This window comes from Bos mutus, chromosome 5 (genome assembly GCF_027580195.1).
Source record: "Bos mutus isolate GX-2022 chromosome 5, NWIPB_WYAK_1.1, whole genome shotgun sequence".
In the NCBI taxonomy this organism is placed as follows: domain Eukaryota; kingdom Metazoa; phylum Chordata; class Mammalia; order Artiodactyla; family Bovidae; genus Bos; species Bos mutus.
This window is the reverse complement of record NC_091621.1, coordinates 79,142,533-79,214,621: the sequence shown is the minus strand read 5'-3', so window position 1 is coordinate 79,214,621 and position 72,089 is coordinate 79,142,533.

Genomic DNA, 72,089 nt, shown 5'->3' with positions numbered 1-72,089 from the left:
TGAGACTACTAATTACAAACTTGTTGATAACAATAAAAACTTGTGAGCAATTAGCTGTTACTGTGGTGATATGTACAAAGAGATAAAATACCCCACTGAAAATAAAGGAACTGGAGCGTCATGTACAACATGACTAGTTATCAAAGTAATACCCAGTGGGGCAAAAAAAGTGGTAACAAAGAAATTCATACTGTACCCAACCATTTATATGAAGTTTAGAAACATAAAAACAGTATCCTAGAAATGTCTAGATATGTGTTTGTAGTAGAAATATAAAATTATCTTGGGGAATGAGAAACACATACTTTAAGATAGCTGTTACCTTTGGAGAAGGAGAAAGGGAACGGAGATCAAGTGAGTCTGTTGGGAGAGTCAGTGACATCTGTAATGCTTTAATGCATTAATGTAGTGCTTTAATGCTTTAATGTAATGCTCAGTTCTTAAACTGAGCAGTGGAGCACAGGTATAATGGTCTGAACAAAAATTGTGCTGAATATCTTTATTTTTCCTCTCTAGATCCAAGGTCCTTTTCTCTAGTCTGCTGTGTGCCTGAAAGAGGCATAAAGTGACCCACATGGAATACATCAGTGACCTTTCCTGCTCTGTAGCTTCCAACTGGATCCATCTAGTGAGCATCCAAAAGGAGATGAGAGGGTGGGAGGAGACTGAAGCTCAGGTGTCCTCCTTATATCACTATTTTGCTTAGTGTTTTGTTATTTACTTAAGTATTCTACAAAGCATGGGTTATAGTGAATGTGGGGTGGGTGGAGGTGCCGATACAGGTGGAAGCGAAGGAAAGAGGGGTGAGGAGCCTCACTCAGAAGGAAAAATGTATCTACCCTTTAAAAAGAGATCTGAAGGTTGGATATGGGCATTTAGTTTATAGCTCCATAGGGAATTGGCCACCTGATGCGAAGAGCAGATTCATTGGAGATGATCCTGATGCTGGGAAAGATTGAAGGCAGGAGGAGAGGGGGATAACAGAGGACGAGATGGTTGGATGGCATCGCCGACTCAATGGACATGAGTTTGAGCAAGCTCCAGGAGATGGTGAAGGACAGGGAAGCCTGGCATGTTCAGTCCATGGGGTTGCAACTGAGCAGTAACAAAGGGAATTGTTTTTCATCTGATGGAACAGCCAGTGCAAACTTTTTGAGGCAGATAGAGGCCGTTGTGGCTGGAGCTGAGTGACCGAGGAATAGGATTGTAGGAACAGAGTTGGAGATGGGGTGAGTAGGGGAAGTGGAACACTATAGGAAATTAGTTCTATAGGAAACTATAGAACACTATTGGAACACTATAGGAAGTTGACTGGGTACAGTATAGGTTTCTTTGTCACCACCTTTCTTTTTTTTCACCACTGTGTATTACTTTGATAACAAGTCATGTTGTACATGCAGCTCTGGTTCCTTTATTTTCAATGGGGTATTTTATCTCTTTGTACAGATCACCACCGCAACAGCAGGATTTTGGTTCTCACCTTGCTTTCTGAATTGACAAAATCATTTTGCTAATCTCATCTGCAAATTTGCTTGTCATTTAGGAGTTTTTGTTTACTTGCTAAGTAGTGTCTGTTCTTTGTGATCCTATGGCTGGTGGTTCACCAGGCTCCTCTGTCTGTGGGATTTTCCAGGCAAAAATACTGGAGTAGGTTGCCATTTCCTTCTCCAGGGAACCTTCTTGACCCAGGGATCAAACCCCTGTCTCCTTCATTAGCAGGTGGATTCTATATCACTGAGCCACCAGGGAAGCCCTGATACTTTGGCAAATCCTCTTTCTTTTCCCCAACCTTCTGAGTCAGTCTTCGGTATGCTTGAGAGTAAAAGGTGGAGTATCTCTAATCTTCATTAGTGGCACAAAGGACTAAACTCATAGTTTCCATGTCAACACTGGGAGAGCACTCTTCCCAGGTGGCGCTAGTGGTAAAGGACCCACCTGCCAATGCAGGAGACACTGGGTCAGGAAGATCTCCTAGAGGAGGGTATGGCAACCCAACCCAGTCATTCTTGCCTAAAGAATCCTGTGGACAGTGGAACTTGGCAGGCTGCAGTCCATAGGGTCCCACAGAGCTGGGCACAACTGAAGCGACTTGGCACAGACACACTGGAAGAGCAAGTCAGATCTGGTTTGCCAGCCTAGTAGGATAAATAAGAGGGAGCCAAGATAATGGAGCCAAGGGAAGGGTCTTGAGGCACCAGGCCTGGCAGGAAGGAGGAAGGGGCAGCAGTGCTGGCCAGTGAGAGAGAGGGATTCAGGAAATGAGATGCAGATGTGTGAGTTTAATTTATCTGAGTTAGAAATCTCGATATTTAGAACAACTACTCAGCGTCTTACAATTTTTGTCATCCATCTTGGGTTTTAATTTACTTTTGCCAGTCTTAATTCTAATTTTTTTTATTCTGAAAATATTTCTATTGATAAAAAACAAGTGAAATTGTTAAAATTTCTTTTTTTTTTTTGGTCATTTCTCAACCCAACCATCTCTAATTTGCAGCCACAGCAATTTTTTTTTACTGTGCAAATCTGATCATGTTTGGCTTTCTCACACATTTAGGACAAAATCTAAACCTTTTTTTTTGGCCAATGAGATTTTTTAAATTTTGTGCCCTATCATTTTGGCTTTATCTCTTGCCTTCTTCCTATCCCTCCCTGCAAGCGAGCCATTCCACCAGATGCAGGTTGTGGTTAGAGCACAGTTTCTCAGTAGCAGCACTATAGGGGGTGGTCAGAGAACTTGTTTGTTGTGGGAAGTTCTCCTGAGTGTGGTAAGATATTTAGCTGTGTAACTGACCTCCACCCGCTAGACACCTGTAGCATATACTCAGTTGTAACAAATAAAACATGTCCAGACATTGCCAATTATCTTCTAGGGGCTCAAATTGCCTTTGGTTAAACACTGCTATGTCTGCATTCCCTTTCTACTTATTTCTTCTACATGGGGTGACCTCCCTGTGATCATCATGGCAAACACCTGCTCACCTTCCAGTGTCTCAATCCTCTTTCCAGTGAAGTCTTATATGACCCCCAAGACAGAGTTAGGTGAGCTGGCCCTCCCAGTTACAGATTGTATTCCAATTTGTTGGATTTGCCTTCCTCCATATCAGACACAGGGTTTAGAGGGCCAGACTGTTTCTAAAATTCTTGTCCTCTATATCTAGCTAAGGGCTTCAGAAGTGGTGCTAGTGATAAAGAACTCACCTGCCAATGCAGGAGACACAAGAGATGTGGGTTCCATCCCTGGGTTGGGAAGATCCTCTGGAGGAGGAAAAGGCAACCCACTCTAGTATTCTTGCCTGGGAAATCTCATGTACAGAGGAGCCTGGTGGGCTGCAGTCCACAGGGTCACGAGGAGTTCACATGACTGAGCACATACACACATACCTAGCTAAGTACCTAGCAGCCTACAATATTGACAATATTTATTTGAATCTTTAAAACATTATAAGTTTAAATGTTGGGTGTGACTAAAGCAGTTTAGAAATGAAATATAAAAGCAAATTAATTTTTTCCTCATAGCTGATGTGATATCTCTGATGTCCAGGTTGCAACTTGTCCCTGCATCTGAAATATGATACTTTGTGTATTTTTATGAGTAATTGCCTGTAGCTATTACATTTGCTTTGGAGCACAATTTGTTGATTATGGCTTACAACCCAAGCTTTAAGATTCTAACAATTTATGCAAATATTATAAAGTCATTATAGTACTGTCTATAGATATGTGTCTGCCAGATTTGAGTATTTTATCAGGTAAGTACAGGAATATAAGTACTCTTGGACTTCCCCAGTGGCTCAGTCATTGAAGAATCTACCTGCAATGCAGGAGACAACCTGCAATGCAGGAGACCCAGCCTTGATTCCTGGGTTGGGAAGATCCCCTGGAGAAGGAAATGGCAACCCACTCCAGTATTCCTGCCAGGAAAGTCCCATGGACAGGGAAGCCTGGCGGGCTACAGTCCATGGGGTCCCAAGAATCAGTCATGACTTAGGGGCTAAACCATATCTGTACTCTTGAGGATCCACCTTTCTAAAGCCAAACTATTAATTGACAATAATTGCATCTTGTTACTTAGGACCAATCACTGCTTTTAAAAGGTTATTTCCCTTTAGGAAGTCTGTTATCAGTGACAATTGTAAAAAACATTTTAAACAGGTTTAACTAGTGCTATAGTTTACCAATGCTGCCATCTTCTGGATGCTATTAAGGACTGTAACAATCAAAGAGCTTTCTTTTATATAGTTCATATACAGTGATTTCCAAAAGTAAAGTGATATGCGGCTCTAAAAAAGTTTCCATTTTCTTTTTTGTATCTTCAAGGGTGTGTGTGTGTGCATATATATGTATGTGTGTATATATATATCTCCTTCTTAACCAGCTACTGCTGGAGTCTGAATGGTACAGTACTTGGTTATAAAATCAATATGCTAAGTATCTTAATTTCTTAATTTTGCCCCTTGAGATCTATTAACCATGCTTCTGTATTCTTCTTTGAGTCCTGGGAAGTAGAGACTCACCTATATGGGCTATATCAATAAACTTCCTGGGAAATAGGAAGCATTCAAAGGAAATAAAGAGAGAGAAGAGAGTAAAGTTGGGGTGTCCATCCCCTTCATCCCCTTCTATGAGGCCACAGTGCTCTTCTACCTACTACTTAACTGAAGGCCACGTTTACTGGAAATGGCCCTTACGAAACAGCTCATTCTATCTTAGAGAAGTAGTAATCACTGTCCCTATATCCTTGGAGGCCAAGGAGAGTAACAGTACCTAAGTGTCCCCCGTGGTCACCCAACTGTCTGTCCATACCTTTGTGTAAAAGATCTTTTAAGTATTCATTAAATCATTTGGCTTGCGTACATTACTTGCTGGGCCCCTGACCAAAACAACAGGACTAATGATAGCAGTTATCCATAAATACATTATGTATACATTATTTAATGTATAAATACATTAAATAAATCAAGACCTGACTAGTGCTTAAACAGAGAAGGCAATGGCAACCCACTCCAGTTCTGTTGCCTGGAAAATCCCAGGGAAGGGGGAGCCTGGTGGGCTGCCGTCTATAAGGTCGCACAGAGTTGGACACGACTGAAGCGACTTAGCAGCAGTAGCAGCAGCAGTGCTTAAACAGTGTCTGAGAAAAGAGATGAAGATGAAAGCAATTCAAAAGAAAACCACAGTGATGGAGGCCAAAGATAATCTGATAGTAGAATAATTTCTACTTTTTAGTGGTTAGAGCCTCCCCTTCCCCAAATGGAATATTTCTATTAAAACATCTTTATAGGAAAGATTCAGAGATATAAAAGAAGAAACTTCCTAGTATAAAGGAATAGCTGAATCAGTAGATCAAAACTTTACACAAAGAGGAAAACCGATATAAAATGAGTGGCAACAAGACGTGAGTAAAATAATCTTTAAGCAACCACCTCCTCCTTCAAGTTCCCTAAAAGACGAGAAAGAAGGATTTATACTCATTTTTAATGCCAGAAGACATCAAGGTCTACAAAGCTCTAAGGGAAGAAATATGACACAAGATGATAACCACATACAGCAGTTTTCCTTAATGTCAGGGTATTTCTTGGTTAAAAAATGCCCAGAGTATTGTATTTCACAATAGGTATTCCCAAAGGAGTCAAGAAGTCTTACTTTTGTTCATGATCACAATGAATATTGGTAAAAGTTTATCTATTAAACAAATTATAAAATAGATTTTAGAAAATACCTGGTAAAATGACAAAGTGGTTGCAATTTGTTGACTAAACCATGTATTTGAAGGATGCACCCACTTTCTTCAACGTTCAGAGACTTGTACCATTTGTTAGGGATACCATTCATGGTTGTGATAAAAAGATCATAAAGTTTACATGGTATATTTTTATTCCTATCTGTTTATGCCCATATCTGTCCATTATATAGTATGTTAGTATAGATCCAAGGAAATAATCCACATACAAAATTATAGCCAAGAGTCATGAGCTAAATTTTGTCCCCCTCAATTCATATATTAAAGTCCTATGACTATTTGGAGATAAGATCTTTAAAAGGGTAATTAAGTTAAAACGAACATATTGAGGTGCTGCTGTTGCTGCTGCTAAGTCGCTTCAGTCGTGTCTGACTCTGTGCGACCCCAGAGACGGCAGCCCACCAGGCTCCCCCGTCCCTGGGATTCTCCAGGCAAGAACACTGGAGTGGGTTGCCATTTCCTTCTCCAATGCATGAAAGTGAAAAGTGAAAGTGAAGTTGCTTAGTCGTGTCCGACTCCTAGCATCCCCATGGACTATGGCCTACCAGGCTCCTGCATCCATGGGATTTTCCAGGCAAGAGTACTGGAGTGGGGTGCCATTGCCTTCTCTATATTAAGGTGCACTCTAATCCAATATGATGTGTGTTTTTACAAGAAGAGGAAATTTGGACACAGACCTGTACAGGGGGAAGATGATATGAAGGTAGAGGTAATGAAGCAGGAGTAGATGCTCTGGAAATCTGCCACCACCTGTTCAAGCAACTGTCTATTCCTTCAGTACATTTTGGAGACTAATATTATATACTTTAAATTTTTAGTTATAGCTGTGCTGGGTCTTTGTTGCTGCCTGGGCATTTTTCTAGTTGCAACAAGTGGAGGCTACTCTCTAGCTGTGGTGCACGGGCTACTCATTGTGGTGGCTTCTCTTGTTGTGGAGCTTGGGCTCTAGGGCACATGGGCTCAGTAGTTGCAGCAGTTGTGATGCATGGGCTTTGTTGCTCTGCGGCATGTGGGATCTTACCAGATCAAGGATTGAACCTGTGTCTCCTGCATTGTCAGGCAGTTTCTTTACCACTGAGCCACCAGGAAAGCCCTGGAGACTAATATTATAAACATTACAAGGACCATTGTGTTTGCTCAACACAATATTTGTGATAAGCAGTTCAGTTCTGTTGGTCATTTCAGGGCTGATGATCAGGCATTTAACCTTTACCAAGGCTCAGTGGAATTCCAGGACACATTTCTCCAAAGAGATGTTATCTACAGAAGGAAAGGTGGTTATACTCCAACATTTTAGATGGCTATCCAGTGGTTCTCCTACTGCAGTTTCTAGTGTTATTCATTCTGCTGCAAACCTGAATATGGGCCTGCAAGGTCATAAGGTCTAAGTGACAGGACTTAGGCTTCTTCATTGCATCCAGGACCTGTTGCAGAAATTTTTGCTGCTTATGGGCCCATTCAAACTGGCAGCACACTCAAATATTTATTGTCCTCCAAATCAAGAGAGACGTTCAAAGTGTCTCATTTTTCTTAGTGGGAAGTGCAATGTTCAGGAACTTGTCCTTTATTTTGACCCAGACCACACAGTCCCTAGAAACTCACTAAAGTGACAGGGCCCAGAATCTAATGGGGCTTATCTCCCATCCCATGCCATACATGTGTATCACTGTAGCAAATAGGATACTTCCTATTCCTTACTCATCAGTTCAACTTAGCATGATGTCATTCATGTTGTAGGCTGGCATGGCCTTCTGTGGTATTTCCATATAGTCAAGGTCTCTGTGAACTAGATCAGAGGTTGAAATTTTTTGTAAATGATCAGATAGTGGGTATTTTCGGCTTTGTGAACCATATGATTTCTGTTTCTACTGTTCAGCTCTGGTTGTCATGTGAAAACAACCATCAATAACACATCAATAGCACACGACTCTGGCTATGTCTCAATAACACTTTATTATAACACCGAGACTTGAATTTCATGATTTTAATGTATCATGAAATATTCATCTTTGAATCTTTCTCAACTATTAAAGAACATAAAGACCATTCTTGTCTTGTGAGCCATACATGGCAGGCCTGTGGATTGTAATTTGCCAATGGCTGGATTATGTGTGTGTGAGTTTAGTCACTAAGTCATGTCCAACTCTTTGTAACCCCTGAACTGTAGCCTGTCAGGCTTCTCTGTCTGTAGGATTTTCCAGGCAAGAACACTGGAGTGAGTCGCCATTTCCTTCTCCAAGGAATCTTCTTGGACAAGAATTGAACCCTTGTCTCTTTCATTTGCAGGCAGATTCTTTACTATTGAGCCACCAGGGAAGCCCAGTGGCTAGATTAGATTATGGCAAAGAGCAAGAAACTTAGCATAGACAACTGTGACACAATCTTGAGAGTATATTGCTGGCCCTATCAGGTGAAAGCAAACTGCTCCAGTTTTTATACCTTGTTATACAAAATAAGCACATGACATGTCAATACCAGCAGACTAGATGAAAGGGGCTGTATCAATTCACTCCAGCAAAGAAGTCAGATCTAAAATAGTAGCTTCAATTGAAGACACCACCTAATTAACTTTATGATAATCCATAGTCATTATCCTAGATATTTATATCCTCTGAACATGTGTGTGTGTGCGTGCTCAGTGATGTCCAATTCTTTGCAATACCATGCACTGCAGGCTCTTCTGTCCATGGAATTTTCCAAGCAGGCAAGAAAGAATACTGGAGTAGGTTGTCATTTCCTACTCCAATCCTCTGAACATAGGCAAGTTAAATAATAATATAATAAGATTCATAACTTTAGAAACTTTAAAGTTTTTTTTAATTGAAGTATATAGTTGATTTACAATGTTGTGCTGGTTTCAGATATAGCAGAGTGATTCATGTATATATATATACATATTTATAATATATATACACATATATATGCATATTCTTTTTCATATTATTTTCTATTATAGATTATTACAAGTTATTTAGTATAGTTCCCCGCATTGCACTGAAGGTCCTTGTTGTTTTTGTATTGTTCAGTTGCTAAGTCATGTCTGACTCATTGCAACCCCATGGACTTCAGCACTCCAGGCTTCCCTGTCCTACACAATCTCCCAGAATTTGCTCAAACTCATTGAGTTTGTCCATTGAGTCCATTGAGTCAGTGATGCTATCTAACCATCTCAACATCTGCTGCCCCCTTCTCCTTTTGCCTTCAATCTTTCCCAACATCAGGGTCTTTTCCAATGAGCCGGCTGTTCGCATCAGGTCGCCAAAATATTGGAGCTTCAGCTTCAGCATCACTCCTTCCAAAGAATATTCAGGGTTGATTTCCTTTAGAATTGACTGTTTTGATCTCCTGATCCTTCTTGGTTATCTATTAATATTTTGTATATAGTAGTGTGTGTATGTTAGTCCCAAATTCCTAATTTATCCTTCCCCACTCCTCTCCTTTGGTAGCCATAAGTTTGTTTTCTATGTCTGTGGATCTATTTGCTTTGTAAATAAGTTTATTTGTATCTTTTTTTGGGATTCCATATATAAGTGGATATAATATCATACTAAGTGAAGTAAGCTGGAAAAAGTTGTCCAGCTTACTTCACTTAGTGTGATATTCTCCAGATCCATCCATGTTGGTGCAAATGGCATTATTTCATTCTTTTTTTTTTTTTTGGCTGAGTGATATTCCATTATATATATGAGGCACTTCTTTTTTATCCATTTATTTGTCATTGAACATTTAGGCTGCTTCTATGTCTTGGCTATTTTAAATAGTACTGCTATGAACATTGGGGTGCATGTATCTTTTCAAATTATAGTTTTCTCCAGATATATTTGGGTTCCCTAGTGGCTCAGTAGTAAAGAATCTGTCTGCAATATGGGAGATGCAGGTTCAATGCCTGGGTCAGGAAGATCCCTGGGGGGAAGGAAATAGCAACCCTCTCCAGTATTATTGTCTGGAAAATTCCATGGACAGAGGAACCTGGCAGGCTGCAGTCCATGGAGTCAGACGTGACTGAGTGTTTGAGTACACACACCTAGATATATGCCCAGACGTGGGATTGCAGGGTCATATGGTAACTCTGTTTGCAGTTTTTAAGGAACTTCCATACCATTCTCCAAAGTCACAGTACCAATGCACATTCCCACCAATGGTGTAGGAGGGTTTCTTTTTCTCCACACCCTCTCCAGCTTTTATTACTTGTAGGCTTTTTATTTTTGGCCATGTTGCATAGCTTTTCAAGTACCTATTGTCCATCTGTATGTTTTCTTTGGAGGAATGTCTATTTAAATATTGTGCCCTTTTGGTGAGGGGAGGGTTGTTTTTTTGCTTGTTGATATCAAGATGTACAAGCTGTTTGTATATTTTGGAAATTAATCCCTTGTTGGTAGCATCATTTGCAAATATTTTCTTCCATTCTGTAGGTTGTCTTTTTGTTTTATGATTTCCTTTGCTGTATAAAAGTTTGAGTTTAATTAGGTCATGTTTGTTTATTTTGTTTTTGTTTCTATTATTCTGGGAGATGGATCCAAAAATTTATGTCGGGATGTCCTTCTGCCTACGTTTCCTCCAGGAGTTTTCTAGTATCCAGTCTTACGTTTACATCTTTAATCCATTTTGAGCTTATTTTTTTGTATGGTATTAAAGAATGTCCTATTTTCATGTTTTTACATGTGGCTGTCCAGTTTTCCCAGCACCGTTTATTGAAGAGACTGTCTTTTCCCCATTGTATAGTCTTGCCTCCTGTGTTGTAGATTAATTGACTACAGGTGCATCTATCCTGTACCATTGATCTATATTTCTATTTTGGTGCCAGCACCATACTATTTTGATGACTGTAGCTTTGTAGCATAGTTTAAAGTCAGGGAGCCTGATTTCCTCCAGATCCATTTTTCTTTCTCAAGATTGCTTTGGCTATTTCAGGGTGGTGAAGATTCTTTATAAAGTCCAGGCTCCACGTAGGGGAAAAAAAAAGATTGCTTTGGCTATTTGGGATCTTTCATGTTTCCATATAAATTTAAAAAATGTTTGTTCTAGTTCTTTGAAAATTGCCATTAGTCATTTGATAAGGATTCTGTTGTGTCTGTAGATTGGGTAGTACAGTCATTTTGACAATATTGATTCCTCCAATCCAAGAACATGGTATATCTTTCCATCTGTTTAATTGTCTTTAATTTCTTTCATCAGTGTCTTATTGTTTTCAGGGTACCTTTCTTTTGTGGGCAGCTGCAACAGCGCACAGAGCACGACCGAGAGGAGCTACCCCACGTCCGAGGTCAGGGGCAGAAGCTGGGAGGACCCCATGCCCGAGGGTCGGCAGCCAAGAGGAGTTACCCTACGTCCGAGGTCAGGTGCAGCAGCCCAGCGTGCCAGGCTGTGACGGCGCAGGAACTGCTGAGAGGAGCTACCCACCGCCCGAGGCCAGGGGGCGGTGGCTGAGACGAGCAACCCCACGTCCAAGGAGAGGTGGCTGCACGGGCGCAGGAGGGCCTAGAGGAGCTATTCCATGTTCAAGGTCAGGAGGGGCAGCGGTGAGGAGATATCCCTTGTCCAAGGTAAGGAGCAGTGGCTGCGCTTTGCTGAAGCAGCCATGAAGAGATACCCCATGTCCAAGGTAAGAGAAACCCAAGTAAGACGGTAGGTGTTGCAAGAGGGCATCAGAGGGCACACACACTGAAACCATAATCACAGAAAACTAGTCAATCTACTCACACTAGGACCACAGCCTTGTCTAACTCAATGAAACTAAGCCATGCCCCTGGGACCACCCAAGACGGGCGGGTCATGGTGGAGAGGTCTGACAGAATGTGGTCCACTGGAGAAGGGAATGGCAAACCACTTCAGTATTCTTGCCTTGAGAACCCCATGAACAGTATGAAAAGGCAAAATGATAGGATACTGAAAGAGGAACTCCCCAGGTCAGTAGGTGCCCAATATGCTACTGGAGATCAGTGGAGAAATAACTCCAGAAAGAATGAAGGGATGGAGCCAAAGCAAAAACAATACCCAGTTGTGGATGTGACTGGTGATAGAAGCAAGGTCCGATGCTGTAGAGAGCAATATTGCATAGGAACCTGGAACGTCAGGTCCATGAATCAAGGCAAATTGGAAGTGGTCAAACAGGAGATGGCAAGAGTGAACGTCGACATTCTAGGAATCAGAGAACTAAAATGGACTGGAATTGGTGAATTTAACTCAGATGACTGTTATATCTACTACTGCGGGCCAGAATCCCTTAGAAGAAATGGAGTAGCCATCATGATCAACAAGAGAGTCCAAAATGCAGTACTTGGATGCAATCTCAAAAAAGGACAGAATGATCTCTGTTCGTTTCCAAGGCAACCCATTCAATATCACAGTAATCCAAGTCTATGCCCCAGCCAGTAATGCTGAAGATGCTGAAGTTGAATGATTCTATGAAGACCTACAAGACCTCCTAGATAGGTTTATTCCTAGGTATTTTCTTCTTTTTGATGTGATGGTAAATGGGATTGTTTCCTTAATTTCTCTTTCTGATCATTCATTATTAATGTATAGAAATGCAAGAGATTTCTCTGTATTATTTTGTATCCCACAACTTTACCAAATTCACTGATGAACTTTAGTAGTTTTCTGATAGCCTCTTTAGGATTTTCTATGCATAGACCTGTGGTTTCAGACTCAGTTCTGCAAGCTTTGGGATAGTCATTTTCTTGCTTCTGATGTCTGCTCTCTGGTAGGTGAGGTTGGTCTAAAGGCCTGTGCAAGCTTCCTGGTGAGTGGAGGAGACAGTGCTGTGTCAAGGGGTGTCTGTGGGCTCAGGAAGATTTTAGGCAGCATGTCTGCTGACAGGTGGAGCTGTGTTCCAGCCTTGTTGGTTGTTTGACCTGAGGCATCCCAGCACTGAAGCCTACAGGCTGTTGGGTGGGGCCAGGTCTTGTGCTAACGACCCAGCTAGATGTCTGCTTCAGCAAGTATTCACATAGATGAACACTCCCTGATATCCCTGCCACCAGTGATCACATCCCCTTAGGTGAGTCATAGTCATCCCTCACCTCCCCAGCAGACTCTCAAAGACCAGCAAGAAGGTCTGGCCCAGGCTTCTATGAAGTCACTGCTTTTGCCCTGGGTCCCAGTGCACAAAAGAAGTGGAGTCTCTGTTTCCCCCAGTCCTGCGTAGCTCCTGCATTCAAGCCCCACTGGCTTTTAAAACCAAATGCTCTGGCGACTCCTTCTCCTGATGCCGGACCCGTAGCCTGGGGAGCCTGACATGGAGCACAGAGCTTTCATTCCTGTGGGAGAAATTCTGCAATGTATTTATTCTCCAATTTGTGGGTCATCCACTCAATTGCCTGGTGCCTCAGACGGTAAAGCGTCTGCCTGCAATGCGGGAGACCCAGGTTCTATCCCTGGGTTGGGAAGATTCTCTGGAGAAGGAAACGGCAACCCACTCCAGTATTCTTGCCTGGAAAAATCTCAGGAATGGAGCCTGGTAGGCTACAGTCCATGGGGTTGCAAAGAGTCGGACACGACTGCGTGACTTCACTTCACTTTCACTCATATGGTATGGGATTTGATTACATTGCTTGTGTGCCCCTCCTACCAACTACGGGAGTTGGTGATCTGATATGACTTAAAAAATTTTTTTGGGGGCATCCCACTCCTGTGGGATTCTTGGTCCCTAATCAGAGATTGAACTCAATGCCTCTGGCAGTGAAAGCTCCAAGTGCCAACCACTAAACCCCCAGGAAATTCCAAATAGTAATTTAAAATTATTTAAATATATGTATGTTTCAGTTCAATTCAGTTCAGTCGCTCAGTCGTGTCCGACTCTTTGCGACCCCATGAATCGCAGCACACCAGGCCTCCCTGTCCATCACCAACTCCCAGAGTTCACTCAGACTCACGTCCATCGAGTCAGTGATGCCATCCAGCCATCTCATCCTCTGTCGTCCCCTTCGCCTCCTGCCCCCAATCCCTTCTGGCATCAGAGTCTTTTCCAATGAGTCAACTCTTCACATCAGGTGGCCAAAGTACTGGACTTTCAGCTTTAGCATCATTCCTTCCAAAGAAATCCCAGGGCTGATCTCCTTCAGAATGGACTGGTTGGATCTCCTTGCAGTCCAAGGGACTCTCAAGAGTCTTCTCCAACACCACAGTTCAAAAGCAACAATTCTTCGGAGCTCAGTCTTCATCACAGTCCAACTCTCACATCCATACATGACCACTGGAAAAACCATAGCCTTGACTGGACGGACCTTTGTTGGCAAAGTAATATCTCTGCTTTTGAATATGCTATCTAGGTTGGTCATAACTTTCCTTCCAAGGAGTAAGCATCTTTTAATTTCATGGCTGCAGTCACCATCTGCAGTGACTTTGGAGCCCCCCAAAATAAAGTCTGACACTGTTTCCCCATCTATTTGCCATGAAGTGATGGGACCAGATGCTATGATCTTCATTTTCTGATTGTTGAGCTTTAAGCCAACTTTTTCACTCTCCACTTTCACTTTCATCAAGAGGCTTTTGAGTTCCTCTTCACTTTCTGCCATAAGGGTGGTGTCATCTGCATATCTGAGCTTATTGATATTTCTCCCAGCAATCTTGATTCCAGCTTGTGTTTCTTCCAGTCCGGCGTTTCTCATGATGTACTCTGCATAGAAGTTAAATAAGCAGGGTGACAATATACAGCCTTGACGTACTCCTTTTCCTATTTGGAAACAGTCTGTTGTTCCATGCCCAGTTCTAACTGTTGCTTCCTGACCTGCATACAGGTTTCTCAAGAGGCAGGTCAGGTGGTCTGTTATTCCCATCTCTTTCAGAATTTCCCACAGTTTATTGTGATCCACACAGTCAAAGGCTTTGGCATAGTCAATAAAGCAGAAATTGATGTTTTTCTGGAACTCTCTTGCTTTTTCCATGATCCAACAGATGTTGGCAATTTGATCTCTGGTTCCTCTGCCTTTTCTAAGACCAGCTTGAACATCAGAAAGTTCACGGTTCACATACTGCTGAAGCCTGGCTTGAAGAATTTTGAGCATTACTTTACTAGCATGTGAGATGAGTGTAATTGTGTGGTAGTTTGAGCATTCTTTGGCATTGACTTTCTTTTGGATTGGAATGAAAACGGACCTTTTCCAGTCCTGTGGCCACTGCTGAGTTTTCCAAATTTGCTGGCATATTGAGTGCAGCACTTTCACAGCATCAGCTTTCAAGATTTGAAATAGCTCAACTGGAATTCCATCACCTCCGCTAGCTTTGTTCGTAGTGATGCTTTCTAAGGCCCACTTGACTTCAGAGTCCAGGATGTCTGGCTCTAGGTAGTGATCACACCATTGTGATTATCTGGGTTGTGAAGATCTTTTTTTGTACAGTTCAGCATATAATAACATACATATATATATTACACTATCGAATTGCTTATTACTTGGTTGTGTAATCGTGGGTAATTATTTTTAATTCTTTATTTTTTAATATTTTGTATTACTCACAGTGAAAATATATTCCCTTGTGGTCAGAAAAAAAAAAATTGAATTTGTTTTTGTATGGATTGTAAAATTGTTAAAGTCAGACTACTAAATTTATCTAGATGAGATATATGAACCTAATCCTGAGAATAGCTGGTATCAGAGCTAACCTCAGCAGATGAAAATATTTGAGTCATGAATCACTGTACCAATTTTACAACAATTTCAATTAGCTCATTATTCTTACTTTATTATTTAATCAAATATTTCAATTAACATACATTTGGTCTTTATGATTATACATATTTGTACAAGGAGAATTTTTAAAGCTTCCAAGTAAAAGAAAATTAATTAATGGAATCTATTTGTAAATGCTTTCCAGGCTAGTTTTGTGATATATGAACTATGTAATGCTAAATTAACTGGATTCAGTAATGCTGTGTTCAACCACTGTGCTGCAAGTGAGCATGGTTTGTCACTGTCTTCCTGTGGTGAGGCAGAGTGTGTGTGACTACTCAGTCACTACTGTATACCTAGACACTCGTCTTAGCACATCCACTAAATGTTTAGAGTTAATTGGAGAAAAAGGAAAAAAAGATAATGAATGTTTTTCTCCTTTAAAGTTTCCTAAAGTTTTCTTCTATCTTCTGAGCCTTTAAAATTCCAGACTTGGGACTTCCCTGGTAGTCCAGTGGTTAAGAATCCGCCTAGCAGTGTAGGGAACATGGGTTTGATCCACGGTCTGGGAAGATCCCACATGCTGCAGAGAAACTAAGCTCATGAACCACAACTACTGAGCCCACATGCTGTAACTACTGAGCTCACGTGCCTAGAGCCCATGCTTCACAACAAGTGAAGCCACTGCAGTGAGAACCCTGGGTACTGCAACTATGGTAGCCTCTGTGCAGCAATAAAGACCCGGAGCAGCCAAAAAAAAAAAAAAAAAAAAAAAAAAAATATTCCAGGCTTATAAATCATAGCTTATTCCTGGAGTCCCAGTGATTTTATTACTGGTCAGCATAATGAATATAAAAGTCAAGAGTATAAAGACTTCCAACATGGGCTTTCTAGCAAAAGTGCCTTTCTAGTCTCTTCTCATTTGGGTATATTGACTGGTGCTCATAATGAGAATGAAGGCAAGGTATTGTCAGAGAGGATAAGTTCAGGGAATTATTTTGGCCACTTGCAGATGACAAAGCCTTAGATCCTTAGGTGAGTTATCTGAAATGGGAAAACCCTCCCATGACACCTTAAGTTTAGGGGAGAAAGTGTGTCAAAGCAGGAAGGGAGCTCCAGGCTGGGCTTAGTAGTTCTTAGTTTTAGTCAGACTTTACTAATGAGTAGATGTGTGACCTTGAGTTATCACTTAACTTCTTTTTGCACCAGCTTCTCTAAGTTCAAAAAATATGATGTAATACATCATATACAAGAGTAGATGATGTATACTCTTGAGCTCTTCTACTCTCAGGCACTTCTGATTACTGATACACTGGTTGGTACTCACCTCACCCTCCCTGCCTATTCACCAACCTGAGAGCTGCTTGAGATCAAGACCATGTCCTTTTCAACTTTGTACTCTCAACAGCCAGTAATTGGCCTGAGCAGGGCATATGAAAACACAGCTCATATAAATGATCAGTTTGTGAAGACTCTGGTCTGTGGAGACTCTAGTCATAGGCTCCATCTGCCTGAGTAGTGGGTGTAATTGGGATAAGAATAAAGAGAGCAGGTATCTATTGAGTGCGTACATTTAGCCACTAAATGTTTTTATTTAGTATATTTAGGATGTGGTATAGGTATAATTATGGCAATTTTATGGCACAAAGAGTGTGTAATTTGCCCCCAAGGAAGTGGCCAACTCTGAATGTGAACCCCAGGTTTCTCTTTGCTTCATAACCCAGGCTCCTTTCACTCTAATATGCCTTTAGTGGCAATAATTGATTTCATGACCTCTATAGAATAAGATTATTGCTACAGATTTAGGAAAACACACCACAGGAATGTATGGACTGGAAAGATCTTTTATGAGATCCTATCTATGTAAAACTCACCTCAGCAGCATCCGTATTTCTAGTATATATGCAAACAGCTTCAGAAAGAGGATTGGTACAGGGCAAAGAGAGGTGGCAGGATACATTTAGTGTACTTTATCATAAAGACCTTTGTTCCTTTGTTCCTTGCATCTTTCCCTAGAATACCTCCTCCTCCATAATTCCTCCCTGATACTGTTTTTGCATTCTTGTGGTACTCAGTGTATACCATTCACTGCTCAGTGTATAGAGAGCCGTGCCATCCTGCCCTCTATTGTAAATGTTTGTGTACCTGGTTCCACTCTAGCTCTGTACCTTCTACACCCTTGTATCTGGTTATGACACTGCGTACCAAGTAGATGTTCAAAACATAAATCTAACATCTTTCTCTTTTGAATTTATCTTGAAATTTTCTTTAAAGTATCTGTGGGATTTCCCTCTTCTCCAAGTAGAAAGGGATAATATGAAGAGGACCTAAAAAGGTATGATGATATTTTGTGGGAACCTGTATATTATCACCCTGTTTATTTCACTTATATGAAGAGCACATCACACAAAATGCCAGGCTGAGTGAGTTACAAGCTGGAATCAAAGTTGCAGGGGGTAATATCAACAACTTCAGATATGCAGATGATACTACTCTAATGGCAGAAAGCAAAGAAGAACTAAAGAGACTCTTGATGGAGGTGAAAGAGGGGAGTGAAAAAGCTGGCTTAAAATTCAACATTCAAAAAACTAAGATCATGGCATCTGGTCCCATCACTTCATGGAAAATAGAACAGGAAAATGTAGAAGCAGTGACAGATTTTCTTTTCTTGGGCTCCAAAATCACTGCAGATGGTGACTGCAGTCTTGAAATTAGAAGACACTTGCTTCTTGGAAGGAAAGCTATGACAAACCCAGACAGCATACTAAAAAGCAGAGACATCACTTTGCCGACAAAAATCTATATAGTCAAAGCTATGGTTTTTCCAGTAGTCATGTACAGATATGAGAGTTGGATAATAAAAAAGGCTGAGTGCTGAAGAATTTATGCTTTCAAATTGTGGTGCTGGAGAAGACTCTTGAGATTCCCTTGGACAGCAAGGAGATCAAACCAGTCAATCCTAAAGGAAATCAACCCTCAATAAAGCTTAAGTTTCAATACTTTGGCTACCAATGTGAAGAGCTGACTCATTGGAATGATGCTGGGAAAGTTAAAAGGTGAAGAGGGTGGCAGAGGATGAGATGGCTAGATAGTATCACAGACACAATGAACATGTACTTGAGCAAACTCCGGGAGGTAGAGGAAGACAGGGAAGCCTGGCTTGCTGCTGTCCATGGGATCACGAAGAGTTGGACACAACTTAGCAACTGAACAATGACAACAACAAAACAAGCATGTTACTGTGTTGATGTGAGGACTAAATGAGATAATGTAAGAAATGTGCCCAGCAAGTGTTTAGATAAAGGCAGCTGTTATTATTACTACACACGGGTGTGAATACAAAGATGATTAAGACATTTTCCACTGGCTAGAAATTTAGTAAGGGGAAAATCCTAGTCATGAGGACTGTGGGAAAACTAGGTTATTTCCCACTTGGTCCACTCTTTGTAGATTAATATCTAGTTGAGTCAACCACACAAACTCCCTCCTATTCACAGGCTCTGCTGTCCTGGGGTAGGGGCAGGGCAGGCAAAGAGAAAAGGGTTTTCTATCTGATTCTAAAGGTATGTCTAAGATTCATACACATGCTGCTGCTGCTGCTGCTGCTGCTAATTCGCTTCAGTCATGTCCGACTCTGTGCGACCCCATAGATGGCAGCCCACCAGGCTCCCCCGTCCCTGGGATTCTTGAGGCAAGAACACTGGAGTGGGTTGCCATTTCCTTCTCCAATGCATGAAAGTGAAAAGTGAAAGTGAAGTCGCTCAGTCGTGTCCGACTCTTTGTGACCTCATGGACTGCAGCCTACCAGGCTCCTCCGTCCATGGGATTTTCCAGGCATGAGTACTGGAGTGGGTTGCCATTGCCTTCTCCACATACACATGCAGTTGGCCTACATACATCTCTTTTATCATACCAGCATTAAAACATGAAACCTCACAGGGTACAACTGCTCTTCGTGACTCTTTGATTTTCAAGACAGCTCTTAATGTTCGTTTTAACCTTGCTTTGCCAGATAACAACACTGGAGGGTGGGGGTAAACTATGAGAGTGTAGGGCAAAACCATGAGATTGGCCTCTGAAAAAGGAAATGGCAACTCACTCCAGTATTCTTGCCTGGGAAATCCCACAGACAGAGGAGCCTGGTGGGCAACAGTCCATGGGGTCACAAAAGAGTCAGCCATTACTTAGTGACTGAATAACATTTTCCTCTCCTTTCCAGTCCCTCCCCTCACATGCACACATGTGAGCACACTGGACCAGGTGAAGCCCTGACTAGTCGCATGGAGTCAAGTCTGTGTTTCCTCTCCCTCCTGATATTAGGATTTGTCAGGAGCCACCTTAGGCATTACTGACACAATGGAGGCACGGCCCCAACCCTTCCTCCTCATCTCGCAGGCATGGTCCCAGGATGAAGGAGTTAGGTCTTGTGATTCTGACTTGTTATTTCCTTTCTTCGGTTGAGTTGGCTAGAAAGAATGTTAAGGTGCTTATTGTTCTTGAGAGAAGCATGAGAAAGCACAAAGTCTTCTGCAGTTGTGCCCAGAAAATAATCTATAAAGTAAACATTGACATTTGTTCAAGGATCTTTACAAAGAATGTTCCAGGATGAGCACGTAGGCCACAGCTTGAGGCCATGGGAAGGGTTGTTATCTGAGACCTGTTTGTGAGGGAAATGCTTATGGCAAAAGAAGTTTGCTGAATTTAGGGTTTAAGAATAATTAAGAATAGTTAGATTATCTGGGTCGTGAAGATTTTTTTGTACAGTTCTTCTGTGTATTCTTGCCATCTCTACTTAATATCTTCTGCTTCTGTTAGGTCCATACCATTTGTGTCCTTTATCGAGCCCATCTTTGCATGAAATGTTCCCTTGGTATCTCTAATTTTCTTCAAGAGATCTCTAGTCTTTCCCGTTCTGTTGTTTTAGTCTACTTCTTTGCATTGATCGCCGAGGAAGGCTTTCTTATCTCTTCTTGCTATTCTTTGGAACTCTGCATTCAGATGCTTATATCTTTCCTTTTCTCCTTTGCTTTTCGTTTCTCTTCTTTTCACAGCTATTTTTAAGGCCTCCCCAGACAGCCATTTTGCTTTTTTGCATTTCTTTTCCATGGGGATGGTCTTGATCCCTGCCTCCTGTACAATATCACGGACCTCCGTCCATAGTTCATCAGGCACTCTATCTATCAGATCTAGTCCCTTAAATCTGTTTCTCACTTCCACTGTGTAATCATAAGGGATTTGATTTAGGTCATACCTGAATGGTCTAGTGGTTTTCCCTACTTTCTTCAATTTCAATCTGAATTTGACAATAAGGAGTTCATGATCTGAGCCACAGTCAGCTCCTGGTCTTGTTTCTGCTGACTGTATAGAGCTTCTCCAACTTTGGTTGTAAAGAATATAATCAATCTGATATTGGTGTTGACCATCTGGTGATGTCCATGTGTAGAGTCTTCTCTTGTGTTGTTGGAAGAGGGTGTTTGCTATGACCAGTGCATTTTCTTGGCAAAACTCTATTAGTCTTTGTGCTGCTTCATTCTGTATTCCAAGGTGAAATTTGCCTGTTACTCCCGGTGTTTCTTGACTTCCTACTTTTGCATTCCAGTCCCCTATAATGAAAAGGACATCTTTTTTGGGTGTTAGTTCTAGAAGGTCTTGTAGGTCTTCATAGAACCATTCAACTTCAGCTTCTTCAGCATTACTGGTTGGGGCATAGACTTGGATTACTGTGATATTGAATGGTTTGCCTTGGAAACGAACAGAGATCATTCTGTCGTTTTTGAGATTGCATCCAAGTAGTGCATTTTGGACTCTTTTGTTGATCATGATGGCTACTCCATTTCTTCTAAGGGATTCCGGCCTGCAGTAGTAGATATAACAGTCATCTGAGTTAAATTCACCAATTCCAGTCCATTTTAGTTCACTGATTCCTAGAATGTCGACGTTCACTCTTGCCATCTCCTGTTTGACCACTTCCAATTTGCCTTGATTCATGGACCTGACGTTCCAGGTTCCTATGCAATATTGCTCTCTACAGCATCTATCACCAGGCACATCCACAACTGGGTATTGTTTTTGCTTTGGCTCCATCCCTTCATTCTTTCTGGAGTTATTTCTCCACTGATCTCCAGTAGCATATTGGGCACTTACTGACCTGGGGAGTTCCTCTTTCAGTATCCTATCATTTTGCCTTTTCATACTGTTCATGGGGTTCTCAAGGCAAGAATACTGAAGTGGTTTGCCGTTCCCTTCTCCAGTGGACCACATTCTGTCAGACCTGTCCACCATGACCCGCCCGTCTTGGGTGGTCCCAGGGGCATGGCTTAGTTTCATTGAGTTAGACAAGGCTGTGGTCCTAGTGTGATTAGATTGACTAGTTTTCTGTGATTATGGTTTCAGTGTGTGTGCCCTCTGATGCCCTCTTGCAACACCTACCGTCTTACTTAGGTTTCTCTTACCTTGGACATGGGATATCTCTTCATGGCTGCTTCAGCAAAGCACAGCCAGTGCTCTTTACCTTGGATGAGGGGTATCTCCTCACTGCTGCCCCTTTTGACCTTGAACGTGGAATAACTCCTCTAGGCCCTCCTGCACCCGCGCAGCCACCACTGCTTGGAGAAGGGGTTGCTCCTCCCAGCTGTGGCCTCTGGCCTCAGGCATGGGGTAGGTCCTCTGGACCACTGCCCCTGGCCTAGAGCCAGATATCCTGGAATGTGAAATTAAATGGGCCTTAGAAAGCATGACTATGAACAAAGCTAGTGGAGGTTATGGAATTCCAGTTGAGCATTTTCAAATCCTGAAAGATGATGCTGTGAAAGTGCTGCACACAATATGCCCGCAAATTTGGAAACTCAGCAGTGGCCACAGGACTGGAAAAGGTCAGTTTTCATTCCAATCCCAAAAAAAGGCAATGCCAAAGAATGCTGAAACTACCGCACAATTGCACTCATCTCACACGCTAGTAAAGTAATGCTCAAATTCTCCAAGCCGGGCTTCAGCAGTACATGAACCGTGAACTTCCAGATGTTCAAGCTGGTTTTAGAAAAGGCAGAGGAACCGGAGACCAAATTGCCAACATCTGCTGGATCATGGAAAAAGCAAGAGAGTTCCAGAAAAACATCTATTTCTGCTTTATTGACTATGCCAAAGCCTTTGACTGTGTGGATCACAATAAACTGGAAAATTCTGAAAGAGATGAGGACACCAGACCACCTGACCTGCCTCTTGAGAAATCTGTATGCAGGTCAGGAAGCAACAGTTAGAACTGGACATGGAACAACAGACTGGTTCCAAATAGGAAAAGGAGTATGTCAAGGCTGTATATTGTCACCCTGTTTATTTAACTTCTATGCAGAGTACATCATGAGAAACGCCGGGCTGGAAGAAGCACAAGCTGGAATCAAGATTGCTGGGAGAAATATCAATAAGCTCAGATATGCAGATGACACCACCCTTATGGCAGAAAGTGCAGAGGAAGTCAAAAGCCTCTTGATGAAAGTGAAAGAGGAGAGTGAAAAAGTTGGCTTAAAGCTCAACATTCAGAAAACGAAGATCATGGCATCCGGTCCCATCACTTCATGGGAAATAGATGGGGAAACAGTGGAAACAGTGGCAGACTGTATTTTTTTGGGCTCCAAAATCACTGCAGACTGTGACTGCAGCCATGAAAAGACGCTTACTCCTTGGAAGGAAAGTTATGACCAAACTGGATAGCATATTCAAAAGCAGAGACATTACTTTGCCAACAAAGGTTCGTCTAGTCAAGGCTATGGTTTTTCCAGTGGTCATGTATGGATGTGAGAGTTGGACTGTGAAGAAGGCTGAGCGCCAAAGCATTGATGCTTTTGAACTGTGGTGTTGGAGAAGACTCTTGAGAGTCCCTTGGACTGCAAGGAGATCCAGCCAGTCAATTCTGAAGGAGATGAGCCCTGGGATTTCTTTGGAAGGAATGATGCTAAAGCTGAAACTCCAGTACTTTGGCCACCTCATGCGAAGAGTTGACTCCTTGGAAAAGACTCTGATGCCGGAAGGGATTGGGGGCAGGAGGAGAAGGGGACGACAGAGGATGAGATGGCTGGATGGCATCACTGACTCAATGGACGTGAGTCTGAGTGAACTCTGGGAGTTGGTGATGGACAGGGAAGCCTGACGTGCTGTGATTCATGGGGTCGCAAAGAGTCGGACACGACTGAGCGACTGAACTGAACTGAACTGAAGAATAGTTAGAAGGTAAAAATTTAAGAATTGCTGTAGTGTTAGCATATTTTACTATAGCTTATAGAGATTAGGAATTTTAGAGATATTAATAGCTAGAAGCCCTTTTAGGAGATAGTGATCTTAAGAGACTAGGGGCAAATAGGATTTAGAAAGATAAGAAATAAACAGGAATATGGCATGAGTTACAATGTAATCACAAGTTAAGTATAGGACACGTAAGAGGAAGTAGATAAAAGATAGTAAAGCAGATTCTGAGAGAATCACTGAAGCAGGAACTCAGTTTGCAGGGCAACAGTGATTTCTGGAGACAGTAAATCTGGGTGGGGGTGGGGACTGAAAATGTCAAGGCTCTAACCTAATGCTTTTGTCAAAGTATAAAAGAAAAACCTGAAGCTTGAAATAAACATGTAGGCTACATCATTGTCTGCCGACACCGCTCATCCCTTCAGGCTGATTCCTGGCTGCTGGAGCTGGACTCTGGCAAGGATTGGAGAAGGGAATGGCAACCCAGCTAAAAAATCTCCAAACATCTAGGTCAGGCCAGGTTATTCTTCATTTAAGGGTTTCAGTGAAAACTAAAATACATATATGTTCTCAAATTTACCATAGTTTGTATTCTGTAAATCAGTTGTCTCAAACTTAAAATCCATCTTCCATGGAAACCATGTAATACAATAATTTTTAACAGTTTGTTTTATTTATACTGTACTTGACATATAATCTTGCACTCTATTTACTACAGGTGAACTTGGCTTTTATGCACAGCACTCTGTCGCCTGAGGTAGTCATAAGACCCCCCTTTACACCCAGTTTTATCTTTGGGGACACAGTAAGAGATACTCTCCAATTCTGACTCTCTGAGGGTAGCTCTTGGGTATCGTAAGAGTTCCAGGGGATTATGAGCAAGGAGCACGTATCTAGTAGGATGTTTTCAAAGGTCTTAAATAATGAAAAAATTTTATCTCACGTAAGAGTGGGTCCAGGGCAAGGCTATCCCAGTGGTTTAATTATGTTAACAGAGACATAGACTTTCAATTTTTACGCTCTACTATTCCAAGTATTGACCTCGTTTCCTAGCTTGTAGCAAGACAAAGGAAAATTTCCCAGAATTTCCACAGCAAACTTCCCTTCATGTCTCATTGGCCAGACTTTGGTCATTAGTTCATTTTCAAACCAAGCAGTAGCAAAGAGGATGGGCTTGCCATGATTTATAATATTGTAAACAATAGACAATGGCTGCTGGGCAGTCAGTCCCAGTGCCTGTTTTAGGCCAGTTGCTGGTGTAGCTGGAGATAACTTTCAATCTGTAGCTTTCTTCTGAGGCCTCAGAACTGGCCTACCTGCTTTCCTTTTTAACTAGTATGGCTTCTTTCACTAGCTCACGACTCTGCAGAAAGGGATGGAACCAAAACCAAACATCTAAAAACTCCCCCACTCACCTGGTCCTGAAGTACTTTGAGGGTTTTTATTTTAATTTTATATTATTTTTATCTTATTTTAAGCTAATAATGATGAAAATCTGTGGTAAGTTAAAACAGCTCCCTTCTACAAAAACGAACACACACACAGACCTCCCACACATTTTCTTCTGTGTTCTCACTTCCTTCTTTTTTTACTTAGATTGAGTATGGGAATTTTAAGAGTGAATTTTGCGGTAAAGAAAGGACTTCAGTAGCATTCATTTGCATTTAGAGAAGAGCCAGACCTAGCGATTCCCCAGGGTATTTCAGAGCCAGGCCTGCAGAGATAGAAAAGGTAGCAGGGTGATTAGAAAAGGTAGCAGGGACTTCAATGTTGATGTGGGTCTGGAGTTGAGAGGAAGGTCTTGATCACACCCCCGCCCTCCCTCCGCTTTCCTATGGTGTCCATTAGTTGGCTAAGTAGCAAAGCCTATTCCTGTGCCATATAAGAAGCAGGGCAGGGTTTTGACCTCACTGACAAGGAAGTAAAAGAAATAAGCAGGAAATTCTCCAGCAATAGAAGCTGAAAGAAAGTTCCTGGGTTAGAAATCAGAGGCTGCTGTCTGAAGAACCAAATGGCTTTCCGATAGGCTGGATTGAAGTCACTGGGAGACTGAAAAGCAACTCGTCTTCTTGAGAATGAAGACTTGTACTGACTTCGATGTAACACTACTTACCTTGACTTTCCCATTCATATCCTTGTTAGGTCCCCCGCAAACCCACATTCATGCTTCTAGCACAAAGCAATGTGATCCCTGGTATTTGCAAATTCACACCTGCAGTCTGAGCTTCTCTTTCATTCACACCCAATTAAACACACAAAGTACACGTTTTATTTCCACAAATGCCCAGAGAAAACAAAGCCTTTTAGTTGGCCTTGATTCAAAAGTAAACTGAAAAATTAATCTTTAGCCAATACCTAGAAACAATGTGGAAAAGAACACATGTGTATACAAATTCAGAGATTATTAAACTTTTCACTCGGAAAGAAAAAGTCTAAATCTAATGATACGTGATCTCAGATGAGAACTGAATTTTATACGTTAATATTTTCAGTGTATACATACTGCTAATTGTTGAACAACTGCCTCTTTAAGAAAGAAAAAAAGATGGTCTTATGCTCTCTATTCCCTAAAATCAGGAGTCTAGTGTGCATACAACCAATGATGAGAAAGATATGGTTAAGAGGAAAGAGAACTGAACCAATAAGAAATGAGGGTCAGTGATCCAAAACCTGGCTTCCCCAGTTATTTAGTTTGAGTTTGGGCAAGAGTTTTGAAAAGCCCTAAATAGCAAATGTTCTGAAGCATCAAGTTTGTTTTCTTATATTTTCAACACTGCAAGCTGAAACTGAATTCTACTAAGTCCAAGGAGAAAAAGTTATGCTGTATTTCCTTGGTGGTGCACTAAGGACCATTGGTAAGTTAGTGGGGAGAGGAGCGTGGGAGGAGAGGGAAAAGGAACAGGTATGGAAAGTGTAATCTGATTTTTTCCCCTCCATGTTGATTTCTTCTGAAATACGTAACTGGAGAGAAATGAAGAGAAGAAAAATACAGTTGGCAGATTGAGGTTGTAACACAGGAATCTCCCTGCCTTCCCTTCCCCACTGGGGACTCTTTCTCATGGCTACAACTTTGACAGCAAAAGTATCCAACATCTATTCTCCCCTCTTCCTTCCCAACATATCCTTGACTATGTCCAGATAATCACTCTTTCCCCTTCTAACTCCAGGAGAAGACAACCATGTCTTCATTTTTGGGTGTGGATCTTCATTGTTGTTGTTCAGTCACTAAGTTGTGTCCTCTTTGTGACCCCATGGACTGTAGCACACAAGGCTTCCCTGTCCTTCATTATCTCCAGGAGTTTGATTAAACTCATGTCCACTGAGTTGATCATGCCATCCAACCGTCTCATACTTTGTCACCTCCTTCTCCTCCTGCCCTCGATGTGTCCCAGCAGCAGGGTCTTTTCCAATGAGTCAGCTCTTTACATCAGGTGGCCAAAGTATTAGAGCTTCAAGTTCAGCCTTGGTTCTTCCAATGAATATTCGGGGTTGATTTCTTTTAGGATTGACTGATTTGGTCTCCTTGCTGTCCAAGGGACTCTCAAGAGTCTTCTCCAGCATGACAATTTGAAAGCATCAATTCTTTGGTGCTCATACATGCATGCTAAGTTGCTCCAGTCATCTCTGGCTCTTTGCAACCCTATGGACTATAGCCGGCCAGGCTCCTCTGTCCATGGGATTCTCCAGGCAAGAATACTGGAATGGGTTGCCCTTTCTTTCTCCAAGGGATCATCCCAGCCCAGGGATAAAACCTGTGGTTCTTACATCTCCTGCATTGGCAGGCAGGTTCTTTACCACTAGTGCTACCTGGGAAGCCAGAGCAGGGGTATAAAGTCCTAACCTTGTTGCTTCAATATGGGCAATTCTGGAGGACCACCCCAATTCCAGAACTTTGTTGGATAAACTAAAGTCTTTGTCTGGACTGACTCGCAGTTCAGCTTTTCTCTCTACACAATTTTGTTTCTTTTTTCCCCCAAAGGAGTTGATTCTAAAAGCAACTCCCAATGAAGCCCCTGTATGCAAATCTCTGTCTCAGAATTTGATTCATGGTGAATCCAGTCTATAACAAATGGGACCAGGAGTGTCTCAGAAAGCAGACTCTAAGAAAAGACTTTGGACATGGGTCACTCAATCTGCCAAATATCAACGGGAGCCCCATCAATGCTGGTGGAAATAGTGCATAGTCCAGGGCATGTAGTAGCAGTGCAATTTTAAAAACTTTCACCAGTGGTGAACTTGGTATAGGAGTGGACAGAATGTACTGTTGGGTGCAGTGTATCACTCTTTTGAGAACAAAAAAGAAAATAGTAAATATAAAGACTATGAAATTGGATGGCTATTGCTGAGTAACATGGAAGCTCTATAGAAAGACAAAGGAAGGGTGATTAAATTATTAATTAAAAGATGGGTATGAAAGCCAGAGGCCTTCTTTATAGTATAAAAGAAACTCATCTCCTGGAGGCCCCCAGGAGCTGAGGGTAATAAGAGTAACAAAGCTCCAGAGAAAGTTATATTCTCAACCACAGCAAGGCAGGATTGGTTCCACTAATCATCATTCCCCAGTGACTCACTGGGGAACTTGTGTTCTCTATTTCCAAAACACTGCAGGTTTAGAGATCCTGGTTCTTAAGAGAGATCACTTCTACTAGGGGATATAGTGAATATTTTATTAAACCTCAGGCCGTGGCTGTCGCTCAGTGATTCATTCTCCCCAAAGACCAGCAGCCAAGGAAAGTATTTACTATCCTGGGAGAGGTAATCAACTCTGAACTCTGAACATTAGAAAGAACATGTTTGTCACCCACATGATCCACTTGTCTTCTTAATACACCTTTGCCCAATTTTGACTGTAAATGACAAGTAAAATAGGCACATGGCGGGAAGGGGATACTGACCAGGTTCTGAGACTCCTCAAGGATGGGGTTCTGGGTCACCCACCTAGGTAAGTCACCTGAGGCCAGAAGAATAAAGGGCATCAATACGTGGTGATAGAGGAGAATGATGGTGAGTACCAGTTATGGTCTTGAGACAAGTTGCACAGTGGGTATTGGAGTTCATTTCACTAATTTTTCTCTTACAAGTCTCTTCCCAACCCCTTGCCAGCTGAAAGTGAAAGTCGCTCATTCGTGTCCAGTTCTTTGCGACCCCATGGACTATACAGTCCATGGAATTCTCCAGGCCACAGTACTGGAGTGGGTAACCTTTCCCTTCTCCAGGGATCTTCCTCACCTAGGGATCAAACTCAGGTCTCCTACATTGCAGGCGGATTCTTTACCAGCTGAGCCACAAAGTCCTTTAAAATACTAGAGGAGATGCTCTTAAAATTTATATAAAGCAAGTGCATTCAAGAGGCTCAGGGATGGACTCTGAATGCTGCACTGCACCCCTCAGATTTCCACTACCTCAACCTCCTGACTGGAAGTGTTGTCAGCCAACTGTTCTTGGCTGAGTCCTCTTCTTGGACTTGGACTTGGTTGAAGAGACCCACCTTGTCCAAGGTCTTGACCCTTCCTAGGAGCAGCTTATATCCAATTGCTGGTTGTTATGAGAGTGTAAAGGCCTGGTCCTCTCACCCTAATCTGGGGTAAAACTGGAGTGTTACTCTGTCCCTAGGGTTCCCTGTAGGATTAGCTGTGAGCTTTGCTGGGACTGCCTGAATTTACAGCCCAATGCATACAATCTATGACATTTGACTGCAAACTTTGCAGTAAAGTTGAGTATGTGTGTTGGTATGATGTGCTGTTTACAAGTCCCATCAGTTCAGTTCAGTTCAGTCGTTCAGTCATGTCTGACTCTGCGACTGCATGAATCACAGCACACTAGGCCTCCCTGTCCATCACCAACTCCCAGAGTTTACCCAAACTCATGTCCATTGAGTCGGTGATGCCATCCAGCCACCTCATTCTCTGTCGTCCCCTTCTCTTCCTGCCCCCAATCCCTCCCAGCCTCAGGGTCTTTTCCAAGGAGTCAACTCTTCTCATGAGGTGGCCAAAGTATTGGAGTTTCAGCTTTAGCATCAGTCCTTCCAATGAACACCCAGGACTGATCTCCTTTAGGATGGGAAGATTGGATCTCCTTGCAGTCTAAGGGACTCTCAAGAGTCTTCTCCAACACCACAGTTCAGAGGCATCAGTTCTTTGGTGCTTAGCTTTCCTCATAGTCCAACTCTCCCATCCATACATGACCACTGGAAAAACCCCACGTCCAAGGTAAGAGAAACCCAAGTAAGAAGGTAGATGTTGCGAGAGGGCATCAGAGGGCACACACACTGAAACCATAATCACAGAAAACTAGTCAATCTACTCACACTAGGACCACAGTCTTGTCTAACTCAATGAAACTAAGCCATGCCCCTGGGACCACCCAAGACGGGCGGGTCATGGTGGAGAGTTCTGACAGAATGTGGTCCACTGGAGAAGGGAATGGCAAACCACTTCAGTATTCTTGCCTTGAGAACCCCATGAACAGTATGAAAAGGCAAAATGATAGGACACTGAAAGAGGAACTCCCCAGGTCGGTAAGTGCCCAATATGCTACTGGAGATCAGTGGAGAAATAACTCCAGAAAGAATGAAGGGATGCAGCCAAAGCAAAAACAATACTCAGTTGTGGACGTGACTGGTGATAGAAGCAAGGTCCGATGCTGTAAAAAGCAATATTGCATAGGAACCTGGAATGTCAGGTCCATGAATCAAGGCAAATTGGAAGTGGTCAAGTGGCAAGAGTGAACATCAACATTCTAGGGATCAGTGAACTAAGATGGAGTGGAATGAGTGAATTTAACTCAGATGACCATTATATCTACTACTGTGGGCAGGAATCCCTTAGATGAAATGGAGTGGCCATCATGGTCAACAAAAGAGTCCAAAATGCAGTACTTGGATGCAATCTCCAAAATGACAGAATGATCTCTGTTCGTTTCCAAGGCAAACCATTCAATATCACAGTAATCCAAGCCTATGCCCCAACCAATAATGCTGAAGAAGCTGAAATTGAATGGTTCTATGAAGACCTACAAGACCTTCTATAACTAACACCCAAAAAAGATGTCCTTATCATTATAGGGGACTGGAATGCAAAAGTAGGAAGTCAAGAAACACCTGGAGTGACAGACAAATTTGGCCTTGGAGTACGGAATGAAGCAGGACAAAAGCTAATAGAGTTCTGCCAAGAGAACGCACTGGTCAGAGCAAACACCCTCTTCCAACAACACAAGAGAACACTCTACACATGGACATCAACAGATGGTCAACACCGAAATCAGAATGATTATATTCTTTGCAGCCATAGATAGAGAAGCTCTATACAGTCAGCAAAAACAAGACTGGGAGCTGACTGTGACTCAGATCATGAACTCCTTATTGCCAAATTCAGACTGAAATTGAAGAAAGTAGGGAAAACCACTAAACCATTCAGGTATGACCTAAATCAAATCCCTTATGATTATACAGTGGAAGTAAGAAATAGATTTAAGGGACTAGATCTGATCGACAGAGTGCCTGATGAACTATGGACGGAGGTTTGTGACATTGTACAGGAGGCAGGGATCAAGACCATCCCCATGGAAAAGAAATGCAAAAAACAAGTCCCATACCCATATTCAAATAATTTACTAATAAGGAAGTATGCATTATGCTCCTAGAACATTGTACCTGGAACTAGGTACAAGTAACATTGGTAAAATATTTTCTCTAAGGCAGACTGGCTCCCCAGCTATCAACACAGGCAATCTTTAGCTAATCAAGAATTCAAAGGGAACATAAACATTTAAATGTAATGTAATTATACCTGGGTGTAGGCATAAAGATATTTATCTCCCCCAGTAGCTCTCAGGTTAATTTACAGAGAGCTAAGTTGATTAAGTGGAGAAGGCAATGGCACCCCACTCCAGTACTCTTGCCTGGAAAATCCCATGGATGGAGGAGCCTGGTAGGCTGCAGTCCATGGGGTCGTGAAGAGTCAGACATGACTGAGCGACTTCACTTTCACTTTTCACTTTCATGCATTGGAGATGGAAATGGCAACCCACTCCAGTATTCTTGCCTGGAGAATCCCAGGGACGGGGGAGCCTGGTGGGCTACCACCTATGGGGTCGCACAGATTCGGACACGACTGAAGCAACTTAGCAGCAGCAGCAGCAGGTTGATTAAGATTCAATTTTCATTTCTTCAGGAAAGAGAACATATAGATTTCTTCAAAGTAGGAGCCAAAAGAGATTGTTTGTGTTAATCTAGGCTTCTCTACTGCCTCACTCAACCCAGATATGACACAGAAAATATCCTTCTGTCTTAAAATTAAATTGTGTTGGAAACACTAGCAGAATTTTTGCTATATGCTGTCTCTTAAAAAGGGGACAAACATTATTAATGTGACACATATATTGTCAGCTGCATAACTGATTTTTTTCTCCAAACAAAAACAGGAAGTACCTAAATAAAACAAATAACAGTTAATTATATAAAGTATAATGTGGTAATAATTCCACATTTAGGTTGCAATTATGATTCTTCTTTTTTCCAAGCCTCAACACCACTACAATTCATTAGAGGAAAATAAGGCAGAAAAAACAAACAAACAAACAAACAAAAAAAACCCCTCTTTTTTTCCCTCAGAGGATTAAGGGAAAAGATAAAGAGAGAGGAAAATATTTGAGTAAATTAGAGTTAATATGTCTCCCTATCTAGAATTACTTATCCAGACTGCTATTTTTCTTTCTTTCTTTCTTCTTTTTTTTATTTAACCTTTTCTGGCCTCGCACCATGTGGTATATGGGATCTTAGTTCCCCCACCAGGGGTGGAACCTGTGCCCCTGCATTGGGAGTGCAGAGTCTTAACCACTGGACTTCCAGGGAAGTCCTACCCAGACTGCTTTTTTGACGAAGAACTCCAGTAATTATCAGTATTTGGCAACAGGGATTGCAGACTGTTTGTGTGAGGTTAATATTTAATTTTAATTTTCCTTACATATATTTTCCAAACAGAATGTCAACTTATGTGTTCTTAAGAGTATTGTATTGTTCATTTCTTTGTTATGACTTTTTGTGTGTTGAGAGGTCTGTAGTGGGGAGATCTGGAATTTCTCTTATTTGTTTTATTTTCATTTCTTTGGTGAATCTGTGCTACATTTGGTAATTCCATTGTTTTGTTAAAATAATAATAAGCAGATTTTTCACAATGGAAATTCTTTGAGTTCAGTGGAAGGTATTCTTTGGGTTACTTTTTATTTAGTGGGATATTCTGAGAGCCAGCTATGATGAATACATAAATAAGAGGGCTACAGGTCATGGAAATGTATCAAAGTCCAGTGGCTTGAGGACAACAAAATTTAATTGGTTTAAAAATCTTTATAATCAAGTTCCAGTGGCTGATTTCATCTGTCAATATAAGTTGGTCAATGAAATAATTCCATGGTTTTTAATAGTGAAATTGATTTGCATTTTAAACAGTCATCTAAATTGGCTGCCTAATACCAAAATTTTTGGCTTACAAAACAATAACGTTTTCTTAACTTCTACTTTGTTGTTGTTCAGTCTCCCAGTTTTGTCCGACTCTTTACCACCCCATGGACTGCATAACACCAGGCCTCCCTGTCCCTCACCATCTCCCGAAGTTTGCCCAAGTTCATGTACATTGCACCAGTGATGCCATCCAGCCATCTCACCCTCTGACACACTCTTCTCTTTCTGCCCTCAATCTTTTCCAGCATCAGGGACTTTTCCAATGAGCCGGCTGTTCGCATTAGCTACTTTGTTAGCTAAGCTTTAACTAATAGACTGTTTCTGAGCCCTGTTTTTTCTTCTTCTTCATTCATTCTATTCCAGCTCCCTGGGATCCCAGAAATTATGGTATTTCTCTTTTCTGTCATTTTCCCCCCACAAGACCTTTGGTATTTATGAGGCTAGTCTCATCAGCTCTCAGAGCTATTGATTGGAATTTTAAGGTCATAATTTCAGGTCCTACAAGGCTCTCTGTCTTGGCTCCTTAGGAGGTTGCCAGTCTCCAAGATATGAAGAAATTCATCTGGCACATAGTAGATGCTACATTTAGTTTTTTGAAGAATTAATAATTCACATGTTTTAGAAACAAAAAGGTATAAAAAGATTTAGAGAAAAGTCACCTTCTGGTACCCCCTCCCCAAGTATCCTCATCTACCTCTCCACAATCTCCCAGAAATAATTCCTATTATTAGTTTTTGTTCCTTCCAAAGTTTCTTTATGTATTCCAGTGCCACTGAGATCAGTGGAGTGATTTCCAACTTTGAACACACAAATTTCTTACATTCTAAATGTGTTCACCATCTCCATCTTATTATCTCTTATTTACTCTTTTTTTTTTTTCCAAACAGACTTTATTTTATAGAGTATTTTAAGTTCACAGTAAAACTGGGAAAAGGTACAGAGGTTTCCCACATACCCACCCTGCTCAGCTGCCTACAGCATGCCCTTTCCCACTGTTAATATCTCACACAAGAATGGCTCATTTGTTAAAATTGATGAACCATGTTGACATACTATCACCCAAAGTTCACAGTTTATATTACAGTGCATTCCTGGTGCACATGGTGTGGGTTTTGAAAAATGTATAATAACATGTATCCACCATTATAGTATGGCTTTCCTGGTGGCTCAGTGGTAAAGAATCTGCTCGTGATGAAGGAGTTCAGTCCTTGGGTCGAGAAAATCCCCTGGAGAAGGAAATGGCAACCCACTCCAGTGTTCATGCCTGGGAAATCCCATAGGCAGAGGAGACTGGAAGACTACAGTCCATGGGATTGCAAGAGTCAGACACTATTTAGTGACTAAACCACCACCACCACCACTATTATACTGTCATACAGAATAGTGTCAAGCAGTAAAAATCCTCTGTATACTGCCAATTCATCATCTCTGCCTCCCTAACCCCCAACAATTACTGATCCTTTCACTGTCTCCATAGTTTTGCTTTTTCCAGAATATCATATAGTTGGAATCATACAGTATGTAGCCTTTTCAGATCAGCTTCTTTTGCTTAGTAATATACATCTAAGTTTTCGCCATGTCTTTTCATAATTTGAATGCTCATTTCTTTTAAACACTGAATAGTATTTCATTTTCTGGCTGTACCAGTTTATCCATTCACTTACTGAGGGACATTGTAGTTGCTTTCAAGTTTTGGCAGTTACAAATAAAGTTGGTTTAACATCCATGTGTATGCTTATGTGTGGACATCAGTTTCCAGCTCCTTTGGGTAAATACTAAGGAGCATGATTGCTGCACTCAATATGCCAGCAAATTTGGAAGACTCAGCAGTGGCCACAGGACTGGAAAAGGTCAGTTTTCATTCCAATCCCTAAGAAAGTCAGTGCCTAAGAATGCTCAAACTACCGTGCTGTTGAACTCATCTCACACACTAGTAAAGTAAAGCTCAAAGTTCTCCAAGCCAGGTTTCAACAGTACGTGAACCATGAACTTCCAGATGTTCAAGTTGGATTTATAAAAGGCAGAGGAACCAGAGATAAAATTGCCAACATCTGCTGGATCATTGAAAAAGCAAGAGAGTTCCAGAAAAACATCTACTTCTGCTTTACTGACTATGCCAAAGCCTTTGACTGTGTGGATCACAACAAACTGGAAAATTCTTAAAGAGATGGGAATATCAGACCACCTGACCTGCCTCCTGAGAAATCTGTATGCAGGCCAAGAAGCAACAGTTAGGACTGGACATGGAGCAACAAACAGACTTATACCAGATCAGGAAAGGAGTATGTCAAGTCTGTATATTGTCATCCTGCTTATTTAACTTATATGCAGAGTACATCATGAGAAATCTGGACTGGATGAAGCACAAATGGAAATCAAGATTGCTGGGAGAAATATCAATAAGCTCAGATATGCAGATGACACCACCCTTATGACAGAAAGTGAAGAAGAACTAAAAAGCCTGTTGATGAAAGTGAAAGAGGAGAGTGAAAAAGTTGGCTTAAAACTCAACATTCAAAAAACTAAGATCATGGCGTCTGGTCCCATTACTTCCTGGCAAATAGATGGGGAAACAGTGGAAACAGTGAGAGATTTTATTTTCTTGGGCTCCAAAATCACTGCAGATGGTGACTGCAGCCATGAAATTAAAAGATGCTTACTCCTTGGAAGGAAAGTTATGACCATCCTCGACAGCATATTAAAAAGCAGAGACATTACTTTGCCAACAAAGGACTGTCTAGTCAAAGCTATGGCTTTACCAGTAGTCATGTATGGATGTGAGAGTTGGACTATAAAGAAAGCTGAGCACTGAAGAATTGATGCTTTTGAACTGTGGTGTTGGAGAAGACTCTTGAGACCTTTGGATAGCAAGGAGATCCAACAAGTCCATCCTAAAGGAAATCAGTCCTGAATATTCATTGGAAGGACTGATGTTGAAGCTGAAACTTCAATACTTTGGCCACCTGATGTGAGGAACTAACTCATTTGAAAAGACCCTGATGCTGGGAAAGATTGAAGGCAGGAGAAGGGGACGACAGAGGATGAGATGGCTGGATGGCATCACCGACTCAATGGAAGTGAGTTTGAGTGAACTCTGGGGGTTGGTGACGGACAGGGAGGCCTGGCATGCTGCAGTCCATGGGGTCGCAAAGAGTTGGACATGAATGAGTGACTGAACTGAACTGAACTGATGATTACTGGATCTGTGATAAGGGTATGTTTAGTTTTGTCATAAACCACTACACTGTTTTGCTTTCTGCATTCCCACCAGCAACAAATGAACACTTTTCATTAACTTTTGAACAAACTGCAGCCATTTTTCCACTTTCACCACCTTATCCAGTTTCTTTTGTTAGGATTTCCTAGTTGCTATCAACAAGCATTTTTTAGGCCTTATTTTACTTGGTCTGTCTGGTAATCACTCACATCCACTTACCTCTCCCACGCCTTCATCTCTGATGCTAGTCATTTCTGGTTTCCTTTTTACTTTTTAGATAGCTCCCCTTTTCTCTTTTGTGGGTCTCCTTTATCTCCATTTATTCCTCAGTCATTGGTATTTTAGAATTTCCTCCTTTACTCTCTTTTCTGACTCAGCATTCTTCAAAATTTCTAACATTAATTTAGAGATTCTTGACTGGATTTCAGATACACATTTTCAACTGCTTATTACGATATCTCTTAGACTGCAGAAATTCAGCATTCACTCTATCTATGGCCACCAAAAGTAAGCAAACCTCTGTTCTTCATTTCTAGTTTTGGTTAATAGTCTGTCTGCTCACATCTGAAACCTGAGACCCTCTTAGATGCCTCCTTCTTGTTTAGATTTCCACATTCAAGGAAACCGAATTTACTTCCTCTGATCATTCTAATCCTACAGTCTTTACATTGCCCCATCATTCTTTTCTTGTCCTTATACAATAGAGTCCTAATTGCTCTCCTTACTTCCTGCCTCATTGTCTTCCTGTCTTTCCTCCACACCAGTGTCTGGCTGATCTTTTTACAATGTAATCCTTGATTACATTGTTCCTCTTCAATTCTCAATGGCCTTGAGAAAAAAGTGAGTTCTGGAGTGTGATGTTCAAGGTCTTTCATGAGCTGACCCTGCCCATTCTGTGACCTCATTCTCAGCTAAGTTCCCAAGACTTCACATGCTTTCTCAGGCCTTCATGAAATGCCTGTCTCTTGTCTCTTTAGGCGTTATCTCTGGTCCCTCTTTTATTTGGGGCTTTTCTGTCTTCTACTCCAAGCCCCTACTCCAGCCTATTTAGGTGTTCCTTTCTTTCTATTCCATGTGAAGTGAAGTGAAGTGGAGTGAATGTCTCTCAGTCATGTCTGACTCTTTGCAACCCCATGGACTGTAGCTCACCAGGCTCCTTTGTCCATGGGATTCTCCAGGCAAGAATACTGGAGTGGGTTGCCATTTCATTTTCCAGGGGATCTTTCCAACCTAGGGATCGAACCCAGGTCTCCCACATTCCAGGCAGGTTCTTTACCATCTGAACCACCAGGGAAGCCCGTAACCCTTTATAAACGTCTCAGTAACAAGCTCTGGGCATGACATTTTGTACTGTTTTTTTATTTGTCCAAGATCTTATGGGCTTTTTATGAGCATAATGATTACTTGAATTTAGGAATGGCTTTTCCATATTCCATTTAATTTAATATAATTTAATTGCATGTCACTTTTTTTTTTTTTTAACCACACCATGCAGCTTGTGGGATCCTAGCTCCCCAACCAGGGATTGAACCTGGGCCCATAGCAGTGAAAGCATGGAGTCCTAACCACTCAACCACCAGGGAATTCTCCATAGAATTCCTTTTGTCTTTAAAAAAGAGCTTGAGACAAGGTTGATAGGTTAGTGCTTTGTTTGGTGTGGAATCCCAGGATAGCAAGAGTGAGAGAAAAAGGAAAGTAAAGCAGGGAAGGAGGATAAGAAAACATAAGTTGGCATATTACCAAGCAGGCCTCTGCTTCACTAAGAGCTGTGGCCAGTGCTGTTCACATGGAGCATCTCCTGAAAGGTAGTGAAGGTCTGCTGTGCCCTAGGACAGACTGTTAGGTTGGGGAAGGAGGTGAATCAGGGGTGCGTTGGTCAGCGACTTCTTACTTCCTGCTTCTCATTGGCCCACAATCACCCAATTACTTTAAAATTTCCCTGACTTCTAGATGGTGTTATCTGGCTCCTCTGAGCATCTGTTGGGGACGCCAGAGGCACGGCGTGTCTCAGGGAGGCTGACAGTGGGTGGTGTGAAGAGAGGAAGCAGAGGCAGTAGCTGGCCGGCAGCTCTCATTTAGCAAGCAACGCAGGAGGTGGGGCAGATTCGGTCAAGCTGTTTGATACAGCACATGAGCTGGATCGAGTTCATCATGATGTTAGCAAAACCCTACTCTCTTCATATTATCATTGAGGATATTGGGAGATTAGAGAAACCAAATGAATTGTCAAAAGTCGCATAGCTGTTATGGTTGAGTTAGAAGGTATTTCAAAGTGTTTCCTTGTACATTTTATGCTGCTTTGCAATGAACAAATGTACTTCTTAAGTTTTTATCTTTTCCTTTCTTAGTTTTCTTTTTTCCTTCCTCTTATTTCAATCCCTGGGCTTCCCTCATGGCTCAGTGGTAAAGAATCCGCCTGCCATGTAGGAGATGTGGGTTCAATCTCTGGATCAGGAAGATCCCCTGAAGAAGGAGATAGCAACCCACTCTGGTATTATTGCCAGAAGTATCTCACAGACAGAGGAGCCAGGTAGGCTACAGTCCATGCCATGGGGTCACAAAAGAGTTGGATACAACTTAGCAACTAAAGAACAACAACAACATTTCAATCCTTAGTTTGCAGGAAGAAGAAGCAAAGTGGTTTACCCATGTCTCATATTTGGGTGACAGAAATTGTTGTTAAAGTATTCAAATAAACACCCAACATTATTATTATTTTTTAAAAAATTTTGGCCATACTCTATGGCATGTGAGATCTTAGTTCCCTGACCAGGGGTCGAACCCATGCCATTTGTATTAGGAGAGCAGAGTCTTAGCCACTGGACCACTGGGGATGCCCCCCACCCTGCCCCTGCACCCAACATTATTTTTTGACATGACGGTTTAACTGCCTAGGCTTGAAAAGTTGGGCATAAACTTTAGGATGGGGCTTTTCAGAAGTGGAAGCACCAATTCTTTTTATTTATATATCCCAGCAAAATCTTTTTTGATCTCCTCAGATGAAACAATTCTACCAAGCAAAGCAGACAGTACTACTTAATTCAGAGTGTGTTTCAAGAGGAATAAGTTTATGATGCTGAGAGCAAAAAGTTTTCACTCCTTTTCCAGCTAACACCATTTTTTATACAAATATATTGTTTTAAAATGAGTATTTCAGCTTGCCAGGTTTAAATATCCTTAGTCTTAAATTTACTTGGTAATATGAAAAAGGGATATATTCTTAATTTTAACTTTCTCTTGTGTTTATTGCATTGGTACCAAGAATGAAAAGCCATAGATTAGGGCTTTGAATAAATAAGTCATCCTTCACTGACAAATATTTTCCAGCTTGGAAGAAGGCATATCTTTTTTCCTGAGATCAAACAATATTTACCTTTTGTTTCCATATCTTATCTCCCTGGCCTTCCAATTTAATAATGGGAAGGTTGATAATTTATTCTCTACTACATAGACAGTGTGAAAAATAGTAGGAATGGTTTTAGTGTTCAACACCCAATCTGAATTTATTTTCCTTGTGCTATCTTTTCTTTTCTTTCTTTCCTTTTGCAAACACTCATGACTTTTGATTCAGTCAGTAAGTACTAGTCCAGCATGGTCTGTCCAAATCAAATGAGCAGAATGGTTCAATAGTAGGAATCACAAAAGGCAGAATTTTTAGAATTAACTACTTATTTGGTGTGCTTATTCAATGTGATGTCCCTTTCCAAAACACTTGTCTGCAACCCAAGTTCTAGAGCCCAGTTGATTTCTATGAAAGCCTTTGGAGGACAGTTTAAACTTCAGACCTTTGTTGCTCAGAACTCCTGGGAAACAGATTGGGATTGAGGTGGTGATAGTAAGGACAGAAGCACTAAATCCTGGACTTGTAGTGGCCTATTTGGTTCTTAATTACCTAGTCTGAAAGTCCTCAGGTATATAAGTAATCCATTTAGGACCAAGAGGACCCTATTGCTTTTATCTTCATTAGCTGCTGGTTAGTTCATGATTGACAAAAAGGCAGAAGAAGCACAGATTATCTCTTGCTTGAGCTGGGACATCCCTCTTCTCCTGCCCTTGGACATCAACACTCTTGGTCCTTGGGTCTTTGTACATGCATTTTCAGGCATTGGGGTCTGAGCTGGAACTACATCAGTGGTTTCCAGGGTGTTTAGTTACAGACTGCATATCGTGGGACTTCTCAGCCTCTATATGAGTCAATCCCTCATTATAAACCTCTTTCTGTTTATCTATCTATCTTATTGGTTTTGTTTGTCTGGAGAACTCTAATACAACGTGGAAGGGAGGCTCTATTAGAACAAAGTTTGTGGTGGTACAAATCTCCCAGTGAACCCTATTCTAACTGAGGGCAAGAACCCGTTAACCATCAACAATAGCAGAACAAGACCACAGTCCATGGAACCTGTTGTCTTCCTACTGCCTTGTTTTGGTAAATATGGAAATTTCAACTGCTGGCATTTGTGAGGTGGAGAAAGAACCCAGAACCCCAGTGTCTACGGCAAAGAAAGGAAAACAGTGGAATGAGCCAGCCTCAGAGGGGTAAGCCATGGTTATCATTAGGCAGGGTTTGCGGATGCCAGTTACCCTCTTCATTTCTCTTTCTCTTCTTCTTTTCCCCAACATAACAGTGTTAAATATAAAATTCTCTTGTGTTTTGAGCCAGGCCTAGACTCAGGTATGCTCACCAGAGTTGGAACTGTCCCTCATTCTATTATAAATATTTTTCTTACTTAGCCCCTCTTACCTCAAGCCAGAAAGCATGTATATTACCTGGAAAAAAAATAATAAAAGCTAGTCTCTGCTGCTGGCTCTGTGCATGTGGCCAAGTGATTATTTGCAAGACTACTGTTAGGGTTTCAGTAGGGGATCCCTCAAGGTGTCTGCTAATAACATAATCACACAGGGTGGTTTTAGTGAGGCTGCAGGGGTACAAGGCTCTTCCTGATGTCAAAAGCAATTCCATTCTCCGTCAGGGCAATTTTCTGCCTTTCTTGGCCTGTCTTTCTCTCACCCTAGTCTGTCCTAGGTTCCACCCAGTGTTTTCATAAAGAAACAACTTTTAGATAATGACTCATGGCAATCACCTGCCCAGCCAAGGATATATCTGGGTGCCAGACAGCAACTATTCAAGGGGCAGGCAAGCTGTGAGGCCCCCATGTCCTTTGAAAGCTGAGCTTAAAGTCTCTGCTCCATCTTCCAAGAGAATCTGGTTAAAGTGCGTATAGAAACTTATAAAGCAATTTGATAGTCTATGTCTGTTTGAATCTAATAAAAAAAAACTTGGGCTTGTATTCCCTATGTCTTAACTTGCTTTATTTTTCATTTCCTTTTCCTATTGATTTATCTTTAGTTTATTTTGTAAATGTACCAGGGCTGAATGGAAAAAAACAAACAATAAAAATCAGCCGGTACACAGGCGTTTGGAGGAACAGCGCCCTAAGTCATGCTGGTTCCTGCTTCTTCCCTGTGTTGATGCAGCCTGCTCCTCCCAGGGTGTCCAATAAGGAGTGGAGCAGAGACCCTGCAGTCCCCAGTGTTCCTCCTCAGCCTGTCCGTCCCACTTCTGGGGACCTGGAAACCCAGCAAGGCAGGTTGCCTGAGCTGTCATTCACCTTCTCCAGCCCTCCCCACTTCCAGTCCCACAGTCCCTTGGGTAAGGAAAAAATATATCATTAACCTCTACTCTACTTAAATGTGATATAGTCTATCAGGTCTAACGCTTGATATATGTAGTGCAAGTTAAACATTTTGAGAATCCTTTCTTTCTCAACTGTGTATTTTCTAGTCTATTGTTATGCTGCAAAATTCTCTTTGTTACAAGTTGAATAATAACTTCTGTTCTTTTCCTTCCTTCTTTGACAATCTTGATCCAGTCTGCACCTCCTTCTCTCCCAGGATGCTTTGGGTTTACTAGGAAGACATTCATGTTTCCAAAAAGCTGAAAGAGAAAATCACATTTGTCTGTTAAAAAAAAATACTGTTTCCTCTTGCACAGTGTTATGAATCAAGTAATTTCAACAGTATCACTTCTGCCAACACATAACCACCACTGAGCTCAAATAGCACCTTAATAACCTGAAGAACTCTCAATATATAGTATAATTATTTTTATTGCATCACTTGTGGTAAACACAGGCAGGCTCATTCTCACCTTTCAAGTTTCAGCTTATGCCACCACCTCGGAAACAGCTTTCTTGATGAGTGCCTTTCCTTAGTTTCTATCTTGTCATTCTGCTTATTTTATTCATAACTTTTTATCATAATGTATTATGTTGCTTTCCTTTTCTAAAAATAAACTCCAGTTTATTTTATTTTTAGGTTAAGCATTTTGGCCAGCCATGCTGCATAAATTTAAGGTGTATACCATGTTGGTTTAATATATGTGTATGTTGCAAAATGATATAGTAGCATCAGCTAACACCTCCATCACATCACATAATTACTGTTTCTTTTTTGTGGTAAAAACATTGAAGGTCTATTCTGTTCGCAACTTTCAAGCATGTATTACAGTATTATGTACTATAATCTCCGGTTGTACTTCATTTCCTCAGAGCTTATTCATCTTATAACTCGAGGTTCGCCCTGTTGGACCAGTGTCTCCTTATTTTCCCCTACCCCTCAGCCTCTGGTAACCACTTCTCTACTCTCTGTTTCTATGAGTTTGGTTTGTTTTTTTTTTTTTTAGATTCTGCATATAAGTGATATCACACAATATTTGTCTTTCCCTGTCACTTAGCATAATGTCTTTAAGTTTCATCCATGTTGTCTCAAATGGTAGGATCTCCTCCTTTCTCATGACTGAATAATCTTCTTTATCCATGCATCTGTAGATGACCACTTGGGTGGTTTCAATATCTTGTCTATTATGAATAATGTAATAAACATGGGGGTGCAAATATCAGTTTGAGATCCTGTTTTTATTTGCTTTGCATATATATATATGTACACACACACATAAGTGGAATTGTTGGATCATAGGGTAATTCTATTTTTATAGTATGTTGCTTATTTATGTGTTTACTTACTAACTGTCTTCCTTATAAAACTGTAAGATCTAAAATACCAGGAAATTTTTATTTTTATTCAATATTGTGTCCCCATTGCCTAGCATAGAGAATGACACTTAGCAATATTTTTAAAATCTTTGTTGAATAGGTGAAGAGGCAGTAGAGAGCCCCTTGTGGGCTAAGATAGTGAGCCCTACTGAGGCAAGATGGCATCGCAATATCCCTCCCACTCAGCTTTCTGTGCTGGGAGGATTCAAAGTCCGATAGGTGTAATTGCATCTTGCTGTTCAGGAAGCATTCCTGGTTTCAGCCTGAAGCATTCAAATTTCATGAAAGGAGAAGCTACTAGGTGGTGGGGCTTCACCAGGAGAATTCAGGTAGCTAAGGGTTGGGAGGTAGGATTGTTACAGCCAATAGTTCCTTCTCCCAAGAAGGGTATGAGTCACCTTCTGTGCCTAAAAACACAGAAGAGAATTAATGGGATCCCAAGAGATGCTAGGGAAAGGGAAGATGGTTATATTCCAGAAGTCCTCACTTTCTCTATCAAGTCTGTTGCCAATTTTGAGGATTATTTTTGTGGCCCAGGAGATGTCCAGGCAGGTGATCAAAGGAGACGGTTGTTGCAAATGAGCATCATGGTGGTGCCCTAGGCAGGGGCTGGAGTAGAGGACCTGGTAAGTATCATATTCCTAGGTGAAGTGGCCCAGACAGGCTGGCATGCTCCTAACAGCATGCCACTTTATGGTCACAGCTAAAGATGACACCTGCTCTTTCCCTGGAGTATTTTGTGACTCAGAGACTCAAGCCAACACAGCTGGTACTCTGCAGGGCATTACCATTCACTGCTGTGGCCAGAAACCTGGGAGCAACCCTGGTCACTGCCCTTTCTGTTATCTTCCCCATTTGTCAATAGCCAATTATGTTGATTTCATCTCCAAATTATCTCTTGACTGTTTTTGCTTTTCTTCTTCTCCTTAATGTGTTAGTCACTCAGGTCGTGTCCAACTCTTTGCAGCCCTATGGGCTGTAGCCTGCCAGGCTCTGTCCATGGGATTTTCCAGATAACAATACTGGAGTGGGTTGCCATTTTCTTCTCCAGACCCAGGGACTGAACCCTGGTCTCCCACATCCCAGACTCTTTACTGTCTGAGCCACTCTTGCCTGACACTGAACTATCATCTTTTTCACCTAAATGATTGCAAGGGCCTCCTGAGAGTTTATTCCAAATCAAATTTGCTTTCTTCTATTTCACTTTTCGTATTTCAGTCAACAGAATCTCAGTCAAGTCCCTGCCCAGATTAAATTCCCATGGATCCTTTCATTGCTCTGCTGTTCAGTGAGCCTCACCTTGCTCTTTGGCCTCATCTTATTATACTTTCTCTTCTGTCCTACTTAAGGTTTTTCCCAGTTTCTAGAACTTATTCTGCATTTTGTTTTTTAAACTTTAGTGCTTTTGCACTGCAGTGTCACTTTGTCTAGAATGTGTGTTCCCTTCTGCCCAGCACACCCAACTGGCAGTATCCAGCCAGCTCCTCTCCACCCTGTTGATTTTAGCTTAATTTTTTTTTTCTTATCTCACTTCTCAAAGAGTTGTACATAAGCAAGAGCTTAAATTACATGTAACTCACTGACGAGGGAATCAGTAGGAAAAATACTGGCTCCAAGATGTATTAAAGAATGGGGATTTATACATTCTGATAAGAAAAAATGTCTTGGGACTGGCATACACACACTACTATATAAAAAATAGAGAATTAATAAGACCCTACTGTATAGCACAGGGAACTCTAGTCAACACTCTGTACTGACCTATTTGGGAAAAGAATCTAAAAAAAGAGTGGATATATATGTATGCAAATGATTCATTTCACAGTATGGCCTTCCCTAGTAGCTCAGATGGTAAAGCCTCCACCTACAATTCAGGAGACCTAGGTTCAATCCCTGGGTGGGGAAGATCCCTGGAGAAGGAAGTGGCAATCCACTCTAGTATTGTCTGGAAAAACTAATACAATATTGTAAATCAATTATACTCCAATAAAAATAATTTAAAAAAAGAGTATAGGGTTATACCTAGTACATGTAGGTCCATTTATAAATAAAAGTTTTTCAATATCTTAAAAAAATAGAAATGTCAAAATAACAATGTTAATTTGTATGCAAAACTAGTTAATGTTCTACAGGGTAACAATAGCCTAACTGTTCCTTCTTATTTACTACAAAGCCGTGACACCTTACCAGGTTAGTCTGTATTCTTTCAGGTCCCTAAAATGTCCCTTGTCAGTGGTGAGTTACTTTTTTAAAGTAACATTTTCTGAGAGAGTCACATGAAAATCAAATAAGCTTATTGAAAATATTCTCTGGTATGATATAAAAGTCTCAAGTAATTATCATTTTGCCTTATTTCCAAGTTTGGAATTACTAAATTCAAAATATTATAAATTATATAATATTTATAAAGAATACAAATTTTTCTTTTTTTTCTATTTTTAAAAATTTGTGGTATAGTTGTTTTACAATGTTGTGTTAGTTTTTGCTGTACAACAAAATGAATTAGCTCCAAGTGTGTGGGTGTATATATATATATATATATCCCCTCCCTCTCGGACCTCCCCCCTCAACCACCCCTCTAGGTCATCACAGAGCTCCCTGCGCTAAACAGCATGTTCCCACTAGCTATCTGTTTTACACATGGCAGTGTATTGGGAGAGCAGAGTCTCTCTACTGGACCACCAGGGAAGTCCTGGTTTTATTGGATTTCCTGTATCATTTTTCTATTTTTTAATTCATTGATTTCTACATTTTTGTTTATTGTTTACTTTCTTCTGCTTGCTTTGAGTTTAGCTCTTCTCTTTCTAGTTTCTTAGAGTAGAGTTTCAGATAATTGATTTATACCCTTCTCCTTTTCTGGGCTTCCCTGGTGGCTTAGCTGGTAAGGAATCTGCCTGCAAGGCAGGAGACTTGGGTTCAATCTCTGGGTTGGGAAGATCCTCTGGAGAAGGGAACGGCTACCCATTCCAATATTCTGGCCTGGAGAATTTCATGGACTGTCACAAAGAGTCTCAAAGAGTCACATGACTGAGTGACTTTCACTTCTTTCCTAAAATAAAGAATCACTAATACCGTCTACATTTCTTTCTAAGAACTGTTTTAGCTGCATCCCACAATTCTGATATCATGCATTGTCATTTTTATTTATTTCAAGTATTTTCTAATTTCCCTTGGGTTTTATACTTTGATTCAGATTATTTATAATTATGTGGTTTAACTTCCAAATACTTGAAGATTTTCCAGACATCATTCTGTTATTGATTTCCAGTTTTATTTAGTTGTAGTTAGAGAACATACTGCATAAGATTTAAATACTTCTAGATTTATTAAAATGTGCTTTATAGCCAAAAGGATAGTCCAGCTTGGTCAATGTTCCATTGACCAAGGAGTCAAAAGGAGTGTATATTCTGCTGTTGTTGGGTATAATGATCTATAAATGTCAATTAGGTCAAAGTGGTTGACAGCATTAAGTCTTTGAGGTTTCCCTGGTGGCTCAGATGGTAAAGAATCTGCCTGCAGTGTGGGAGAGCTGGGTTTGATGCTTGGCTTGGGAAGATCCCCTTGAGAAGGGAGTGGTAACCCACTCCAGTATTCTTGCCTGGGCAATTCCATGGACAGAGGAGCCTGGTGGGCTCCAGTCCATGGTGTCGCGAAAAGCTGGACACAACTGAGCGATTAACAACACATTGTCTTCTACAGCTATTTCTGTCTATTTGTGCTACTATTTACTAAAAGAGGAATATGTAAGTTTCTAACATATTTGTAGGTATTTCTATTTCTCCTATCAGTTCTTGATTTATATATTTTCAGACTCTGTAATTAGGTAAATATGCATTTATAATGATTATATGTATTTTTTAATGAATTGGTATCTATCTTAAACTTGGTAAAATTTCTTGATCTAAAATCTACTTAATCTTATATTAATATAGACACTTCAGCTTTCTTTTTTTGATTAGCATTTGCATGTTATATCTTTTTTTTTTTCCTTTCTGTTTTAACCATCTGTGTCTTTATGTTTAAAGTGGGTTTCTTTTTGCATTTAGTATATAGTTGAGCCTTTTAAGGGCTTCCCTGGTGGCTCAGAGGGTAAAGCATCTGCCTGCAATGCAGGAGACCCGAGTTTGATCCCTGGGTTAGGAAGATCCCCTGGAGAAGGACATGGCAACCCACTTTTGTACTCTTGCCTGGAAAATCCCATGGATGGAGAAGCCTGGTCCGTGGGATCACAAAGAGTTGGACATGACCGAGCAACTTCACTTTCACTTTCTTTCACGTTAAGCCTTTAAAAAAAATTCAGCCTGACAATCTCCACTTTTTAATACTTTGAACCATTTATACGTAATGTAAATACGTGTATGGTTAGGTTTAAATCTACTATCTTGTTAATTGTTTTCTATTTGTCTCAATTGCTTTTTTCCTTTTTTTCCTTCTTTTCCTGACTTCTTTTGGATTGAAATTTTTTCTCATTTCATCTTATCTCCACTAGGCTTTTAACACTTTAAAAAATTTTAATGACTGCTCTATAAAATACAATATATTTTTTAAACTTTTTGCAGTCTACTTACAAATAATGTCCTACTATTTCACATACAGTATAAAAATAATACAAAAGTACTATATGTACATTTATCCCTTCCTTTCCTTTGTGTTTCTATTATAGTTTACTTCTACATTTGTTATCTATCCACGATAATTGTTATTTTTTCTATATAAAATATATTTAATATTTAGTATATTTATATTCTTGGGCTTCCCTGATGGCTCAGTGGTAAAGAATCTGCCTGTAATGTAGGAGATGTGGGTTTGATCCTGGGTCAGGAAGTTTTCCTGGAAAAGGAAATGAAAACTCTCTCCAGTACTCTTACCTGGGAAATACCAAGGACAGAGGAGCTTGGTGGGCTACAGTCAAGTGGGCTGCAATAGAGTCAGATATGACTTAGTGATTATATTGCAAATATGCAATAACAGCATATTTATATTCTTACTGTATAAACATATATATATAGTTATTCTACTATAATTAGTTACCTTTTGTAACAACTTTATAAGAATATAATTGATATAACATACCCATATTTAAAGTATACAATTTACTAAGCATATATCTATGAAATTAACACCACAATCAAATAATGAACATATTTGTCACCTCCACAAGTTTCTTTATGACCCTTTGTAATCTCTCCTTCTTGCCTGCCCATTCCTGTTGAGATGACCATGTAGTTTTTTTCTTATATCACTTATTAATATACTGAATTACAGCTTCAATCCTCTAGTCCTTTCTTGTGGTTCTTTCCCTGGTCTTGCATGTAAGGTGTTTCCTCACATGCATGCTCCTTTCAAAACTCAGCTGGATGCTTGATGAAAACTTTTAAAGATGTCTGGAGTTCTCTTGGGTCTTAGCTGGCTCCTCCCCAGGACTCTGACCTGCAGACTGTAGCCACTTTACCTTTTTGGATACCCAGCATCATCTCCCCTAATCACAGAGACCAGCAGGCTCTGCTTGGGTTTCCCCTTCTTCCACAGCAGCCTGGAAGCTGAAGGTTCTAGGTGCAGAGAGAGCAACATTCACACTCACAGTTGGGAGAGTTGTCTGGTTGAGGCTATGAGGATGGGTGAGACAGGTAGGCATCAGAGATAGGACAGTGGGCTGAGAGTTGCAGAGTTGAGGAACAGTTATTTGGGGGACAGACCTTGGGTCATGAGTAAAAACCTTAGAGAAGAAGACCAATGATGAGAAGCTGAGTAAAGGAAGGGAAATGAACTTGTATCGAGCATAATTCTGGCTGCACATGCTGACATAAACTAGTCCTTCAGTCAGCCCAATGATGACTTTTATCCCCAAATTCACTCTAAGCCATTTGTGAACTAGGTGTCTCTCTTTAATCACTCTCTTCATGAAACTTAGTGCAACTCTTACAGGTCCATTAAATATCACTATGCTATTGATTAGAAGGAAGCAAGTGTTAAGTCTTCAGTAGGTCCTGAACCACTTAGGATCAAAGCTCCTTGAAAAACTCCAGGACTTCCTGGAACTGATTTGGATGCTCCCTGTCCTTGGCCACTGTATGTGGTAAGCCTGTTTATTCTTGCTTTGATTGCTCTAGAGAATCCTAGAATGCTTTTATTAATCCTAGAATTCTAGTATGCTTTTATACTAGAATATGAAAACTCTATATCCTCCTGGTAAGAGCAGGCACTTGAGGGCAGACTCTTCTGCAGGAGTAGAAAAAAGCCTGATCGAAAAGCATCATCTATGGTGGATGGTGCAGATAGGTGTAGAAGATTCGGCAGTTGGCCAAGCCATGAGGTCCAGCAAGAAGTAACAAGTGGAACACTGGTAACAAGTGGGGCCCCAGAGGGCAATCCAAGAGTCCTGCAGATCCAGACAGACCGTCAACAGCCTGCATCAGGGTTTTCTCATGCAAACACAGAGGAAACGAAGATGAATCACTCTCCTGGGGCCCAGATTATCCATCCCAAGTGCCCTACCTATCATTCAGTTCTTGGATCGAGAGTTTTGGAACACAGGATTACTGGCAGTTGGTGGAGTCTAAATTATTCATGCGTTCCTTAACTTAACAGCTTGTAGAAACCACGATTCCACTCTTTACAGCCGTTATAGGAGCTCTGCATTTGAATGGGGGAATCTCACTGCTTAAGGTTAAAATTAGGAATGGTGAGAAGTATTTAGGGAGAGGACAAAGGGAGTCTTCTCTGTGCATTATAAAACTTAAAACATTATGTTCAGGGGTAAATAATGAGACAAGAAATAGATATAGAAACAGATTTTTTTTTTCTTGAGTAAGCATGGGCTTCTTATGGTGTCAGTGTTTCATGGCTTAGGGGTTATGCATAATACCCCATGTATATCACTACCACTGCATTTCCATGTTGTCTAATAATCATTTATGCATCAGCATCCCATGCCAGACTGAACTCTTTGTGGATAGAAACTGAGTCTTATTAATCTCTGTATCTCTAGCACCAGGCAGTGATGAATGATAAAAGGTTGATCCCTTTCTTACCAAGCATGTGTTATTCCAGAAGTGCTTTGTATTAGAAATTCCTTCACAGTGAACATCAGATCTTTCTTTTCCAGTGTAAGTAGGAAATAACTCAGAACAATACCTAACAGGCATTTAGCAAATGTTGATGATGCTAATGATGACATCTAGTTTCCATGGCAACATGCACTTATACTTACAGTGTTTCTTGGACTATGTGAAATTTGCAATAAAAAAATACATACTTCTTCCCACATTGTGAGAAAAGCTTTTGTATTGCAGTATTTCTATCCACCTTATCTTCTTTCTAAATGTGTTTATTCCAAGTAGTTGAGTCAATGATATACATACTGTGGACTATAATGAGGTCAAACCCAGAAATGGTATTGAGGGTGGCGAGGGAGAAAAGCAGAGAATAAGGGATGTAGATTGTTAAAAATATATAGGTGGCAAACTCATCTCACCACACATTTCCTTCCTGTTTTTTTCTTTTCCTGTACTCTGCCTCTCTGATCCATATAACTCAACTAAATCCAGCTCTCCTTAAACCTTGAAATCACTTCACTTTCTGCATAGACCATACTGAAAACTGTGAAAGGGGGATCCAAGCCGCTCTCCCACTCAGGATCCTTTAGTAGCTCCCATTGTCTCAGCCACAGTATAAACTCATCCTCTTGGCATAGAAAGCTCCCTCCCCCCAACCCCCACTTAGTTCCCTGACCAGGAAACTCACTCGACAGTGAGAGCACAAAGGCCTAACCACTGGACCACTAGGAAATTCCCAAGTTCTTCCTCAAAGAGCCTTCAGCTATCTTTCTCCTATCTCCCAACTCCTCTAATTGGCATCTTAAGCACAAGCTCTCTCTGAGTCTCCGAACCCTGTTGGTTAACATGGAGTAGGTTACCACTTTCTCACCTGATGAGCTTATGTTTATATTTCAAACCTTACTTTAGGTCTCACCTTCCCCAGGAAGTCACTTTAGCTCCCCTTTCATTCCTGGTTTAGGTGCTGATCCAGGTGCCCTAGAACGCTTTGGGTTCCTTGTACCATTGGGTTGAAGCCACCATATCCTAAAAGAGTCCCTCAGTAGATAGCGGAGAAGGCAATGGCACCCCACTCCAGTACTCTTGCCTGGAAAATCCCATGGACGGAGGAGCCTGGTAGGCTGCAGTCCATGGGGTCGCTAAAAGTCGGACACGACTGAGTGACTTCACTTTCACTTTTCACTTTCATGCATTGGAGAAGGAAATGGCAATGCACTCCAGTGTTCTTGCCTGGAGAATCCCAGGGATGGAGGAGCCTGGTGGGCTGCTGTCTATGGGGTCTCACAGAGTCAGACACGGCTGAAGCGACTTAGCAGCAGCAGCAGCAGTAGATAGCAAACACTTGTGGAGAGCAAGATCTGTGTCTTTTATCTCTGAGTCTCAAGCCTCAAGGATAACTGAGGGCTAACTGGGTAGGTTCTCAGCTCATGCTTTTGAATGAATGACTGAATGCTGTGGTCCAATAATGCCTGGGACTCCTTATACTCAAAGTCTACCTCCACTGAAGTTGTTTTTTTCAATTTACTTATTTATTTTTATTCATTTATTTTGGCTGCTCTGGGTCTTTGTTGCTGTGGGCAGGGTTTCTCTAGTTGCAGCAAGTGGCATGTGGAATCTTTCCAGACCAGGGCCCGAACCCATGTCCCATGCATTGGCAGGTGGATTCTTAGCCATTGGACCACCAGGGAAGTCCGAAGTTGTTTTAATACATTAGAGAAATGTGATGTTGAAACTAAAATCTGTGGGAGAGTCAGAACATGAAGCATTGATAATGGATCCAAATCTAAGAGGAAGCATCCGCCTCAGGTCTGGGCAGATTTCCTTGCCTCCTTCTAGTCTGTCCTTTTATCCGACAGATGCCTGAGCGCTGTAACCTCACGATGATTAATCACTCAAGGGCTGCGGGAAGGGACTAACTTTGTACTTCTTATCAGCACTTTGGACTCAAATCTTTCCTATGTGTAGCAATTTTATTTTCCTCTCTTGAGGTATGTAGGTAGATGCACTTATCTAGGAGTAACTGTTAAGGATTTATAAAGATTTGTTATGGGAGAAATGGCCCTTGAGAAGCAGCAGAGAACAGGGGCCAGCGGTAGAGCCAGTGGTAGAAGACATCTAGGAAAGGAAGGTAGTTGGTTTAGAGGAACTAAGAAACAAGATGAAAGCAGCCCAGTGTATCCTTGATCGATGTCCTTATTGATTTAAGCATCTGAACATATGACCATGGCCCTCTGGGAGGCCTTGAAGTTATTGTAAGGGGTTTGACAACCAAATGAAAACTTGTATATTCTCAGTCAATACATAGGAAAAAATACAGTTACTGGTGTCTCAGGGTTTCCACATTTAAAAGGTTGGGAATGGATCTTGATAAACCAGTAGTTCTCATCCTGGGCAATAATTACAGTCATTTTGTATTTGTAGAGCACCTTATAATGTACAAAGATCTTTTATTTACACTCATTTATTATATTCACCACAATTCTGTAGGATAAAGTAAGTAGATATCCTGATTTTTCAGATGTGGAAACAGAGACTTAAGCTGTAGCCTGTATGTGGGGTCTCATGAGTTTGACTCAGTTGCGATGAGCTTGCAAGTTCCACAGCTCTTAGTCCAGTGCTTTCTTCTCTCCATCACGAAGCACTCTCTGTGGAGGAAAAAAACCATATCCAGAACTAAAGACAGAGAAAGTTGCAACTGGATATAAAATACCCACTTCCAAAGAACCAAAGAAAAGAAAGAAGAGGGTTAGGAGCAAGGCTGGGTTCTTCTGCCTAAGAGTGATATTGTAAACTAAGCGATTCTAGAAGTAAGACTTGGTTATGAAATTGAACAAAGGTACATTATGACCAACTAATCATAAATACTTGTGCTTTAAAAAATATTGCCCATTCATTAGGAAGTATCTTTTTGTTTTGTCTTTGCATTCAAGACAGACTCAAAGTTATGCTGTTGAATATTTGTTTTGGGAATAGATATTAGAGATAACTGAAGTGGCTACATTCCCAAGGTCATAGATCAAAGAATGAACTTCAAATTTTTATTTTAATAACAAAGAAAGGAACAGATGTGAACACATTCAATAAAAAAAAATTCAGTGTTTTTATTGAGTCATTAGAATATTTATTTTAGGCAGCAGGATAACAAAGAATGTATAATTCCTGCAGGGAAATCAGACCTAAACTGTGCTAATGTAAGTACTCTAAAACTGATCATCATCTCCTGTTTAATTTAGTTAGAAGAGTAGGGAGTAGCAACCCATATAGAAATGGATATTCTATGTAACTCCTCCAAGTAGCTGATAATAGAAATAATAATGATTTATTATTATTTATTAAAGACTAGTCTACTAGATATTCTTCTATATATTTACATTAATTATTAAGAAATTCCTCCTAGGTAGCTAAATTAACCTAATTTTAAAAATTATATAAGAATTTCTCCAATTATTACCAAACAAAAATCCTTGGAAGGAAAGTTATGACCAACCTAGATAGCATATTCAAAAGCAGAGACATTACTTTGCCAACAAAGGTCCATCTAGTCAAGGCTATGGTTTTTCCTGTGGTCATGTATGTATGTGAGAGTTGGACTGTGAAGAAAGCTGAGTGCCAAAGAATTGATGCTATTGAACTGTGGTGTTGGAGAAGACACTTGAGAGTCCCTTGTACTGCAAGGAGATCCAACCAGTCCATTCTGAACGAGATCAGTCCTGAGTGTTCTTCGGAAGGACTGATGCTGAAGCTGAAACTCCAGTACTTTGGCCACCTCATGAGAAGAGCTGACTCGTTGGAAAAGACTCTGATGCTGGGAGGGATTGGGGGCAAGAGGAGAAGGGGACAACAGAAGATGAGACGGCTGGATGGCATCACTGACTCGATGGACGTGAGTCTGAGTGAACTCCGGGAGCTGGTGATGGACAGGGAGGCCCGGCGTGCTGCAGTTCATGGGGTCGCGCAAAGTCGGACACGACTGAGCGACTGATCTGAACTGAACTGAAATAAGGTAAGTGACTTGTCCAAAGTCACAGAGACAAAACTCAGAGATCTGAACCCAGTGTCCATACTATTAACATTATGCTAGGCATTCCTAAAATAAGCATGTATAGTGTTCCCTGGAAATCTCTGGAACTGAAATCTAGGTTTGACTGCTCTTGTAAATACATCATCTGATTTTTAGCTGCCAATTTTATCTACAATCCAAACTGAGAAGATTTGGGTGCATTCTTGACAGCAGTCACTAGGTGGCGCCAGTGCACTGAAAAGCTATCATAGGCTTTTTGGAGAGCAGAGCAGGATTTATTCTAGGAAGTCAGCAAAGGCTGGTTTTGATTGGAAAAGTGCTAAAAGGATCACTCCCTCTGACAGCTGGCTTTTTTTCTTTTCTGGATAATGTAGATGAAGAGTAAGATGAGAGGTCTCTGGAGGTGTAGAGAATTGCTGGAGCCAAGAGCTATGTGGGATGAATGCATAATCAACGAATTCTGTTCTTTCCCAGAAGTGGTTTTAATAATCTGATGTGTGGCTGGGCTGGTGGGCTGTGGAAGCAGAGCACAGTATCACTCTGCCCTGTGTGCTCTTCCTTCTCTCAGATTCCAGCCTTTCACATTATGTAATACTGAGCAGACCTTGTATCTAGTGTTTCAAATCGAATGTCTAAAATGATAACGCTAAAATGATAATAATGATGTTAGCATACATGTTCACAAGATTTTATAGTTTGTAGATCCCTTTCACCTGCATTCACTATTGAGTTATGGACCCACTGACTGGGACTAGTCCTTTCTCAATCAGAAGATGTGGGATAAGGGCAGGGTTGGGTAGAAAAGTCTAGGAAGATGTTATAGGGTTTTTCAGAGAAACAGAACCATAAGGGATACATAAAATACATATATACAATATATACACAAAATACGTACATATATGGGACATATATATAAATTTTATTGAGAATTCACTGAGGGTCAAATTGTTCCTGCTCTTCCTTTCTCTTCCAGTTCTTTTTGCAACAAGATTGAGGAAAACAAATAACCACCTATAAAGTCATAAACAAAAATAACTCAGGGAACAATATATTAAATTTCATTTAGGGTTCTTCCCCAAGTTCCCTTGGAATCATAAATTGTCTTAACCCAGATCCTGTGGTTGGTTGCAAGTGTGTTTCAGATTTCACTGGTTCGTGTCCTTTCCACTTCCTGGAACAACCCTTGTTTATGTCTACAATGTGTTCCTGAAAACCATGCCATATAGGGATCTCTGGTAACACAGATCACTCTCCTGTGCAAGACCAGTGTTATAACTCAGGGTCCTGGTCCTTTTTCAGTTTCTCAAGGTGCCCACATTCATTGGTTCATGGCCCACTTTTGTCTTTAAAATCAGCGATGGCCGGTTTGACAGTGACAGAGGCAGATTAAGAAATTAGCTGCCATGACTGTGGAGCTGGGAAGAATCCTTGCTGATGTTGCAGTTCAGGTCCGAAGGCAGTTTGCTGGCAGAATGTCCTCTTCCTCAGGGACCCTGGTGTTCTTCTTACAGCCTTCAACTGATTTGATGAGGCCCATTCTCATTTGAGAGAATAATCTGCTTTACTCAAAGTTTAAATGGTAACAGTAGTTTAAATATCTACTTTACTCAAAGTTTAAATGTTAACAAATGTTGTTACCTTTGTAAAAGGTACCTTAAACATCTTAATATGTTTGACCAAGTATCTAAGTATGGTAATCTAGCTAAACTGGCATATAAAGTTAACCATCACAAGAATGCCTCTGATTCCCTGGTGGACTTGAAGGGAAAATGGTTTTTGCTAGGGTTCAGAGCTGTTCATGTCAAGTTCAGGAAAAGCACTGTACTCGCCTTTTCTTCTGTCCCTGAAATCTTGATGGGCTGTCAGTGCTATTGTTAATAATTATATAAAACCTTTTAATATAAATATATAAGAAATCAAGAATTCTGTAAAGCATGGCTTCCAATCTTATCATTCCATGTTATGATTATTAGGTAGTTTTGAGATTTCTGTTTTGTAGAAGTACAGAGGAAGTGCAAGTAATGAATAAAGCACTTTTCAAGTAAAGTGTAGAAGCATCAACTATTATTTCTGAGTGGGTCCCTAGAGAAAATGTGTTTAGATTCCCCATTTTACAGATAAATGGAGACATTAAAAGAATGAAATGACTTGCCAAGGTCACACACGGATACTTCCTGAGCGAACCCAAGTCTTTTGCCAGCAGTTCTCTTGTTCTTCCTGTTGCACCTGGGCTGCTACATAAACATGCAATAATATGCGCTTGGACTACAGGTGCCCAACCAGGTGTGCCAGGCAGCATGTGTCTAAATAGTACTAACAAAAAGTAAGCAATGTCCGTGTTGAAAGGGGCAATGGTGAAGAAAGGAAAACTATAAAAATGTTGAATCCTAGTCCTTTCCAATGAAGTAGAGATGCTAACTGGAATAAACATGACAAAGAGTGAGAGGAAAATAACTGAGCCTTCAGGTCCTATGAGCGCCAGTCTTAGCAATCAGATCAGTTCAGTTCAGTTGCTCAATCATGTCCGACTCTTTGCGACCCCATGGACTGCAGCACACCAGACCTCCCTGTTCAAAACCAACTCCCAGAGCTTACTCAAATTCATGTGCATTGAGTCGGTGATGCCATCCAACCATCTCATCCTCTGTCGTCCCCTTCTCCTCCCATCTTCAATCTTTCCCAGCATCAGTGTCTTTTCAAATGAGTCAGCCCTTCACATCAGGTGGCCAAAGTATTGGAGTTTCAGCTTCAACATCAGTCCTTCCAATGAATATTCAGCAGTGATTTCCTTTAAGATGAACTGGTTGTATCTCCTTGCAGTCCAAGGGACTCTCAGGAGTCTTCTCCAACACCACAGTTCAATAGCATCAATTCTTTGGCGCTCAGCTTTCTTCACAGTCCAACTCTCAGTCTGTCTGACTAGACAGACCTTTGTTGGCAAAGTAATGTCTCTGCTTTTTAATATGCTATTTAGGTTGGTCATAACTTTCCTTCCAAGGAGCAAGTGTCTTTTAATTTCATGGCTGCAACCACCATCTGCAGTGATTTTGGAGCCCCTAAAATAAAGTCTGACACTGTTTCCACTGTTTCCCCATCTATTTCCTATGAAGTGATGGGACCAGATGCCATGATCTTAGTTTTCTGAATGTTGAGCTTTAAGCCAACTTTTTTACTCTCCTCTTTCACTTTCATCAAGAAGCTCTTTAGTTCTTCACTTTCTGCCATAAAGGTGGTGTCATCTACATATCTGAAGTTATTGATATTTCTCCCAGCAATCTTGATTCCAGCTTGTGCTTCATCCAGCCCAGTGTTTCTCATGATGTACTCTGCATAGAAATTAAATAAGCAGGGTGACAATATACAGCCTTGATGTACTCCTTTTCCTTATTTGGAACCAGTCTGTTGTTCCATGTCCAGTTCTAACTGTTGCTTCCTGACCTGCATACAGGTTTCTCAAGAGGCGGGTCAGGTGGTCTGGTATTCCCATCTCTTTCAGAATTTTCCACAGTTTATTGTGATCCACACAGTCAAAGGCTTTGGCATAGTCAATAAATCAGAAATAGATGTTTTTCTGGAACTCTCTTGCTTTTTCCATGATCCAGCTGATGTTGGCAATTTGATCTCTGGTTCCTCTGCCTTTTCTAAAACCAGCTTGAACATCTGAAAGTTCGCAGTTCACGTATTGTTGAAGCCTGGCTTGGAGAATTTTGAGCATTACTTTGTTAGTGTGTGAGATGAGTGCAGTTGTGCGGTAGTTTGAGCATTCTTAGGCATTGACTTTCTTAGGGATTGGAATGAAAACTGACCTTTTCCAGCCCTGTAGCCACCACTGAGTTTTCCAAATTTGCTGGCATATTGAGTGCAGCACTTTCACAGCATCAGCTTTTAGGATTTGAAATAGCTCAACTGGAATTCCATCACCTCCACTAGTTTTGTTTGTAGTGATGCTTCCTAAGGCCCACTTGACTTCAAATTCCAGGATGTCTGGCTCTAGGTGAGTGATCACACCATTGTGATTATCTGGGTTGTGAAGATCCTTTTTTTTTTTTTAACAGTTCTTCTGTGTATTCTTGCCACCTTTTCTTAATATCTTCTGCTTCTGTTAGGTCCATACCATTTCGGTCATTTATCGAGCCCATCTTTGCATGAAATGTTCCCTTGGTATCTCTAATTTCCTTGAGATCTCTAGTCTTTCCCATTCTATTGTTTTCCTCTGTTTCTTTGCACAGATCACTGAGGAAGGCTTTCTTATCTCTTCTTGCTATTCTTTGGAACTCTGCATTCAGATGCTTATATATTTCCTTTTCTCCTTTGCTTTTCATTTCTCTTCTTTTCATAGCTATTTGTAAGGCCTCCTCAGACAGCCATTTTGCTTTTTTGCATTTCTTTTTCTTAGGGATGGTCTTTCTCCCTGCCTCCTATACAATGTCATGAACCTCTGTCCATAGTTCATCAGGCACTCTATCTATCAGATCTAGTCCCTTAAATCTATTTCTCACTTCCACTGTATTATCATTAGGGATTTGATTTAGGTCATACCTGAATGGTCTAGTGGTTTTCCCCACTTTCTTCAATTTAAGTCTAAATTTAGCAATAAGGAGTTCATGATCTGAGCCATAGTCAGCTCCCAGTCTTGTTTTTGCTGACTGTATAGAGCTTCTCCATCTTTGGCTGCAAAGAATATAATCAATCTGATTTTGGTGTTGACCATCTGGTGATGTCCATGTGTAGAGTCTTCTCTTGTGTTGTTGGAAGAGGGTGTTTGCTATGACCAGTGTATTCTCTTGGCAGAACTCTATTAGCCTTTGCCCTACTTCATTCTGTACTCCAAGGCCAAATTTGCCTGTTACTCCAGGTGTTTCCTGACTTCCTACTTTTGCATCCCAGTCCCCTATAATGAAAAAGACATCTTTTTTTGGGTGTTAGTTCTAAAAGGTCTTGTAGGTCTTCATAGAACTGTTCAACTTCAGCTTCTTCAGCATTACTGGTCGGGGCATAGACTTGGATTACTCTGATGCTGAATGGTTTGCCTTGGAAATGAACAGAGATCATTCTGTCGTTTTGGAGATTGCATCCAAGTACTGCATTTCGGACTCTTTTGTTGACCATGATGCCTACTCCATTTCTTCTATGGGATTCTTGCCGACAATAGTAGATATGATGTTTATCTGAGTTAAATTTACCCATTCCAGTCCATTTTAGTTCGCTGATTCCTAAAATGTTGACATTCACTCTTGCCATCTCCTGTTTGATCACTTCCAATTTGCCTTGATTCATGGACCTAACATTCCAGGATCCTATCCAATATTGCTCTTTACAACATCGGAGTTTGCTTCCATCACCAGTCACATCCACAACTGGCTGTTGTTTTTGCTTTGGCTCCATCTCTTCATTCTTTCTGGAGTTATTACTCCACTGATCTCCAGTAACATATTGGACACTTACCGACCTGGGGAGTTCATCTTTCAGTGTCCCATCTTTTTGCCTTTTCATACTGTTCATGGGGTTCTCAAGGCAAGAATACTGAAGTGGTTTGCTATTCCCTTCTCCAGTGGACGGCATTTTCTCAGAACTCTCCACCACGACCTGTCCGTCTTGGGCGGCCTCACATGGCATGGCTCATAGTTTCATAGATTTAGACAAGGCTGTGGTCCATGTGATTAGATTGGTTAGTTTTTTGTGTTGGTGGTTTTCAGTCTGTGCCCTCTGATGGAGAAGGATAAGAGGTTTATGAAAGCTTCCTGATGGGATAGACTGACTGAGGGGGATACTGGGTCTTGTTTTGATGAGCTGGGCCATGTTCAGTATATCTTTAATCCAATTTTCTGTTGATGGGTGGAGCTGTGTTCCTTCCCTGCTGTTTACCTGGGGCCAAACTATGGTGGAGGTAATGAAGATAATGGTGACTTCCCTCAAAAGATCCCAGGCATGTACCTCTACAGTTCTGCAGCAGGCCACCACCAACCCACGCCTTCGCTGGAGACTCGGAACACCCACAGGCAAGTCTCTATAAAACTGTCTCTTAAAACTGCTCTTGCTGCATTCTGTAAGCTTTAATATACTATATTTCCTTGTTCATCTTTTCAAGATATTGTTTTTATTTCCCTTTAATTTCTTCTTGACTCATTGGTTGTTCAAGAAATGTGTTGTTTAGTTTTCACACCCTTGTGAATTTTCTCGCTTTCCTCCTATAATGATTTCTAGTTTCATATCATTGTTGTTGGAGAACATGTTTGATATGATTTTAATCTTAAATTTGCCAGGACTTGTTTTGTGATCTGTCAGTGAGGTTCCCTAGAGAATGCTCAGTGTGCAATGTGTTGTTCTGCTGCTGTTAGGTGGGATGTTCTGTATATATCTCTGGTTTATTTAGCCTAAAGTATTGCTTAACACCAACATTTCCTTATTGATTTTATGTCTGGATGATATATACGTTGTTGAAAGAGTTACTGATGTCTCATGCAATTATTGTATGGTTGTCTATTTCTTCCTTCAGATTTGTTAGTACTTGCCTAATATACTTAGGTGATCTGATGTTGGGTTCAAATATATTTACAATTATCATATCATGTTGATGAGTTTACCCCTTTATTATTATTTTCATTATATAATGACCTTCTTTGTCTCTTATTACAGCTTATGAGTTAAAGTTTATTTTGTCTGATGTAAGTGTAGCTATCTCTTCTCTCTTGCTTTCCATTTGCATAGAGTATCTTTTGGAGAAGGCAATGGCACCCCACTCCAATACTCTTGCCTGGAAAATCCCATGGATGGAGGAGCCTGGTAGGCTGCAGTCCATGGGGTCGCGAAGAGTCGGACATGACTAAGCGACTTCACTTTGACTTTTCACTTTCATGCGTTGAAGAAGGAAATGGCAACCCACTCCAGTATTCTTGCCTGGAGAATCCCAGGGATGGGAGAGCCTGGTGAGCTGCCGTCTATGGGGTTGCACAGAGTTGGACACGACTGAAGCGACTTAGCAGCAGCAGCGGCAGCAGAGTATCTTTCTCCACCCCTTCACTTGCTCCCTCTTGCGGCAGAATTCTTAAGTTTTATACCTTCGCTGGACCCAGCAATGCACCAGGCAAGGTACTCAGTGTTCTTTTGGTTTCCTGAGGGCAGTGCTAAAGTTTAAGTTTGTAGTCTTTTCCTGGTCTGCAGATTTAGATCAGTTTTGTGTTGTGCTCACTAGCTATTTGCCAAAGCAAGCTCTTGATGCCATCAGGAGTACACACAGAGAGCTGACCGCAGGGTAGCGGTGTGTTATGGGGACATATGGAGCTTTGTGGGTACCATGGAACAGTTGCGGGGGATCCATGGGAAAGGAGCACCAATGGCTCATGGGAAGGCTTCTTGATGGAGTCCATGATGCCTTTAGTAGGATCCTCATCCCTTTAGTGCCCTCCCAGCATCCCATCTGCCACTCTCTCAGCCCCTTCATACCTCCTAGTCATAGAAATCATGACTCAGAACTCTGGATGGGTTGAGAGAGAAATAGACCTCTTTGGCAGAGTCTGCACTTCTGTGGAAGCCAGGTTCTCACTCAGACTCTCTCTCTCTTCCCTGTCAGTGAATGCTACTTGCAAGGATGGGTGGTACTTCTCCCAAGTCCCTTGGCATATGGTGCTGGATCTCACAGCTCCCACAAAGGCATTTTTGTTAATGGGTTTATGCCAAATTGTTGTTGTTGAAGGGGGAATACAAGTGAGGGACATTTCAGGTATATTTCTCAGAGGATACTTTTGAAGATCAAATGAGAGAATACCTATAAAAATTGTTTGAAACTGGTAAAGTAGCATTCACTTTCTCCTATTCAATCATCCATCCATTCATCCACCCAATCACCATCAATTCACCTTGATCAACCTATCCTTTCCTTTGTCAAATACTTATTAAATATCTACAATATGACAATCTCTGTACTATGGCATGGACTCAATGTAAGGAATTCTTGGTTCTCTGATGAATATTCCTAAAAACCATTTTCTGAATCAGTGGCAGTAAATTAGAATCAGCACTCTCTCAGAAAGATTTAACCAGTATATATAGACTAATTGGTCACTTAAAGTAAATGTTTTATTTTAATGTTCCAATTTAATGTTTGTTTCAGCTTCTTTATCAATGGTAGTGAAATTTTAAAATCTTTTCAGAGGAATTTTTCTTTTCACATAGCAATACAAATAAGCTCAAATAATCTGCTTTATGAGATTTATCACAAGTAGCAACTTATGTGCTCTATTTGGCCAGAATTGTAGGTTTGTTATCACAGCATTTTCTCAATGTTATATATCTTTTAGTGGCTATCTTCCAACATATCCTTGGGTTCACATTATAGTACAGCATTTCTTAATTTATAAGCAGACTGAGAATTAATTATTTATAGTTATTTAAACAACTGCATTGTAGACCTATAGTATGAGATATAGTAGCCAAGAGATCAAATTCCACAACAACTTTTGTTGTTTTATTAATTACAAAATATCATTACCACCCAACACCAACAAATCCCTTCTGAATATATCATAAAAATCCTGTGAAATTTTACTGCAGTTCAGTTTATCCCAGATCTCCGCACAAGTAGATCTTTGCAAGAACTTTTAGGCCAGCATGGTGGGTAGTGGTTAAGAGCATGGCTCTGGAAGAAGATAGATTGGGTTTTTAATCATGGCTCTACAGATGCTTGATCCTTGAGTCGGGATGATCCCCTGAAGGAAGGCATGGCAACCCACTCCAGTATTCTTGCCTAGAGAATCCCATGGGCAGAGGAGCCTGGTGAGCTACAGTCTGTGGGGTCACAAAGAGTCGAATACAACTGAGCAACTAACACATTCACTATAGATACTAACTGTGTGACCTTAGACAAGTTACTCAATTTCTTTAAGTGTCAGCATCTCCATCTCTAGGATGTGAATAATAATTCCTATTTATGTGGCAGCAAATGAAGAAACTTAGTCACTTTGGGCTATTCAGAACACTCTCATTTCAATTTGTGAGCTCCCAATCTTTTCATTTAAAAACATCTATGTAGGACTTCCCTGGTGGTCCCGTGGTTAAGAATCCACCTGCCAATGCAGGGGACACAGGTTTGATCCTTGGTGTGGGAAGATTAACATGCTGTGGAGCAGCTAAGGCCATGCATCACAACTACTAAAGCCCATGAGCTCTAGAGCCCATGCGCCTCAACAAGAGAGGCCCGCACACGGCGCCTAGAAAGTAGCCCTGCCTGCCACGACTAGAGAAAGACTGCAGGCAGCAATGAAGACATAGTGCAGTTGAAAAAACAAACAAAAAAAATATTTAAATTACAACTCTCCTCCTCTTCCCAATTCAGGTTGGATTGGTAGTTCTGTGGGTCTAGAAGGTACCTGGCATCACCTGCTCCCTTTCATCTTCCTCTTTCCTCCTCCTATTTACCTCTATAAGACTGAGTCAGGGACATGCATGAGGGACACAGATGTGACGTCTTCCTTTTTTTTTTTTTTTTATTTTAATTTTTAAACTTTACAATATTGTATTAGTTTTGCCAAATATCGAAATGAATCCACCACAGGTATACCCGCGTTCCCCATCCTGAACCCTCCACCCTCCTCCCTCCCCTCCCCTCCCTCTGGGTTGTCCCAGTGCACCAGTCCCAAGCATCCAGTACCGTGCATCGAACCTGGACTGGCGACTCGTTTCATACATGATATTATACATGTTTCAATGCTATTTTTCCAAATCTCCCCACCCTCTCCCTCTCCCACAGAGTCCATAAGACTGATCTATACATCGGTGTCTCTTTTGCTGTCTCGTACACAGGGTTATTGTTTCCATCTTTCTAAATTCCATATATATGCGTTAGTATACTGTATTGGTGTTTTTCTTTCTGGCTTACTTCACTCTGTATAATAGGTTCCAGTTTCATCCATCTCATTAGAACTGATTCAAATGTATTCTTTTTAATGGCTGAGTAATACTCCATTGTGTATATGTACCACAGCTTTCTTATCCATTCATCTGCTGATGGGCATCTAGGTTGCTTCCATGTCCTGGCTATTATAAACAGTGCTGCGATGAACATTGGGGTACACGTGTCTCTTTCCCTTCTGGTTTCCTCAGTGTGTATGCCCAGCAGTGGGATTGCTGGATCATAAGGCAGTTCTATTTCCAGTTTTTTAAGGAATCTCCACACTGTTCTCCATAGTGGCTGTACTAGTTTGCATTCCCACCAACAGTGCAAGAGAATTCCCTTGTCTCCACACCCTCTCCAGCATTTATTGCTTGTAGACTTATGGATTGCAGCCATTCTGACTGGCGTGAAATGGTACCTCATAGTGGTTTTGATTTGCATTTCTCTGATAATGAGTGATGTTGAGCATCTTTTCATGTGTTTGTTAGCCATCTGTATGTCTTCTTTGGAGAAATGTCTGTTTAGTTCTTTGGCCCATTTTTTGATTGGGTCATTTATTTTTCTGGAGTTGAGCTGTAGGAGTTGCTTGTATATTTTTGAGATTAGTTGTTTGTCAGTTGCTTCATTTGCTATTATTTTCTCCCATTCTGAAGGCTGCCTTTTCACCTTGCTAATAGTTTCCTTTGTTGTGCAGAAGCTTTTAAGTTTAATTAGGTCCCATTTGTTTATTTTTGCTTTTATTTCCAATATTCTGGGAGGTGGGTCATAGAGGATCCTGCTGTGATGTATGTCGGAGAGTGTTTTGCCTATGTTCTCCTCTAGGAGTTTTATAGTTTCTGGTCTTACATTGAGATCTTTAATCCATTTTGAGTTTATTTTTGTGTGTGGTGTTAGAAAGTGGTCTAGTTTCATTCTTTTACAAGTGGTTGACCAGTTTTCCCAGCACCACTTGTTAAAGAGGTTGTCTTTAATCCATTGTATATTCTTGCCTCCTTTGTCAAAGATAAGGTGTCCATATGTGTGTGGATTTATCTCTGGGCTTTCTATTTTGTTCCATTGATCTATATTCCTGTCTTTGTGCCAGTACCATACTGTCTTGATAACTGTGGCTTTGTAATAGAGCCCGAAGTCAGGCAGGTTGATTCCTCCAGTTCCATTCTTCTTTCTCAAGATTGCTTTGGCTATTCGAGGTTTTTTGTATTTCCATACAAATTGTGAAATTATTTGTTCTAGCTCTGTGAAGAATACCATTGGTAGCTTGATAGGGATTGCATTGAATCTATAAATTGCTTTGGGTAGTATTCTCATTTTCACTATATTGATTCTTCCAATCCATGAACATGGTATATTTCTCCATCTATTAGTGTCCTCTTTGATTTCTTTCACCAGTGTTTTATAGTTTTCTATATATAGGTCTTCGGTTTCTTTAGGTAGATATATTCCTAAGTATTTTGTTTTTTCCATTGCAATGGTGAATGGAATTGTTTCCTTAATTTCTCTTTCAGTTTTCTTATTATTAGTGTATAGGAATGCAAGGGATTTCTGTGTGTTGATTTTATATCCTGCAACTTTACTATAATCATTGATTAGTTCTAGTAATTTTCTGGTGGAGTCTTTAGGGTTTTCTATGTAAAGGATCATGTCATCTGCAAACAGTGAGAGTTTTACTTCTTCTTTTCCAATTTGGATTCCTTTTATTTCTTTTTCTGCTCTGATTGCTGTGGCCAAAACTTCCAAAACTATGTTGAATAGTAATGATGAAAGTGGGCACCCTTGTCTTGTTCCTGACTTTAGAGGAAATGCTTTCAATGCTTCCTTTCTTCTGATCATTCTCACTGCTCTGGCTCATTGCTTGAAGGTCCAGTGGAAGCTGTAGAGATTCCTCTAAGCCTTGCTGATGAGGCTCCACCCTGCAGGTTCCATTGGCATTGGTAGTCCTTTGTAAGTTTCAGGGCTATCTGCCAGTCACGTCCCCCTACTCAGGGTCTATATCCACTTGTGGAATCTATCTTCTATGTGCCTCAGGAAACAGGAACCCAAGGAGACTGTATGCCCCTCTCAACCTGGTTATGCACCTGTGCCCTGCTCTGTGATGCTCTTTCTCTTGCACTGGAGGCAGGTCAACAAGCCTGATGGCCTTAGACTGCTTAGACATCTGTTGACTGGAAGAAAAATGTACAGTTTAAGAGTTGTAAGTTTTAGTTTTACTCAGGGACCTTACTGAGGATTATTGCCTGAGAAACAGTCTCTCAGTAGCTCTGAGGGTAATTGCTCCAAAGACGGAGAAGAAACCACTATATACATATCAGTTCAGTTCAGTTCAGTTGCTCAGTCATGTCCGACTCTTTGCGACCCCATGAATCGCAGCACGCCAGGCCTCCCTGTCCATCACCAACTCCCGGAGTTCACTCAAACTCACGTCCATCAAGTCGGTGATGCCATCCAGCCATCTCATCCTCTGTCACCCCCTTCTCCTCCTGCCCCCAATCCCTCCCAGCATACACACACACACACACACACACATATATATGTATATATATATATATAAACTTTTGGCTAGGGAATGCATGCAGTCATGTATACATCATGAGGAGCAGATTTCTCAGTTAATAGTTTTAGTGAGTTTATGTTATGGGAAGATGCAGGAATCTGGGTTCATTAAAATTTTTCCCCCAAGGGAATTCCCTGGTGGTCCAGTAGTTAAGACTTCACTCTCCAATGTAGCAGGTAAGGGTTTGATACCTGGGTGGGGAGTTAAGATTCTGCATGCCTCCTGGCCGAAAAACTAAAACCTAAAATAGAAGTAATATTGTAACAAATTCAATAAAGACTTTAAAATGGTCCCCATTTAAAAACAAAACAAAACACAAAACCTTTCACACAAAAATTTTTTTTCCAAAGTATCTCTAGCTATCTAAGGGACTGTTTTTCCAGAGCACAGAGTGCCTTATTTTGTTTTTGTCTTGAATTCCTTTCAGGGCACACTGGAGGTCAGCAACTGCAGTCCCTAATGAATTGATCCTTGGAGAACAGGATGGTGAGCAACGTTCTTTGTTTTATACCCTCAAACAGAACAATTCCTGGCCCCTCTTTCTTCTTCCTATTGTGGTAAAATATATAAATAAAAAAATTGCTGTTTTAATCTTTTCTGAGTGTTTAATTCAGTGACCTTAATTATAATATATTTACAGTGTTGTGCTGTTTCATTACCCAAATTGAAACTCTGTACCCATTAAACCAAAAGCTCCCTGTTTTTCTCCCTTGAATCCGTGACAACCTTGAATCTATTCATTGTGTCTCTTTGAATTTGCCTAGCCTAGGTGTTTCATATAAGGGAAATCATATCATATTTGTTCTTCTTGTTTGGATTATTTTACTTAGCATAATGTTTTCTTGGTTTATCCATATTGTAGCATATATTAGAAGTTCATTCTTTATTATGGTTGATTAACATTCCAAATTCAGACTTAAATTGAAGAAAGTAGGGAAAACCACTAGACCATTCAGGTATGACCTACATCAAATCCCTTATGATTATACAGTGGAAATGAGAAATAGATTTAAGGGACTAGATCTGATAGACAGAGTGCTTGATATGAACTATGGACAGAATTTCGTGACATTGTACAGGAAGCAGGGAGAAAGACCATCCCCAAGAAAAAGAAATGCAAAAAAGCAAAATGGCTGTCTGAGGAGGCCTTAGAAATAGCTGTGAAAAGAAGAGAAGTGAAAAGCAAAGGAGAAAAGAAATGATATACCCATTTGAATGCAGAGTTCCAAAGAATAGCAAAGAGAGATAAGAAAGCCTTCCTCAGTGATCCATGCAAAGAAATAGAAGAAAACAATAGAATGGGAAAGACTAGAGATCTCTTCAAGGAAATTACAGATACCAAAGGAACATTTCATGCAAAGATGGGTTCAATAAATGACCGAAATGGTATGGACCTAACAGAAGCAGAAGATATTAAGAAGAGGCAGCAAGAATACACAGAAGAATTGTACAAAAAAGATCTTCATGACCCAGATAATCATGATGGTGTGGTCACTCACCTAGAGCCAGACATCCTGGGATGTGAAGTCAAGTGGGCCTTAGGAAGCATCACTATGAACAAAGCTAATGGAGGTGATGGAATTCCAGTTGAGCTATTTCAAATCCTAAAAGATGATGCTGTGAAAGTGCTGCACTCAATATGCCAGCAAATTTGGAAAACTCAGCAGTAGCCACAGGACTGGAAAAGGTCAGTTTTCATTCCAATCCCAAAGAAAGGCAATGCCAAAGAATGCTCAAACTACTGCACAATTGCACTCATCTCACATGCTAGCAAAGTAATGCAAAAAATTCTCCAATCCAGGCTTCAGCAATACGTGAACCATGAAATTCCACATGTTCCAGATGGTTTTAGAAAAGGCAGAGGAACCAGAGATCAAATTGCCAACATCCACTGAATCATCAAAAAAGCAAGAGAGTTCCAGAAAAACATGTATTTCTGCTTTATGTGTGTGTGTGTGTGTGTGTGTGTGTGAGATGATTGGATGGCATGAGTCATCTCACACGCTAGCAAAGTAATGCTCCAAGCCAGGCTTCAGTTCAGTTCAGTCGCTCAGTCATTTCTGACTCTTTGCAACCCCATGGACTGTAGCACACCAGGCTTCCTGGTCCATCACCAAACCCCAGAACTTGCTCAAACTCATGTCCATTGAGTCAGTGATGCCATCCAACCATCTCATCTTCTGTCATCCCTTCTCCTCCTGCCTTCAGTATGTCCCAGCATCGGGATCTTTTCCAATGAGTCAGTTTTTTTGCATCAGGTGGCCAAAGAATTGGAGCTTTGGCTTTAGCATCAGCCCTTCCAATGAATATTCAGGACTGATTTCCTTTAGGATGGACTGGTTGAATCTCCTTGCAGTCCAAGGGACTCTCAAGAGTCTTCTCCAACACCACAGTTCAATAGCATCAATTCTTCAGCACTCAGCTTTCTTTACAGTATAACTCTCACATCCATACATGACCACTGCAAAAACCATAGCTTTGACTAGACGGACCTTTGTTGACAAAGTAATGTCTCTGCTTTTTAATATGCTGTCTAGGTTGGTCATAACTTTTCTTCCAAGGAGTAAGCATCTTTTAATTTCATGGCTGCAATCACCATCTGCAGTGGTTTTGGAGCCCAGAAAAATAAAGTCAGCTACTGTTTCCACTGTTTCCCCATCTATTTGCCATGAAGTGATAGGACTGGCTGCCATGATCTTAGTTTTCTGAATGTTGAGCGTTAAGCTAATTTTTTCATTCTCTTCTTTCACTTTCATCAAGAGGCTCTTTGGACATGAGTTCGAGCAAAATCAGGCAGATAGTGAGAGGCTGAGAAACCTGGCACACTGCAGTTCATGGAACCGCAAAGAGTTGGACATGACTGAGTGACCGAACAACAACAATATACATATATCCCCTCTTTTTTGGATTTCTTTCCCATTTAGGCCACCACAGAGCACTGAGCTATACAGCAGGTTCTCATTAGTTATATATTTTTTACATAGTAGTGTATATATGTCAGTCTCCCAATTCATCCCTCCCTCCCCCAAGAAGCAGGCTTTCAAAACTGCTTTCTCAGTATTCATCTCTGGACGTTCAAAATGATCTTAACCAGATTTTATATGAGCCTCCTTCACTTACACATAGAATAATTTAGTCTTAGGACAGGAAGAGACCTTAGAGTTCATCAGGTCCAACCTCAACATTTCACAGATATGGCTTCACAGGTCCTGAAAAGTGAAATAACTTTGCCCAATGTAAATTGCTAGTTTAAAAATTGATTTTTGTGTGTGTGAAATTTGAACAAAGTCTATATAAAACTTATTTTTTCAAGGCCTGGTTTATGTGTAACTATGAGTAGTTGTAAAAGTGTGCCTTCCTTTTTTGTAATCTAGAAGATTATGGATATACGACTATTTCTGTTTTCCCTTCCCCATGTCACGGAGGCAGATTCGAGGGGAAACTATTGCTATCAATTCTAACATATGGATGGCTTCTCGACTTTGGGGGATCAGGCTATGATACTGAGTGAATGCAGAGGACCATTTTGCTTATCTAGTACTCTACTCTGCGAAGTGGTATCGTATTCTTACAACATCCTTACCGTCAGTGAGGGATGCGTATTCCTACTTGGATGGGTGAAGGCATGACCAGTATCATCAGTCAGCTGGGGGCAGTTTGGTGCAGATCACAGTCCCTGTGAAGGTGATCTGGCTCTCACCCCACTGATGGCCGGCAAGCTGCAGTGAAAAGAACATCACCCTATTCCCCCATCTGCCCCTGCTACCTCAGGTGAGTTGCTCTGTCTTTTTGATTCACAGTCTCCTCATCTGTTAAGTAGAGACAAAAATAACACCAGTCTCTCCAACTGTTGTGAGAATCAAGATAGAAAGTGGAATTAAAGTCTTTAATGAATATAGAGAGTTATCCAAATATTAGTGATTGCTATTATGTGGCTGTCTAAGTAGGTGGTCACTTTATACATTGTAAATAAGCCTTTGTAAGGTTTAATGAAGTTAGAAGCTTAGGAGAGATTCAAAGGGCCCCTGCAGAGTAAACGATGATGTGCTCTTCATCCTCAGGTCTTATCCTAACCCATAACCATTGTTACTTAGAATTCAACAGACATAAAAGCTAAGTCTTCTTGAGATATTCCTTACTCTGTAAATATAGCTTAGCTTTTACAGTTCTTTCAGCCTCAGAAAGATGCAGCGTTTACTCATTTCACCTATCATTTGAAAGGTCAGTCATGAAAATCTGAAAATCTTTCTAACATACAAATCCAGTAACAATGCTCTTATTATTAAAAACCTTTTTACTCCCCATGGCTCACAGGATAAAGTCCAAATGCCACAGCTGCAAATCTTTTTCCTGGCCAAGTAGACTATAAATATGTAAATAAGATTGATAATCAAGCCCTTACCATGAATATACAAGGTGCACTATGGTCCAGCCCTGGTCTGTGCGTTCTGTCTGACCTCCTGCCTCCAGTTCCCACACACCCACAGACACAGCCCCTCTCAGCTGGAACCACAGGCGCCCTACCAGGCCCGGCCTCTCTGTTTGCTGGTCCTGCCTCAGCTGTGTGGATGTCCTGCTCCCTCCTCTCTGCCTGCTTGCTGCGTTCATAGTTATCCTTGAAGACCCAAACATTACCTCCTTTGTGAAACCATCTCTGACCTCTTCTTCCACATGAGGAGGATTAATCACTCTGTGTCTCTGTGAAAATAAGCATTTCTCACATGATTCTGTCGTTTGTTTGGCTGTTTTGTTTGAACATTTAGTCTTCAAGGGTTCTGAGGGCTGAGCAAGAATCATACTCTTCTTTGTCTCTCTGCACCCTAATGCCCAGTAGCATGGGTGGAAATGGCAGGTGCTTAATATGTTTGCCACATGAATGCTTGTGGAAGACCACGGGGCAAGATATACTGATAAGAGAAGCAGGAACTTGTTCATACTGTCATTTAAAATGCACCAACAATCCCTGTGGCCTAGAACTATACCCATTATTGCTTTGGGTCTTCATCCCCTCCATCCACGACTAAAACGATTCTCTGTTCTCTAGCCATTAATTAGACATGAATGAGACAATAAAACAGACCACACTTCTGACCTCTGGTTTAGCCAGTCAGTCCACTAATTGGAGATCCAGGGCCTGAGACACCAGGTTTCTCTCTCCTTAGAACTCCAACAAGCCGTGTGACTTGAGCAGATCTCTCTTGGTCTCTGGGCTTCAGGTTTTGGAATCAGGGAGGTAGACTTCATATTCTGAGGTTCCTCATGGT